This window comes from Acinonyx jubatus, chromosome C2 (assembly GCF_027475565.1).
Source record: "Acinonyx jubatus isolate Ajub_Pintada_27869175 chromosome C2, VMU_Ajub_asm_v1.0, whole genome shotgun sequence".
Classification (NCBI taxonomy): Eukaryota; Metazoa; Chordata; class Mammalia; order Carnivora; family Felidae; genus Acinonyx; species Acinonyx jubatus.
In genome coordinates, this window is record NC_069384.1 from 111587075 (window position 1) to 111644312 (window position 57238).

Sequence of the window (57238 nt, forward strand, 5' to 3'; positions counted from 1 at the left end):
CCCAATGTGCCATTAAAAAGAGGAATAAATAAGATCTAGCCAGAATATCAGAAATGAAATTTATCACATGTCAGGGACTTTCTAATTTCTGCTCTCTGCATTCATTCATTCACTCACTCATTTATTCAGCATACACGTTCCATAGAAAATACTCATCCCATAAAAAATGTTGGGGATGGCAAAATTAAAAATAGAAGCATATACGCAAAATAAATAAGTTCTTTGCTCTCAAAGAAACAAGAGTGTTGGGAACAGGTGTTAAATTATTACCGTAAAGTGTGATAATGCACTGATCAGTCACTTAGAGAAGGAGGAGCCGAGTCCACCTGAGGGTGTCAAGAGAATTTCATGGGAAAAAGGAGAAGTAGCTTTCAAAGGAAGCCAGATCAGGGAGCAGTCATCAGGGAGACAAATGAGACAGCAGGTGGAGGGTCTGGGGAACGGCAGGAATCTGGTTGTAGGAGGTGAGGCTAGGAAGGTGGCGCAGACAGGATCTCAGGTTTCTCCTGCCAGGCTGAGGAATAATTTTTTGGGGGGGTCACAGGCGTTCTTGGTCAGATTTGTAATTAGAAGCAAATCACAATTTTAAAGGCGGAGAAGGGGTTAGGGCAGGGTAGGCTTGCTGGGCAGGGGGTTTTAAGCATTTAAGTGACCTGGTCAGATATGCTCTTGGGTTAGGATGTGGTAGGGGTGCCTCTGAGGAGCTGAGAGGACAATGGATGGGGTTGCAGGGAGTCGAGCTCAGGGCCCTGTTGCATCAGAGGAGAGCTCATGAGCACCTACCTTAGGGAGGCCTGCGGAGATGGGGAGCAGGGGTGTATTTGAGAGAGACTTAGGAAGTAAACCTACAAAGCTTGATCACACTGGTCAGGTATGGGGAGTGAAAGAGAAAGAAAGGGCAAGTCTGCCTCCCTGGTTTCTGAGCTGGCAGACAGAGTGGATGGTAAAGCCTCCCACTTCTCTTCTGCAATAGATGCAGGTTGTAAACAATTCAGTAATGCAGAAGTGGAAGAAGTAACAAGTGAAAGTCCTCAGGATGCCTGGGTGGCTCAGGAGGTTGAGGGTCGACTTCAGCTCAGGCCATGATCTCGTGGTTCATGAGTTCAACTCCCGCATCGGGCTCTGTGCTGGTGGTGTAGAGTCTGCTTGGGATTCTCTCTCTCCCTGTCTCTCTCTGTCCCTCTCCCACCTGTGCTCTCTTTCTCAGAAAAAGTCCTTTATCCTTTTCCTCCTTCGGCCCAGTGCATTCCCTGAGGCAAAGCCATGGTTGGAGAGGGTATTGGGGGGTTCCCCGCGATCGTGTTCATTTAGACGGTCTTCTGTGTCCATGCCCAACTCAGTTGATTTTTTAAACACAAAGAGCACTTCTGCTACAAAGACATCTTGCCAAATCGTTGAAGTTTCTAGACAGAATGTTTGCAATCAACCGTGCATATCGCAGCAGTGGGCAAAGTTCCAGGAAAGGTTTCAGGACAGTTTCAGTACAGTTTCAGCAATGACAGGTCTTCCAAAAACCACATCTCTGGGAGTTCGTTCTGGGCTCTGTCACAGAACTCATCCAGCACAATCACTCACAGAACCCCAAAACTACTGCACAGCATCCAAGTGTTAACATAGCAGCAATGAAACTGATAAAACTTCATTAAATAAAACGTTCTTATTAATGATATATGATAATGATATGATACGATAATGATATAATGATTCCCCTATAAATACAGGTATGTCCATCTCTAAAGTTAAATATAAAATATATTCTCTTATGTATTCAATGCTCTGGAAATGCCAATAGCACTGTTTGTATGGACATCAGCTTGCAGTTGGAGAACTAGCTATGGAGATTTTTCTTTCTCCTGTCACCTGGATAAAATTACTGATACAAATTAAAATATAAGGCAAATGTCGCAGGATGTGCAGAGCATGATTTCAATGGCATATGCAACTGACAGTTGAACTCGATCACTCATACACACACACACACACACTCATATATATCTATATATATATATATATATACACACATATAATATATGTATATATGTATATATACATATATACATACATGTATATTATGTATATTACACATATATACATACATGTATATATGGTATATACACATATATACATACATGTATATATGTATATATTCATATATACATTGTGTTCATATGATACTTTACATATATACAAGTGTGATGTATATCAATATTTTATATAAATATAATAATTCCTATCAATATATATATTCAAATTTTCAGATGGAAAACAAAGTCTACCTTTTTATGAAGGCAAAATAAATCCTATTGCACACAGTAAGGTGTATTGGGTAGTAGAGATTCAAGCACTGCTTAACCGGGGTGTTGCTTTAGAGTGACAGAATGAAGGATTTCAAAAATATTTGAGCAAGGAAGCCCTAAGTCATGTATGTGGAGCTACTCCATGGCTGAGAGTAAACTGTCCAGGTTGGTTACAGAACAAAGTGGAACTTCATTAAGCTCTTGGTTCTGCCCTTGGCATACAGGGAGTCCAGACTTAGAGACATAGCCTTTTTGCATCTTGGACTCGTGGTTGCCAGGATAGGGTGTCCGATGTGGAGGCACAGGAGAACTGCTTCTAGAACTGGGATTATGGAGAGAATCTGTACACACTGGGAAGGTGCAGTAGTGACTGTGACTGCGTGCATGGACAGGCACATGCATCGTCAATGAGATCCCATCCCAGAGTCATTAAAAGTTGAATCTGTTGCTGCCAAACAATCAGACAGATTAAATCATACACATGGTCCCATTAGAATGCTCGCAGAGACGTTTTATTAAGTGAAAAAAGCCAGATGTAGAAGAGTTCTCATGGTATATATCATTTGTTTATAAGGCAGGTGGTGGAAGGAAGATGTATTTACACCTATGCTAAGATGATCTGGGGATGTAACAGCAAAGTTTTACAAGAAATTGCCTTGTAGAAGAGAGCCTGGGAGACTAAAGGTCAGGGATAGAAAAACACTGGTTTTCACTCTTGATGGTTTTATCACTTAATTTTATAAACCATGTGTATGCTTTACTATTTCAGATAGGATAGATGATAGGTGGATGGATAGATAATTGATAATCAGTAGAATTTCTTACATTTGCCCCATTGACATCCATTTTACACTCTTCTCCGCCCTGCCCTATGGCCTGAGAGGCTAACCTTTGGTTTCCAGTTGGATTTGGCCAATGGGAGCACCAGGAGCTGATGAGAGGAGAGGAAAGGAGGAAAGTCAGGTCAAGGTAGTTATTGTCCCATCTTTTTTCCTGTGGGCCCACGGCAGATTCCAGAAGTCAGCAGAAGGACACTGTTGCTGTCAGGTGGCCCCCTCCACATGGACTTCTCTACCTGTAGATTCCAAAAACTATGCCCTTCCCATCTCTTTCAGTTCTCATAGAGGACTGCATCATCCCTTGTAATTGCCCTAAACCCTGCCCATAGTTTTGTAAATCGTCCCTTTATTAAACTCTCCTGCTCAGATTGCTACATCTGAGTGAGCCAAAGATTCACTCTGGGATTCTAAGAAACAGAGATGATGATGATGATGATGATGATGATGATGATGATGATGAGATAGATAGATAGATAGATAGATAGATAGATAGATAGATAGATAGATAGAAGATAGGAAGGAAGTTGGAGGGCGGAGAGAGGGAGAGAAGGAGAAAGAGTCATAACTAGAAGAAAATAAATGTGAAGGGGCTGGTCCAGAGCTGGGCCTGACATTCCAGAGTTGGACCCCAGTATTGCTTGATTTTGCTATGACTCTGAGAATGGAAGTAGACTCCCAAAAAGGTCACAAAAGACTAAAGAATAAAATCAGCACACCAGTTTCCTTATTTAAAGCAAAAAGACTAGAACTTCCAAAGGAACCAGTCAATCACCTGTGCTGGACAGCACCTTCCACTCAACAGAAGAATCCACACATAAACTAGATTACAAATGGGAGCAGACAATGTGGTCAGAGCAATGGGGTTGAGTGAGTCTCTCACCTTTAAAGGATCTAGCTGCCCATCAAGTCAGGTGTACCTGTGTCAGGGACCCAATACATCAGATTTAAAGATCAAAATCTCCCAGGAGCTGAAGGTACACTGCTACCTTTTTTCTCTGACAGTTTCTTAAATTTTCTTTGCTGATTCGTCTGACTGACACATATTCTCTTTAGACATCTTAATGCCATTTATTCTGCAAAGGCTTTAGACAGACTATCAGAGCCAGACTTTGCTTGTTCTTCCCACTTTTGATCTGAAAAACATTTTGCCTTTAGGACTTAATTTGCATACATACATTCACTAATTCTGACAGCTAATGGTATTGATTGATATTGAGGGTCCACCCTGTGTCAGGAGATATGTGTTTCCTGCCCGGCAGCTACAATGGGGAACAAGAAAAGTTCCCTGTAGCCACAGAACTCATATTTTAGTGGAAACAACAGACAATAGTCAATTTGACCGATAAGTAAATAATATAACACAATTTTAAGTGGCAATCTGAAGAAAATGAAACGGAGCAATGAGTTAGACAGTAGCTGGTCAAGGTGTGCTGTTTAGGTAGGCTGGTCCAGGAAGTACCCTCTGAGAAAGTCGTATTTGAGTTGAGTTCTGCATGGAGAGAAGGGACCAATGATTGCAAGGTCTGGCAGATAATCATTTCCGGCAAAAGGAAGGGCAAGGGCAAAGTTCCTGAGGCTGACCCAAGCATCGAGTGTCTGAGAAACAGAAAGCTGACTTGTGTACTGAGCCTAGGGAGTGATAAGAGGAGATGTCTTAAGTAGATGGGCTGGACCACAGAGGGATTTGTAGGCCACAGTAGAGTCCAAACTGTATCACCAGCATCCATCCACTAGCAGTTCAATGGGATCTGATTTACATTTACATTAAAAAAACTTTTTTTACATTTATTTGTTCTTGAGAGACAAAGTGAGACAGAGCACAAGCAGAGGAGGGCAGAGAGAGAAGGAGACACAGAATGGGAAGCAGGCTCCAGGCTCTGAGCTGTCAGCACAGAGCCCGATGCAGGGCTCGAACACACGGAACCATGAGATCATGACCTGAGTCGAAGTCACACACGTAACCGACTGAGCCACCCAGGCGTCCCTACATTGACATTTATAAAGGATCATTGTGTCTCCTGAGTTGAGAATGAATTGCACAAGGGGGAGAAGTTAAGAGGCAATTGCAGGAGTCCAGGCCAGAGACAATAGTGATCAACAGGACGGTAATAATAAGGGAGACAGTAAAACACGGTCAGGATCAGATACATTTTGGAGGCAGCAGTGAAAGAAGGTGTTAATGGATTGAATATGGCAGGGTAGGAGGGGGTGGCAAAAATCAAGAACAACTCTGGGTTTTGGCCTGAGCTGAGAGGTGACGAGGGTGATTAACGAGATGGGAAAGGCTCAAATTGGGCAGACGAAAGCTCTTCCTGCAGACAGTGTTCCTTATTTGCACCCATACAGGAAAAGAAAAGGTTAAGAAGTAGGAATCATGTCAAACCTACTGTGGGAAGCAGGAAAAAATAAACACCAAAGAGGATAATTACTTGCCATGGTCATTGGGTAAGTTGGTCACAAGACCTACAGAGTCCAATCCAGGTCTCCTGACTATGCCACGTCTGCCAAAACACATCAAATATTTATAGCAGAACAAATTTTGAAAGAAATATATCTGGAATTAGAATCCTTTTGGAAGCAGTGATCCCTGTGTGTAGTGGTATATGTGATAACTCTGTTAAGCAAAATATTAAGTTGACTAGAATATCCTGTTTTTCTATTCTAAGAAAGAGGTTAATTCATGTTTAACTTCTTGCAGAAGAAAATATCTGGAGAGCTACATGCTGAGTGTTGGCATTCCAAGATATTTTAATTGTGTTCCCTTTTTTAGGGTTTAATTTACATGTAGCAGAATTCTCCCTTTTTAGGTATGCAGTTCCAGAAATTGTAACAAAAGTTTGCAGGCATGTAACTCCACCACAATTTCACCCCACAGAGTTCCCTCCGCCCCCTTAAGAGTCAATATTTACCCACCTTGGCCAGCCCCTGATAATTATTGATATAACTTATGTCCCAATAGTTTTGCCCTTTCCAGAGGTCATATAAATGAAGTCATACGCTTGAGTCTCTCTTCTTTCAGTTAGCAAACAACATTTGAGATTCGTCCATTTTGGTGCGTGTGTCAGTGGTTTGTTCCTTTTTATTCCTGACTAGTATTCTGTTGTACAGATGTACCACAGTTTGTTTATCCGTTCACAGTTGGTGGACATGTGGGTTATTTCCATTTGGGGGCAATTATGAATAAAGCCACTATAAACATTTGTGTATAAGTGTTTATGTAGCCATATGCTTTCAGTTCTCTTGGGCAAATATCTGGAGTAAGATTACTGGGTCATGTTACGAGTGTATGTTTACATTTTTAAGAAACTGCTAAAACTCTTTCCTTGGCTGTGCCATTTTGCAATCCCATCAACATACATAAGAGTTCCAGTTGCATTCTTGCCAGGACTTGATATTGTCAGGTGATTTTGTTTTGTTTCGTTTTAATTTTAAACATTTTAATAAGTAGGTTGTGATAGTCTATTGTGGTTTTATTTTGACTGATATTGAACATCTCTTCTTCTTTCCTTTTTTTAAGTTTGTTTATTTTGAGAGAGAGCAAGAGAGAGCACGAGCAGGGGAGGGGCAGAAAGAGAGGGAGAGAGAGTCCCAAGCAGGCTCCACGCTGTCAGCACAGAACCCAACGCGGGGCTCGATCTCATGAACTATAAGATTATGAAGGAGCCAAAACCAAGCGTTAGACACTTAACCAACTGAGCCACGCAGGCGCCCCTTTGAGCATCTTTTCTTGGGATTGTTACCCATATGTCTTCTTTGATGAAGTGTCTATTGAAATATCTTGTCTGCTTTTTAAAGTTGGGGTGTTTGTTTTCTGAGTTTTTAGGTTTCTTGTATATATTCTGTACACACGTCGTTTATCAGATATGTATTGTTTATGTATTTTATCCTAGTCTATGGCTTACTTTTCATTTTTTATGATGCTTTTCAAAGAGGAGAAAATTTTATCAATTTGTTTTTAATTTTATCATTCATACTCTTTTTGTCCAAGAACTCTTTACCTAACCCAAGGTCACAAAGATTTTCTCCTGTTTTCATCTAGAAGTTTTATCATTAGGCTACACATTTAGATCTATAATAAATTTCTAATTAATTTTTGAATATGGTTTGGTTTTTCTAAATGTCTTTGTTAAAATCATCTTTTTCATAATGATAAAACATTTCTGTGTCATTAACATCAAGAAGTCATTGGCTAGTCTAGATTTTGTTTCAATAGAAGTGCAGGCATGGGGTGCAGCTTGGTTTTTCTTCATAAAAATCCCAGATCCACTCAATGTTCATGCGTCCTCAGTAGTGCCCATGGCTCAGCACCTGGGCATTTTACATCATTTAAAGACACAGTGTCATGTCTGATCTGGCTTACTGGTGATTTTCAGCACATGACAAGTCAAAGAGTTTTGGCTCCCAAGTATGGTGATTTCTCAGGCTACTCCCAATCCAGCTTGGGTTTCCCAGCGCTTACCACCCCCTTCCCCATCTGTGGCTGCTCATCTTGGAAAGAGACTTTACAGATAAGGCATTCATAACCCTCTACATTGCCTTGTCTATAATATGCCTTTATTATTTTTCAAATAAGGACCATGCACAGAGAATATATGCACAGGCGCTGGAAAATTAATAGAGATCTTATATTCATTTCAATCTGAATTTCCTGGAAAGGGATTTTTAACCTTGAAATTTTGCCTTGCTTTGTAAGTACTTAGTGAAGTGTCTTGGCCACTGGGCTTAAAACGTTTCGTTTTAACACTTCATGCCCTAGTGACTAGCCTATGTTTTGCCATCCAAGGAGATAGTGCTGGTTTTCTAAGGTGCATAAATACGCACTTCATTCAGGATCTTCTCATGGATGGACAAAATATTTATTTTTGCTAATTAGGCTGAGGAAGAAAGAGAGACAGAGAATATGAGTAGCTATGGTAGAATGAAAGACATTTGAAGGATTAATTCATGTGTGATCTACCCTGAGTGGGGGAAGAAAAAGATCTCAGTAGGGCATGTATACATATCACTTGCAGATTTGCTAAGAGACACTGCTGTCTGGGAAAGTGAAGAGGGAGGGACACAGTACTCAGGAAAGGGTGTACTGGGAACATGGGCTGCAGCTAGGGCCCAGAATGGAAATCAAGTCCCATGATCACACTGTTACGCCGTCCTTCTCATGGCGACTAATGAAGCTCCCATGGGACAGCAATCAGCACGCTGCCAGCATGCATGCATGCACAGGAGTCTCGCCTGTCTTTGCTCCAGGACTCTGTTCAGGCCTCCCCACCCCCTTCTGTTGAAGTCAATCCTAGGAAGTTCAGCAGTCTAGATTCTTGGGGGTCCTCCCTTGGAGGGTGAGACCTTGGGCGCCTGTGAGGTAGTGACCACATGTAAGGGGAGTGTCCATCCCTGATGAAAGAGGGATCAGACAAGACCAGCCTGAGGGGAAGCTCCCATAGAGCTAGGGCACTGGTGGACACAGAGGCTCTGGGACAGGGGACGGGTGGCACTAATATGCATGTGCTCACAGACCACACGTGGGATCTGCGGCAGCCACTGCTCGTCCTTCACTCACGTGACTGTCCAGCCAGTCTCACCTGGGGCGCTGCACCCACAACCAGATAGATGGTGGGAAGAACTGAAATTGGCGCTTCCTGGGAAAGTTCTCAGCAAACAAACAGGTAAAAGAGTAAGAATGCTTTGAAAGCAAAGCCCGCCTTTTGACTTCTAGGAAGGAGAAGGGTGACAGGTGGTAGAAACACTGAGCAGTCAGACTGGGGAGAGAGGGCAATTCAAGGCCTTCTTTATGGGAAGAGACTCTCCCTCCTTCTCTCTGCGGACTGGCCTCCAATACTTTGACCTTGTGTCTTTGGGTACCACTTCTCAACCCTCAGCAGATGGATTCTGATTAGTCCGGACATCTATTCCTAATCACAGTAGACTGGAAAGCATGAGTCATAGTGCAAAGGTGGCTGCCATAGAGTTTTCTATCAGGGTATTAAAAGGAATTTCTCAAAGAAAGGACCCAGAGCTGGGCAATCAACCCAAAGGCTGATGATGCCTCAGTGCAGTAACACTTGGAATTGTCATTTCACACCGTTGGCTCCTGTGGAGCTCATTGTCTAGCTAATTGTCTTCTCACATGAAGGCCTGCCAACCCAGATTTCCCCAGGCAATTATATTTTTAAACCTGAGGATATCTTGTTGCTTTGATCCCATCCTTGGAACATGAAGATAATCTTGAATCTCTTTTTGGTCATCTCTTATTTTTAACTGTCTCTGTCCATGGTCAGTGCTCAAATAAAGGTTTGATAGGAAGCTAAGTGTTTGGATGAGATACAACCTCTGTTTTTATGTGAGTCTCTGATAGTAATGTCTGGGTGAATCAGTCTAAAGGTCTCTCTTGCTAGCATAGCTCCATAAGTCAATACTCGTTATTTCTGGAGACTTGATAAGATATAAATCCACCCAATTGTACTATTATTCAGCTCTTCATTATGAGAATATTTCAGGAGACTTTTTATCTGTCTGGCTAAAAATTGAACTATTGTATTACTTGGAATATCTTAACAAAGGAGGGGCAGGAAATCTAATAATTGCCCCAGTGTGTCTGAAAAGAAAGGAGTTGACACATGGAAGGCACATAGGATAAACCCCAGTAGGAATTATATTTTTGTTAACATTGCTACTATTATTTTGATGTAAATCATCAAAGAAATTGTCAGTATTTTAAGTGTCACACACCCACACAAAAGAAAACATTTATACAACAATAGTAATGGCAGAATCAAACTGCTCCAAAGTTTACCATTGCAACACATCTACCCCAGGTTATATCAGTGAGAATTATTGTTGATTTCTCTGTACTAGGAATTCAGTCCATCTATGATTATTTTTTTAAAGTTTTTTTTTAATGTTTATTTTTGAGAGAGAGAGAGAGAGAGAGAGAGCAAGCAGGGGAGGGGCAGAAAGAGAGGGAGACACAGAATCCAAAGCAGGCTCCAGGCTCTGAGCTGTGAGCACAGAGCCCGATGCAGGGCTCGAACTCATGAACTGTGAGATCATGCCCTGAGCTGAAGTCGGATGCCTAACCGACTAAGCCATCCGGGTGCCCCTCCATCTATGATTATTAAAGGAGGGGGTCTCAATTGGTGCCTTCCTTCTTCACTTATTTAGGTAACTTTTCCCTCCTTCCCAGAATAGGTCAGGATTCTGCTAAATTGAGGCTTAAGTATCACCATAGTCTCTGTACGAGATACCAACAAGAAACAGAAAAATCAGAGGGTGTGGTCACACGTCTTCTTTGACAGGATCACAACCTTCCTCTACTTAGGCTTTCTCTGTGGCTGCTCTCTGTCACAGAAGCCCAGCTCTTGCACTTACTTTAAATGTCCTCATAACCATCATCAACCCTGAAAATCCCTGCACTGAATTCACCCTCTCAGTCCAAATCCACTGTGACTTCATCTGTATTCTGAAAGAACTTTGTTTTCTTTTTCTTCCCTTTCCTCAACCCTTTTAATCCTCTAGTTCAAGCAATTAGCTCTACAAATATTAGCTGCAATCAAGGTCTAGCACATGTGGTAATTTCCCCCCTAATAAATCAATCAGTTCTTTCTGTGGAGTGTGTGTTTTTTTTTTTTTTTTTTTTTTACCCCTTTCAGTCATTAGAGAATTACAATGCTACTTGAGGATCACCAGCAACTTGAATCAGTCAAGAAACGTCAATCAAATTTGCCAGATTTTGCTTTAAAGATGAGAAAAATGGGATAGATTCACAAAGGCCTCTTGTCTTAGAATAGGAAGCTTGATAAACCCTTGTTGAATCCCTCTCAGAGAGGCCTTGGAGTATAATGATCCATTTGGAAGAAAATCAAAATCAGCTTTACCAGCGACAAATTGGACAAAACCCAGAAACTCTCATTAAAAAAAAAATCTAAAAATTAATAATTGGAATAATCAACCACCTAGTGTCTCTAGGCAATACAATATTCTATAATAGCTGACAGGTGAGTACAGCAAAGAAAAAAATAATCTAGCAAATGGACATATTCAAATTCTATAACTGGCAAAAAAATTTTAGTTAGAAGGCAACTCAAGGATCGCCTGGCCCATGCCCATCATTGTCTCTGAGCTGACTCTAGGGTTGCAAGTGGAGGCTCTTAGGGAAAAAGGAGTGAGGAGAGTCCGCAGCAGACCTCCTCCATCCCCACCCCTTCCAGTATAGAAGCCCAATTTTTAAAAACATTTTTAATGTTTCTTTATTTTTGAGAAAGAGACAGAGTAGGAGCAGGGGAAGGGCAGAGAGAGAAGCAGACACAGAATCTGAGGCAGGCTCCAGGCTCCAAGCTGTCAGCCCAGAGCCCGACGCGGGGCTCGAACTCACAAACCTTGAGATCGTGACCTGAGCCGAAGTCGGGCGCTCAACCGACTGAGCCACCCAGGCACCCCTAGAAGCTCAATTTTTATCTCTTACTCCACTCAAAAGTTCAGTTGAGGAAATGGTTTCTCTGGCTAAAAATAATTTAAGAATTGCCTATGTAGCTAAGACCATTCTTTTCATAAAGGAGTAAAATGAATGCCAGAGTAATTAGGGAATTCTTAATTTTAGTGTTGGACCCTGGGTCATATCTTCCTCTCCACCCAGTGCTCTTTCCTCATGGTGCCATGCTGTCTCTTACTCTTAGGGAGCAAATCAATGAGAATTCCCATGTCTTTGTTATTGGGCCTTTTTTTTTTTTTTTTTTTGCTTTTGTTTTTGAATAACCATAAGGGAAACCCAATGAAGCCAAATTAGTATGAGAAGACTCATAAACGATATACTGAAAGCAAAAGCATAGTCTGCAATTGTACTCTTTTGTCTATATGGTTTCTGGTCTCACTGGAGAATTCTATCATCGACCAGCACCTGGAAGGGGTCAGGAGGGAGGGTAGAAAAGGCCTAGTTCCATTTTCATATGTTACCAAATGTACTGCTGTTAAGATTGAGAGAAGTAAAGATTTCAGTAGGATACTTGGTGAAAACTTGCTGACATTAATGACTCAAATTCTCAGAGAGACTGCAAGGAAAATGGTGTCATCACTGTCATTCAAGACATTGAAGATGAAATTTCAAAAGGAGGCTGTCAGGCATAATGACTGCCAGGTTCTATTCTATCATTCTCAGAGGGTGGATCACATACACTACTATGCAGCCGGTGGGTGGTTGATATTGAAGTTTGAAAGGAAGCTGCAGAGAGGAGGTGGGGTGGGCGTAAGACCCGAGAGGGACTGCTTCACAACCAGGAGACATCACCGTTGACATTCTCATGGTGATTTGGGGTAAATCTGTGATCTGGGGCCGAGGCTTTAGTCTGAGATAGGCTGAAACCTGACCCATCGGGACATTTTGACAAGATCATGATCTTAGTGCGGAACAAAATTCAGGAAATTTGAGCTGTAAATGGTTGTACCAATTTATTAATTTACAGTAAGGAAATTTCTCTCTGGTGTCTGAATGTTCACGTGTGCATGCACTCCAGCACTGAGATACCTGCGAACCCTAGTCAGCAATCAGAAGGCAGCTGTGTGAGAAGAGCCCTCGTTCTCAACCTTGGCTGCCCCCTGCAACTCCCCAAGGTGCTTCAACACTGAGGCCATCCCCTAAAATAAATAAATCTGAATCTCAAGGATTAGGGCCCAGACATTAGTATTTTAAAAGTCTCCTCCAACGATTCCAAAGGGCAGTCAAGGCAGAGAATCACTGGGTCAGAGCAGAAGACGTTGTCTATGCAGGTTGCCATGAGCCTGAGGCCTCATCCTTTCCACACAGGGGTCCATGCTTTTGCATACTATAGACCGTGGGTTGGTTGGTTGTTTAAACTCGGAACAGATAGAAGTTTGCCATTAAAAAAAATTGTTTTAATGTTTATTTTTGAGAGAGAGAGAGAGAGAGAGAGAGAGAGAGTGCAAGCAGGGGAGGGGCAGAGAGAGCGAGAGAAAGAGTATCTGAAGCAGGCTCTGCACTGATAGCAGAGAGCCCAACGCGGGGCTGGAACTCACCAGCCGTGAGGTCATGACCTGAGCCAAAGTCAGGTGCTTCCCCGACTGAGCCGCCTGGGCACCCTGCCAATTTTTTTTAATTTGCCAAGTGAGGATGTATTTAATGATCACTATTCATTAAAGAAAGGAAATTTTAACAAAGATTAAGAAGGACATAATTTTACAATAAAAGAACTATGTTGTATTTCTTTTTCTTCTGTTTCTACGGATCAGGGAAAACCCCACTGTAGGCTGAGGCACACTTAACAACTGGTGTGATCTAACTGCTCTCTATATCCAGTCAAGGCTTATCTTCCTGGATCGCTTACCATACCATGGGTTGGGTTTTGGTTCACATTAAACCACTGTCCCATGCTAACGACTCCTCTCTTACCACAGCCTTTCCATAGATGTACTCATAGTACTGATTACGTTGTAAATAATTTCTGCCCCCAGGCTTGGAATTATTCTGCCTCTTCCAATTACAGAATATGCTGATTTAATTAGCATAGCTCTTCTTCGACATCTCAAACTAAGGTTTCTAGAATGGGTGTAGCACATGTAACCCCAGATAACCGCTTCTTGGGGACACTGCTGCTCCCTTGTTTCATTACTGGACAATGATGACAATTATTCTAAATCCAGGGAAGAATTCATTGGGAGGGCAAATAACCTGTGGTGAGTTGTTTATTGTGGGTGTCAAGTTACATGAAATGAAAAAGCTTACTTAGACTGGAAACTTAATTTTGAGTGCCTCTTTGGAATCTAGTGTGTGCTCTGTTTTTCTGTGGTCGTGGTTTATGTTGCCCCCTTCCTCCTCTGAAGGGCCACGGGCATTTTGGGATCAGTTCTATACTTACTTGTCTATCTTTCACAAGACAGCCTCTGGGGGTGCCTGGGTGGCTCAGTCGCCGAAGCATCTGACTTCGTCTCAGGTCATGACCTCATAGCTCGTGAGTTTGAACCCTGAGTTAGGCTCTGTGTTGACAGCTCAGAGCCTGGAGCCTGCTTCAGATTCTGTCTCCATCTTTCCATCTTTCTCTGCCCTCCCCTGCTCTTTCTCTAATATAAACCAACATTAAAAAAAAATCAAAACAACAACAAAATAGCCTCTGGAAGCTACTAAGAGAGGGTAGCTGTGCCAGGAAGTCCAAGACTGTACGTAAAGTCCCCCTCAAAGTGCACATAACCTTGAGATTCACTTATGCTGACAGTGGCATAAAATACATCTTCTGTTATTAACTTCTCTTAAGCTGACATGCTTAAAAGTGGATCAAGAGAATAGAAACTAGCATCAATATGTGCTTTTGACCAAGTGGGAAAATTCTGTTCGAAGATACCTGTGTTCTCCAAGCATCCAAGATGTACAATTAGTGAGGATTGCTCTGCCCTTATTACTCCCAGCCCAATACAACCCAAGATGAAGAGCTTATCTTCTCTTCAAGGCCAAGGGCTTTGCTCAGGATAGCAGATAAACCTCAAAATGAGAACACCTGGATTTGAATCCCAGCTCCATTACTCTCTTGGGCAAGTTGCTGGGTCTCTCTGAGCCTCAGTTTCCTTATCTATAAAATGGAGATATCATTTTCATCATCACTTCATACAGTGATTGTGAGGACTAAATAATATAATTTAGGTAAAATACTGAGCAATATACCATGCATACTAAGTTCTCACTAGAAGTTAGGCTCTGGGTCAGAGCCTAGCACAATAATGTGCCATACAATAGATACTCAGTAAACACACACACACACACACACACACACACACACACACACACACACGTTCTGTGTCTGAAGGGAAAATCTCAGTAGAAATGCTGAGGTAAAAATTTGTTACTAAGTTCTCAACGTTAGTTTTCAGCATTAACAATGTAACCTGACTTACTTGCTATTTAATCTTGCTCATGAATTTGTCTCTTGTCTCTCTGATGACTTCTCCTAGGACCCTTGCTTTTCTGTGGTAAATTCCTTTTTTTTTTTTTGAGTTTACTTGAGAGAGAGAGAGAGAGAGAGAGACAAGCAGAGAGAGAGAGAATCCCAAGCAGGCTCCATGCTGTCAGTACAGAACCCAATGCAGGGCTCAGACTCACAAACCATGAGATCATGACCTGAGCCAAAATCAAGAGTTGGACACTTAATCGACTGAGCCACCCAGGTACCCTGTGGTGAATTCTTAGAGCAGACTATATGAACACAATCTCTTCTTTCCATGACAGTGCCCTTCTCTTCTTTATAGATTCAGATATTTCTCAGACCCAGAACCTCATTTCCTTGCTAGAGTCCTGAAGCAGCAAAGCATTTTGAAGGAAAGCTTTTAGAAAACTAGATATTTGCACCTGTGCCCCAGGAAAAATTGGAATGAACTTTTCTATGATTCCAAATCATGGATTGGGAAGAAAAGGAGTTAGGGGGACAGGCCCTGATGGTTGGTCTAGGGCACTTCATATTGACCCAGAACCCAACTCAGTTCAATGTTTTATCCTGTTACATTAACATTTTCCAAAATCAATTAATTACCAAGAAATACATATATGTTCTTCTTCTGTCCACACGCCTCTTCAGCCCCCATCAAAAACGAAAACAGAAACACATCAAAAAATGCACTTCTCAGGTTGCTGAAAATCTGCCATAGGAGCCAAGCCTGTTTCTGAAAGTTTCAACTCATCCAATCAGAAAAAAGGCTGAGGAAAGGGGAGGCATTTATCAAGTTACAGGGAGGACTCCATCTGTTATCTTAGACCTTTGTTACCAAGTGACACAAGAGGAGATTGTCGAAGGCAGCATGAAAGAGTTTTATTTTACAGACTCTTAGTCCAAAGCTTCCAAATTAGAGAGAAGCAGCAGCAGAAAAGAAGTCAAGTAAGTATGATGAAGAAGTCTCCATATCCTGCCATTCTAGTGACGAGAACCACCGTTGAGGGTGAAGGTGCCTCTGTGGCCGGGATCTGTCCGTTCAGCTTCTACAATAAATGCAGCCAAAGGGGCAGTCACTTCTCATCAGTCACAAAAGTCTCCTCTTTAGACCTCACTCTCACAAAAGCCATTTCTCATCATGCCAAACCAACAAAAGAAAGTCATTTTTTGTATGGCTGGGGTGTTAAGCTTCGTGTGCGCCCTTGGAGTTGTGACAGCCCTGGGGACACCGTTGTGGATCAAAGCCACCTTCCTCTGCAAAACAGGGGCTCTGCTCGTCAATGCCTCTGGGCAGGAGCTGGACAAGTTCATGGGAGAAATGCAGTACGGGCTTTTCCACGGAGAGGGTGTGAGGCAGTGCGGGCTGGGAGCGAGGCCCTTTCGGTTCTCACGTAAGTAACAATTGCATTTGAATTATTTAATACTTTAGGCGCGCTCTCCCAATTGTTACAAGGAATTACTTTTAAGAAGGAATTATTTTTAAGAGCCTTGCCCTATTACAAGCCTCTTAAAACAGACGTGAACCATTTGAAATACCTAGGACTCTTGTGAGCAATTTCTTCCTCCTACTTTTTACTATTTTGTTCTTATTATTTCATTCTGTTTTTATTATGACAATATATAGTTAATGAGTTGGTATGGAATTAAGCTTTTTGAGAAGGTAAGCAATTAAATTCTCTTAAACATTAATATTTATGCTAGAAATGTTGGTATCTTTTTAAAGGGGGGGGCAACTTGGACAAATAGAAAGCTGTAAGAGACGATCTTCTTTTTGTTCTTAAAACAAAACAAAAAGGTCAGTGTCATGGGCTCCTTAAGCAACTCTAACTTCTTTTCCACCTTGCTCATGACTTTGTACCCCATCTATCCCTCTTTTATCCCTGCTAGCACCTTTCCTGCTGCTAATATTTTTTTTTTCTTTTTTCACCAATGTGAATCACTTGGCTTTTGGAATTTAAAGCGGATCTGCTATGCTAACTGGGAAAGAAACAGATGCCTATTTAGGATAGAAAATTTGCAACTGATTGACCTTCAAATCATGTAGAGAATATGAGATGGGTTTTCTGTTCGATTTTTGTGAGATGGAAGTGTTACCCACAGTATTTATAACCTGTTTATCTTAAGAAGAGAATTTTTAAAAAATTACCATGTGAATAGGCAACTCATTAAATGAAAATTAATAAGAAGGCATTTGTTATATCTCTCACAACACACATTCAGAAATTATTATTATTTCAAAAGGGCTGGTTTGGAACAATCTTATGAAGAAACAGCCAGTAAATTACTGCATAAATCACTCTTCAGGAAAGGAGGTTACCAAGTGAGGCATTTAAAATGAATTATTATTTTGCCTGGGTATTTTTTTTTCTCTAGCATAGGTAGAAAGCTAAATTAATTGAATTTATTATTAACATATGCAGTGTCTAATTAAATTTCAGTGCTGGCCTATTTATATTTCTGCAACATTCCTTCTATCTTCTTCGCAGTCACTGGACACCAACTTTCACTCACATAGGTTATTAGGTGATACAAATTGTCACAGGGCTCCAAAAAATCCTCAAGAATTAGTCTTTAGCTTTTCGGAAAATTATCATCCACTAGATTTGATGAAGTGAATACCAACTCTTTTCGCTGAATGGCTTCAGTTCATTAAGGTAATGGGGCTGTTAAAGTTGCTTAGCTGTCCTTGGGGGGAAAAAAGAACAAAGTAGATCACATGATTTGCAACTGTATTAAAAAATAAAAGAGGAAAAAAGATGAGTGGAATTAGGTAACTCTCATTCATTGACAGCTAAAAAGCGAGAGGAAAGCTTCTCACACATGAATTTAGACAAAAGCAGGGACCATACAGTGAGTTTTCTGGAGCCTTTGCATTTTGTACAGTGAAACAGAGATCAGCTTTACTCATACCATAGGACAGGTTTCAAACGGTAGGTTTTGTGAACACTTACAAGACATGAAGCACGAAGCGTGTTTTGTCTTATTTAATCCTCACAAAGCCACATGCCTCAGCGGTTTGATGAATAGTTTTCATGGCCGTGTCCTCTGCTAGCTCTGTCTGTGACGCCGTTGTGTTAGTCAGGTGGCCTACCCTTTGCTTTTGTGCGGACTCATAGAGTCGTGGGGTTTAGACAATACCTTCACCTATGACAGAATTTCATTTGTCCTTGTGATACTTTGAACATTTCCCCCCACCCTCATTAAGAAGATCTTACATTTGTTAGTCTGTTCTGTGGTGACCAGCCTCTCTGTGTAACCTGTCTCTACCCCAGACGTGTTAAAACCTCATTAATTTCTTTTTTTTTAATGTATTTACTTTGAGAGAGAGAAAAAGAGAGAGAGAGAGAGGGTGAGCTGGGGAGGAAGGGAGGGAGGGAGGGAGGGAGAGAGGGAGAGGGAGGGAGGGGGGGAGAGAGAGAGAGAGAGAATGAATCCCAAGCAGGCTCCACACTGCCAGCATGGAGCCCGAGGCGGGGCTTGAACTCACAAACCGTGAGACCATGACCTGAGCTAAAATCTAGAGTTGGATGCTTAACGGACTGAGCACCCAGGCACCACAAAACCTCATTAACTTCAATGAGACCCTGCAAAGCATACCTACAGTATCACTTTTGCTGCCTAAGCTTAGAAGTATCTCTTTCAATGGAACACAAAAGAAAGTTAGGAAAAGTGAATACTGGATTCCTTAAAAAGCATAATGCTCATTAATTTTCTTAAATGTTTGTTTATTTTGAGAGAGAGAGAGAGAGGGAGGGCAACAGCGGGGGTGGGCAGAGAGAGGGAGAGAGAGAGAGAGAGAGAGGGAGAGAGAGAGAATCCCAAACAGGCTCTGCACTGTCAGCACCGAGCCTGATAGGGCTCCATCTCATGAACCAGGAGATTATGACCTGAGCCTAAATCAAGAGTCTGTCACTTAACTGACTGAGCCACCCAGGTGCCCTGCATAGTGCTTATTGAAACAAGCAGACCTCTCAGTGATAAAAACTTCCTCACCAATATGCCTTTCGAACATCCTGCACTGAATTGACACTCCTGCTACAGGAAGGCTTCACGGTCCCTATCTTCACGTTCAAAATGCCATCACCCTGTCAGTGACGTTCTAACAACACATTCTTGAAGGAAGAGAGCCCTCAGATCTTTTGCCTGAGAGAAAAGTGTAGTCCTGTTACTGTAAGAGAATGGGAGGCCTAACCCTGTTTTCTCAATAATGGCATCCTTCGAGCAAAATGTAGAGCCCCCAGAGAGCTCAGGGTAGATGATTCTTTCCTGTTTCTTCCAGAGCCCAAGTTATGATTAGGGCACAACTCACTTCCCAGAACTTTTCCCTTCCTCATATTCCCCTTAGAAAAGTTATTAAGCAAACATTTGGATTGAAGGAACTTTCCAATGTAGGAGGAATGGAAAAGGCAGCTCGTCCAACTATCAATCGCTTCGTGACCCGGTTCTTCGCGCTGTGGAGGCAGCATCAGTTAATACAGATTTACATTTCGGTTCTGTGGGATTGCTAAATGCTACCTCGCTGACCAAACTTTTCATTTAGATCAGCACTGGTCAACAGAAATACAATGTAAGCCATAAACGCAGGCCACATATGTAATTTTAAATGTTCTAGTAGTCATACTAGAAAAAAGGAGTAAAGGAAACAAGTGAAATGAATTGTGATGACATTTTTCTTTAACCCAAGAAACCCAGAATACTGTCATTTTAACATGTAGTCAACGTAAGAGATATTTTACTTTTTTTGTGCTAAGTCCTTAAAATCTAGTGTATATTTTAACTTACAGCACGCCTCCATCCAAACTAGCCACATTTCAAGTGCTCACCAGCCATTTCAATGTGGCTAATAGCTATCACAACTGGACAGTGCAAACTCAGCTAGAGATTTACTCTGAGTAAATTGGGCGTTGACAGTGTCCATATTCTAAATGAATTTTTGCTTGGTTCTGCTGCACAAGTGTACGTGTTATTTTTATGGGCAGTGCCATGTGTCACTTTTAAAACCCAGATATATAGTGCAACATGAGGATAAGGAATGGAGCAGAAAAACCGTCAGGCAATGTTGTCATGTTTGTTCCTATTAAACGTTCCCTACTGACCACTCTATCTCTTTTAATTATAACAAGAATCTTCCCTGCCAGCATGCACAGTTATGCCGGGAAAACTTCTGCCTCGTTTACTCTGGCTGATTCTCATCCACTTATGGGTCAGCGCTTCATTTTCTAGAGGTCACTAGCATTCATACCTAGCACACAATTTCATTCATTATGATGAAGGGCTGTTTTCCTTTCAAGGAAACACAACCGGTGGGCTTAATTTTTCCTGATATGTCACCTGTAAAATTTTAATGATGATGTTTCAACTCGTACTGTAGCCATCAAGACAAAAACTGCCAGTTTTGAGCTTAGTATGTGCGGGTGGGTTTCTGTTTTGGTGCTTGGAAACAGTGTAGAGCATCATCAAAATAGGATACCCAAGAATCATATGGTATCAATCATTCCTAGATATGCTGGTCTATTTATTGCCAAGATAGTTCAATGAGCTGGTAAAAACATATGGAAATTTTTTTTTTTTTTTTTTTTTTGGAATGTGAAAAATAAGATCTCACCAATCACGGATCACAGATTGCAACTTTAGTCATACTTTTAAAAGCATTTTAATTGAGACCTTATGATTGAAAATGTGTTAAAAAGCTTAACAGAGATTTAACTTACTTCATATTTTTTTAAGTTTATTTATTTTGAGAGAGAGAGAGAGAGAGAAAGGCCACACAAGTGGGGGAGGGACAGAGAGAAGGAGAGACAGAATCCCAAGCAGGCTCTGCACCATCAGCCCAGAGTTCGATGTGGGGCTTGACCTCACGAACAGTGAGATCATGACCTGAGCCGAGATCAAGAGTCAGATGCTTAACCAACTGTGCCACCCAGGCGCCCCAAAAATCTCATGCAAATCACCTTGGATTATAAGTATTTGAGAAAGTGTATTTCTCTGCAAGGAGACCCTCAGCCCCCAGAAGGCAGGAGTTCTGTATCATTCATCCCGGAACTCCCTCAAGCAGGACCCACACAGTGCACGTCACAGAGAGGTGCTTAATAAATGCGTGGTAAACAGACACTATCGGGATTAACCTGGGTTTGTGGCAGGTCTGTGTCACTCACCGAGGATTGGATTTGGAGCACATCACATTTCATTGGTTTTCAGTTCTTGCATCTGTAAAATGGGGGGTGAAACCAGGTGATTTCTAACATCTCTTCTAGTTCAAACGCTTTATGATCTATATAATGAGGGGCTGGCTGTTCTCTGCAAGGTCCTTCCGGCTTTAAAATTGCTTGACCCTTCTATTCTGTCGCTTGAAGCCTCCACTGACACATTGCAGCCACCATTGTCGGAAGCTGTGAGTTTTGTGTGCCTTTACTCTTTGGTCCTCAAATCTCATGATTTTTAAAGTATTCTGAAATACCTACCATGTATCAGGACCCAAATGAATTTTATTATCAAAGTGAATGCCCCTCTTCTTCCTGGTCAAAAGCTTTTACTTTTTGTGTAGAAAACTACGGGTTAATGAAGGAGAAAAAAAAAATGGAATGTTTTGGAATTCTAAAGAGGTGCGTTGCTGGGGTTGCAGCGAGCAGGGGCAGCCACAAACACCCAAACAGACTAGATGGGGTTATTGAGAAAGCAAAAGGGAAGTCAAAATACAGTGAGAGGCTGAACTCCTATTTCCTCCACTTTTCCCTTTCTCTATTTTTCCTAGAAACTTCTCTGCCATCCTCCCTGAAAAACTCCTCTTTCTTGCATTTGGTTTCATCAACTGATAATGGCAAGAAATTAGGAACGACCAGCGTGTTTCGTACTCTCAGGGGATTCTTTACCCAAAGGAGGAAGTGAAGCAGAAATCATCCTCCAATTGGTGAGAAATATGGGAAGATGCTGTTGAGGAAAGGAACTTCTCTCCTTGCCTAGGCCAGGAAATGACCTTTTTTCCAGGCAAAGACATAGAAAAGACTATTTACCAGGAAAAATCCCTCACAGAATTAGCCTCGTTTGAGGACTATAGTTTTGCACACATGCATGCATACAAGCACATACACACACACCCCTTCCTTTACTTTAAATTACTCTCTACTCTAATAGCCAGTAAAGTCATCACCTGGGCTCTCCTGAGCCATGAAGCAAAGGCTGACAGGGCTGCATCTGAAGCTCGTGCAATAGGTCCCAGGTGGGGCTTCTGGAACTTAACCCTGGTGTGTGTGAACTTCACCTGTCAGAGCAGGACTCCAAATCATTTTTACAATTTGCTCTTGTGCTTTCTCTTTGACTAGCTGTGGGTATCTTCCCCAAGGACGTTTGGACAACACAGAATTAAAAACACTTATTTCCGCTGCCCATTTACTGGGTGCCTGATAGGTGCCAGGCATTTTGCATATATCACCTCCACCCCTTTGGGACGTGTTCTGATGCCATTCCCCCTTGAACAAAAATGGAAACTGTAAACTCAGGTCACAGGACTTCTCAAAGTCACAGATCTAGTAGGTAGCCAGCCTGAGACTAAAATTCAGATGCATGATAGATCGCGATCATTCTTCTGCCACGTCTGTCTCCTTACAATGTGCAAAAAGAACACAAAGCAAGGAAGAAAATATAAGAGCAAACTTCAGTTTCACCATCCATTTCAACAATGACATCGGGACATCACAAGAGCTAAATCTTGTATATCAATATGATGATGGTCCTTGGCCTAGCGACTTGGGCTCATTCACTGCCTCTTTATTTCACATTCCAGTGGCCCTAATGTCTCAGCCTCGATCTCTGACGTTTGGAAGGTAAAACAGTCAAGCCAAGTCTGTTTAATAATCTAGGTTGAGCGGGTCACATGCTTATGGCTAATCTTTGGGTTATGAAATTATATTACATTAATGTTGATAATTTATGTTGAAAGCAGAGTGAGCTGACTGCTCCTGTGGCTGGCTGACTTAAGATCACCGCCAACGAAACCCTTCATGGTATGATCTTCAGAATTACTTACTTGACCACAACAATTATTTCACCAAAATGGCAGGCTCTTTTCTGAGGTGTCTTGAGTGTTGAAAACAGAGGCAGAGATAAAAAGAAAAGCAGGTACATAGCCTTTGGTTAACTTCAAAAACTGGTATATTATTAGGAGCCAGTGGATTAGAATTAGAGCATAAATTAAAATCTCATTTTTAAAAAGTGAAAAATAAAAGCTCGTTTTTATCTCTGAAGTAGATCAGGGATTTCATAAAATTAAGGACTTCCTTTTTTTTTTTTTAAAAAAAACTTATTTAAATTAAACAATGACAAATAAGTCTTTCACCCGGTCACGCCTGTAAACACCCAGACTGGTTGGGAGATGATACACTTTTATTACAGGTAGGATAGAGCTGACTAATAGCAAACTGTACCTGGCAGACTAATTTATGCAGGATTCGTATTTCGCTCCCTCTCAGCGTGTTATAATTGTAGCAAAGCCATTCTCAGGAGTTATTACCCCAACATAATCATACCCTGTGGATTAGGAGCAGTCAAATGGGTTCTGTTATCAGAGACACATATGCGCCAAAGCAGCTGTCATCCCTCAGCCACCGTGGGTGATTAAGACTCACTGACGGGGCTGCCTCTGAATTGGGTTGAGTCAGGTAGATACACTTCAGCTGAGAGGAATTCAGGCGCGGTACTGAAAAGATGGCATATTAGACGGTTCTATCTTACCGTGCGGTCTCCTCCTCTTAAGTGCTGGGGTCACGGATTTCATTCTCCCTGACCACGGCAGCTGTCAGAAAGCAGCCTGGCTCAATACCTAGGCGTGAGTTTATGGGGGATATTAAAGGAGGCGAATGCACTGAGCGTATGTCAAGGAATGCCTTTTACTGGATTTTCATAATGACCGGCCGCAGATGGGCTGAGGCGAAAGTCAGATCAAGAGCATTTCCGGAAGAAGAAAGAAACCTTCTCTCTTACTCCCTTTCAAGAAAATGAATAGCTGAGCACCAAGGGGCCAAATACAACGGTTTTTACGCACCTTTTATGTGGAGGAGGACAAGTTGAGAAGGAAGACAGGACCTCTGAAGCTACCACATGGCTTTAATCTAGGAAGAGGTTGCTGCACCATGGCTGACATCATTATCAGAGCCTGCCTTCGTTCTCAGAGCTCCACAGATGGTGTTACCTTCATTCTGCACCCAGCCAGATAAAGGCGAAAAGGGTTGATGAAACCTAAGCCATCGGGTCAGTGATCCATAACCCTGGTTGCACCTTAGAATCACCTGCACCATAGAATCACCTAGGCTCCATCCTAGGCCAGTCGAACCAGGATCTCGGGAGGGGGTGCCTGAGAAGTGGGATGGCTGAGAAGCTCCCTGGGAGATTCTGATGTGTAGCCAAGGCTGAGAACTACAGAGGTGGCCAGTGGCCAAGACAGGTGGAAGCAGATGAGGCATCAGAAGTCCCCCAAATAAGGGAAGGACAAGACCTCCAGAAGGAGGGCAGGGAAGAGGAACAGCAGTGTTTAGCATTGCTTCCACACAGGTGGGAGGCTTTAGGATCCTTAGTTTCCACTCCTTCAGCTGTTTATTTCCATGAAGGGTCTCACAGTTGCCCTACACCTGCCTGGCCTCAGCAAGAACGTGAGATCTGATTGATGAGTTTGAGTAAGGAACAGCATACTTGGCTCTCAGCCCCAGAGGCTTCTCGTCTTTCTGAGTCTGCCCACCACTTACAGGAGCCTGTTTTCTACCTGATCAGGATAAGGGAAACTGCTCTGCCCTGGACTGGGAGGCTCTCAGGTGTCCAGCCCCACCTGTGACGAGGTGGGTGAGGCCGCCGAATTCAGCAGAACTTGGTGGAAGATCTAAGCCACATTCTCCAGCACTGTATCCAGAAAGAACGCTAACATTCTGACCTTCACCTGCCTGTCTCTTGTGGAAGGGTTCTGCTCCTTCCAAAGAGACTATCAGGAGACTATCACCTCCTTAGAGATGTGCCATCGGCCCAAAAATTATTTTAGAGAAGTCATTACAGAGAATGTGCAAGAAATTGCACAAGGGAAATAGAAATGAGAATGAGAACAATATATCAGATGCTGAGGAAAGTGTGTGACAGGTACCAAATAAGTAATTAGCTATAAATCTAAAGTTTCTGGATCATTTACAGGAATAGTCACCCACCTGGTCAGGGAGGGGGAGAAAAGTAAAAGTGTGGGCTACAAGATAGAAACTTTGCCTGAATTCCATGTGTTCAGGGGTTCCATGTCCATAGGGACCCCTATGGGGGAGGGGAATCGTCCGTCTCAATGTACAGTTAAGTGCTCTGACCACCTGTGAGCCCAAAATTCCCACCCACCCACAATGCCTGATCATGAGACTTGAAAATGCAGATGCTCTCTAGACATTGGGTTCTTATATCCTCCACTCCTCTTCGTGGAAATATGACTGCCCTACCGTTCTCATCGTGTTAAAAAAATATTTAAGTGATTACTTAAAATCGACATAGAGCATCCACGTAAGTGATCTCACTTGTGTGTCTCAAAAGTTCTTTGACTTATTTCTGTCACTACTCACATTTACACAGAAGGGAGCCAAGGTATCCAGACGCCCACATGAGCAGTGAATGGCCAAATGAGACTAATCCTAAACTTTCCTAACTACAAAAGCTATGCTTTTTTTCAACCTGCTATGTTACCTTTCAGTTAAGGCCTGGCTATTTGTCACTCTTCCCAGCAGCATCTCTGTCCTTCTTGCTTTGGTGTTGGATGATATTCTAACTAATCTTCTTGGTAATGCCTAAATATAGGTTTAGATTGGACTTACTAAATTCCTGTTCAAAACCTGTAGGATAAAAGATAGGACTGTCAGACTGGAATCAGCAATAGATATAAAGGAGAACAAAGTTTCAAGATAAAATATAACGGAGGAAACCAGCAGATAGAAATAAATTTTAAGGCAACTGAAATGAAAGCCATGCATTTAGAGACAGCAAATAAAACACGAATTAATGGCAAGTAATAAAGGAACATACTTAGCAGTTGGTAAAAACAAATAGTTTTTTTATCTTATTCTTATTACTCTCCAATGATCTATTGAAAACAGCATGACTTTACATGTAAGACACAAATTCTCTGTAAGTTAGAGTCTATGCGCCCTCACCCCCACGCCGAGGAAAAAAAAATCACTGGGGCCTATACTGTGCCTAAGCGTTCTTCTAGACTCTGCAGATATGAAGGAATGAGAGAGGGTACTTGTTCACAAACAATGAAGAATCTAGCAAGAGTGTTTTAAATAACTGGCAACGTATAAAAGTTGCACCAGTACGTCAGTCAAGATGGACTGTTACGTTTCAACAACAAGTAAGTTCAAACATCACAGGTAAATCAGCAAAGATTGATCTCTTGCTCAGAGAACATATTTGTCAGAGATCAGCTGTAGGTCCAGTCCAGGGTGCAGCCACCATCTGGAATGCCACCAGTTGTTAGAAAGAATTGTGGAGACTCTCACACTGGCAAGTAAACCCTCTGACCCGTAACTGACACATGCCACTTCCACTTAGACTTTGTTGACAAAGGTTGTTACACAGCCACATCTAACTTCAAAGGGGCCAGGACGTGCAATCCTATCACGAGCCCAGAATCGGGAAGAACCAGAATTGTAGATAGTTGAATAGCACTAATTACTATCACAATTATTGTTTTTATTCACACAGCCCCAAGAAGTAGAATTATTCTTTGTCAGGGCAAGGCACAAGGAAACTGGAAGAAAGTTCTTAAGAGTTAGATTTAGATTTCACTAAATGGCATGGAGGAAGCCATTCTGAGCAAAGGAATAGCGCGAGCCAAGGTATGAAGAGCCTATTGTGGTCAGAGTACAAAGGACGGGAGACAAAGGAGAAGGAGGATAAGGCTGGAGAGGAAGGCAGTGACCAGCATATGGAAGACTTTGCTGTACCAACGCAGTTCATTTGATCTCGAAGGCAGTGGGAAGCCACTTAACAGTGTTAAGCAGGTATGTGACAAGGTAGAAGATGGACTGGAAAAAAACCAAAAGAGAGGTGAAGAGGCCAGTCCACAGGCTCCTTCATCCAATATTTGGTGGCCCAAACCAACATTATCAGAGGGCTGCAAGCGAGGGGAAATATTTCCAAAATAATCCGAAGCAAAAATCTACAGACCTTAGCGACATGAAACGAACCCCAGACTTCTGCAGGACAGAGAGCTGTAGCAAGTCACTGAGAAAAGAAACACAGAGGAGAAGATTTAGAGGGAATAGGGCACTATTTTTGGTCATGTTTAATGAGGTTCACTTATAGGCCAGCAACAAGTGATGTCCATCAGTTGCACAGATGTGGAGGTCATGGGAGCAGGTCTGGAATAGGGGCAGAGAAGAAGGAATCAGCAGATTAGAGGTGGCAGTGGGATCTACAATGGAAGGAAAGATTTCCAGGGAGGGGAATCAAATGAGAAGGTGAATAAGAGTGGGTTTTAGAAAATACCAATACTTATGGGTAGAGAGGAGGGATTGGCAAGGCAGGCTGAGGAGGAGGGGCAGTGAACTGGAAAGGAAATGAGCAGAGGGGAAACCGAGAGAGGGGAAACTTTCAAAAGGAAGTAATGGTTAACAGTCCCAAACACCACACAGGTGCCAAACAGAGGCAATTAAAATAGTCCTTTGAAATTTAATCTTTTTCTTTCTTTCTTTCTTTCTTTCTTTCTTTCTTTCTTTCTTTCTTTCTTTCTTTCTTTCTTTCTCTTTCAGAGAGAATGAGCGGGGGAGGGGCAGAGAGAGAGGGGGACGGGAGATCTGAAGCGGGCTCCATGCTGACAGCACGGAGCCCGATGAAAGGCTGGAACTCATGAACCATGAGTCATGACCTGAGCCAAAGTTGGAAACTTAGCCACCCCGGGTGCCTCAGGCCTTTGAATTTTAACACCACAAGGTCATGGGAGACCTTTCTAAAGCATTCCTGATAGAGTGGTGGAGAAGAGAGGTCCTTGTGAGAGCTGAGGAGGGAATGGGAGGCAAGGACTCAGAGAAGGGCTTCAGGCTTACCTGCATGCATGCCTGTGTGTGCATGAGCGTGTATGGGTGAGTCCACGAGTACGTTCACAACAGGAGAGGCTTGAAGAAAGCGCTGAAGACAGACGGGAGAGGTAGGTAATGGATTGAGAAAGGACTCTGTGAGGTAGAAAAGGATGAGTCTGACAGCACAGGGAGAAGGCCAGGCCTTGGACAAGAGGAAGAAAATGTCACTCAGAATGGAGGGAAGGTGGGGCCCAAACCAAAGAAAACATGGCAATGGGGAACTGACAGGTGAGAGAATTGCCCTGATAGCCCCTGTTTTCTCTTTGGAATGGAAGAGTTCAATTCACTGGATGTTTTCAAGCCTTCTGTAAGCCAGGCACACAAACTGACAGAAATGGAGGCAGGGGGTGGGCGTGATAGATGCTTAAGAGTCGGGGAAGGGATGGAATATCTGACAAGGGCCAGAAGGGGAAAAGACTGGAAAAGACTCTGCAGGATGGCCGGGGGAGGGGGGGAGCCCACAGATCAGAGGCCCAAGTTGCAATGGGGGTACAGAGTCAAGGGACATGGCTCAAAGAATAGACCCCCCCCCCCCACCAAATCATTGAGGGAGGGACAATTCCCCACAGAAAGTTCCCCTATGACTGTATTTTCACTGCAGATCCTCTGCTTAGGACTCGCTCAGCTCCGTTTTGTGACAGCAGACTGCACTAATGAGGGTATGACAGCCTTTCTCTGTTCGCTGAGCTAGTTATGCGGTGCGGATTTCCTTCCCGTCCCCCCACCCCATGACAGGTGCTTTCTATTCTGCTATTTGGACAGTGGCCTCAATGGCTAGTATCTTCTAGCTCTCGGTTTCTGACTAGATAATCTTGTCAGAAATCTCTGCTTACAGACTGCAGGGAAGAGAAACTGAGCTCTGAACCAGTAGTTTGTCATGTATGTTACAAAACATAACTCACCTTCCTTAGGTTACCTTGGATCTATACATATACAGCATTCTTTCATTTTTTTTATTATTTTTTTTAATATGAAATTTATTGTCAAATTGGTTTCCACACAACACCCGGTGCTCATCCCAACGGGTGCCCTCCTCAATGCCCATCACTCACCTTCCCCTCCCTCCCACCCCCCGTCAACCCTCAGTTTGTTCTCAGTTTTTAAGAGTCTCTCATGGTTTGCCTCCTTCCCTCTCTGTAACTTTTCTTCCCCCCTCCCCTCCCCCATGGTCTTCTGTGAAGTTTGGGATACAGCGTTCTTTTAGAAAGCACTCTGATCCAAGTCACTCCTTTCCTGGAAGTTCATCCAAAAAAGTTAGTGTTGCTCATCTTCCACGCCCATAAAAGAAAGAAGAAGGAATGTGCTTGAAGGGGGCCATTACAGCCTCAGCTGGAATGCCGAAACCATGGACGATAACCTAACAGACAGAAGTGCATCAGCTTGATGGAAAATCCAAGTTGTTATCTGTATGACAGTTGTGAAGACAACACGTATGACATGGAAAACGCTTCTATTCCAAATAAGACGTACAGAATAGAACCTCAAAACTCCATTACGAGTATAACAACATAGGAAATAAGTATTAAGATGGACAAAGATTTGAAACGACTAAAATAAAAGGGAAAACCTTGCTTTTGTATTGGTAGGACTGTGGGTGAGATTTTTATCTTAATCTCCACTTCATTGTTATAATGTTGTTCATTTATTTTCAAAAATTCCTCTATAAACAGTTGGACATTTGAATAGAAACACAGTGAGGAGCAAGTCCATCTTTTCCTAATCTCCCTGCCCTGCTAATGAAAAAGAGCTTTGTCATGTTTAGGATTGAGATGAATTTTTTTTTTTTTTTAACATCTATTTATTTTTGAAACAGAGAGAGACAGAGCGTGAGTGGGGAAGGGGCAGAGAGGGAGGCACAGAATCTGAGGCAGGCTCCAGGTTCCGAGCTATCAGCACAGAGCCCGATGCGGGGCTTGAACTCACAGACTATGAGATCATGACCTGAGCTGAAGTCAGACGCCTAGCCAAGTGAGCCACCCAGGAGCCCCTTGGATTGAGATGAATTCTTTTACAAATCTCAGACCTTAAACCTTGCTATTAAGCAGCCATCAGTTTCCATGTAACAGGTCAACAACCCCCAAATATGTTGGATTAAAATTTTTCTTTTAATAAAGAGATTTGAGATTCCATTCCAGTTACCAACCAGGTCTTTCAACTTCTTTAAAAAAAAAAAAAAAAAAGGTTCCTATCATCCCTCTGGTGATTATTCTATTTTATCTCCATTGCCCCAGATTCTCTCCCAAAACTCTCTCAATCCAGCTTCTATTACCACCAGTAGGTTACATCAAGGTCAACAGCGACTGCTAAACTCCACAGACAAATTCAAGTTCTTCTTTTTAAAAACTTTTTTTTAACTTTTATTATTGAGAGACAGAGCATGAGTGGGGGAGGGGCAGAGAGAGAGGGAGACACAAGATCCGAAGCAGGCTCCAGGCTTTGAGCTGTCAGCACAGAGCCTGACGCAGGGCTCGAACTCACAAACCACAAGATCATGATCCGAGCCGAAGCTTTACCAACTGAACCATCCAGGCGCCCCGACAAATTCAAGTTCTTAACCAGAAACTCCCATCACACTAGAAGCTGCTAACCCCCCTCTTCTTCTCCTCTAGCCCTGGGGTCACCAAATGGACTGTCTACTCCTCTTTTTTCCTTCCCTTTTTTTTGCCTTTGTGGAAGTAACTCCCTTCAGTATAAACCACTGACTTCTGCCAAGAAACCCCACACCCGCTAACCACATCAGACTCAATCCCTGCATCCTACTCCAAGCAAAAGGTATCCATCCAACATAAACATGTCTAACAGCTACATCATGCATTCTTAATGGCTGCTATATTCCCTGTAAGGGGATGAAAATTGGTTCTTGGGAGCAGGAAAAAAACTCTTACTCTTTAAGAAGTGTCTATGAAAATAATAAATATAAATAAAAAGTGTGTATGTGTATAAAGCAAATATATAAATATAATACTGAAATCAATACACAATATATCTGTGGTATTAAGATGTCATTGGGAAAGGGTGATTAGGAGAAATGTCTGAAAAGACTCCTGGGGTGAGGAGCAGTAATGAAAAAAAAAAGTTGAGAAATACTAATCTACACTGTGCCAGGCATTCTTAGGTGCTAGGGATATAGCAGTGAATAAAATAGACCAATGCACCTGCCCTTGTGTCAGGAGAGAAACAAACAAGTAAAAGTATAGACTTGGTCAGGTGGTGATAATTGCTAAGGAGAAAAGTAAAAGTAAGGAAAGGAGGAGAGTTGGAAGGGGAGGTGACTGGGCAGGAGATGACAACTTTAAATATGGTGGTCAAAGAAGGCCCTCTGACAGAGCATCTAAGTAAAGACATGGAGGTGAGGGTGCAAGCCATGGGAATATCTAGGGGACTGTCCAGGCAGAGGGAGCAGTATGTGCAAAGGCCCTGTGGTAGAAGTGCTCTTGGCATGTTTGAAGTACAGTAATGAGTCCAGTGGCTAGGGCACACTCCTCAAGGGAATGGGTAGCAGATGAAGTCAGAGGTCTGGCAATGAGTCCAGCCACATAGGTTCTAGTAGGCTATTATAATGACTTGGCTTATCCTCTGAGAGCAGAATCCACTAGAAGTGTTTAAGCAGGGGATTGATATGAACCAATTCACTAAAAAAAATTTTCTTTTAATGTCTATTTATTTTTGAGAGAGAGAGAGACAGCATGAGCAGGGGAGGGGCAGAGAGAGAGGGAGACACAGAGTCTAAAGCATGCTCCAGGCTCTAAGCTGTCAGCACAGCTCAAACCCTCAGACCACAAGATCATAACCTGAGTGGAAGTCAGGTGCTTAACTGACTGAGCCACCAGGTGTCCCAGAACCAATTCACTTTTTTAAAGTAGGTTCCACGCCCAGCATGGAGTTCAACGCAGGGCTTGAACTCATGGCCCTGAGATCAAGACGTGAGCTGAGATCAAGAGTCAGACACTTAACCTACTGAACCACCCAGGTACTCCCGAACCAATTCATTTTTTTAAAGATCCCTCTGGCTCCTGGGTTGAGAGTGGATTGTAAGAAGGAGGGATGGAACCAGAGAGACCGGGTAGGAAGCCCTTGCAGCCATCCAAGTGAGAGATGACGCTGGCTTAGACCCGGTGGGGCAGTGGGAATAGAGAGGAGTGGTCAGATTCTAAAGGCAGTGCCCACAGGTTTTCCTGGTGGATGAAACATGAGAGTCAGAGAAGAATCAAGGATGATGCCAAGGAAGAGTGGAGCTTCCAGCCACTGAGATGAAGAAGGCTGAAGGAAGCAAGTGTGAGGACAGGAAAAGCACGGGTGCGGTTTGGGACACAATGAGACTCCTATTTAAGATCCCAGTCAAGATAGTCAGTAGGAAGTTGGGTGGAAACTTCCAGGTGTGGGATTCAGGGGGAAAGTCTGGGCTGGAAATATCTGTTTGAGAGTGTTTCTAGTAAAAGCCATGCCACCGGATGGAGCACCAAGGAAGTGAGGGAAGAGGGAGAAGAGAAGAGGTACAAGAATGGGGTCATCCCCTGGATGACCCCAGGGAGAAGGATGAACCAACATCGCAGATCCAGATAGCCTGTGAGGTGGCAAAACCAGGAGAGTGTAGTGTCTGGGAGCCAGGGGAAGACAGCACTTCGAGGAGGAGGGAGGGAGCCACTGTGCCAAATGCAGACCAAGGAAGATGGGGACAAAGATTGACTATTGGGTTTGGCAGCTCGAACCTCTCTTGGGAAATGCTGTATCAATGCAGTGGGTTCAACAGAAAAAGTGGAGAGAGGGAGTTGCTGCTGAGAATATAGCCAACTACTGGAGAGGTTTTGCTTAAGGGAAATTGAAAAAAAAAAGGGGGGGAGTAATAGCTGGAGGGCTTAAGTGATTTTTTTTTTTTTTTTTTTTGAGAAAGGGAGCATGCGCGTGGGAGGGGCAGAGAGAGAGGGGGACAGAGGATCCAAAGCAGCTCCACACCGACAGCAGCCAGCCCAATGAGAGGCTCAAACTCACAAACCGGGATATCAAGATCTGAGCTGAAGTCAGACACTCAACCGACTGAGCCACCCAGGCGCCCCACATGAGAGTTTTTTACGATGAGAAAACGACAGCATGTTTTTTGTGTGCCCAAGGGGCTGATCCAAAGAGAGGAGGAAATTGCGTGGCAGAGACAGAAGAGAAATCCTCAGCAGTGTGCTTGAGGAGGTGAAAAGGGATGGCTATGAACAGTGGTCGAGCTGGCCTAGGGGCACAGCACGGAGAGCTCCTGACCACCTACCTTGTGCTAGCTACTCCATACCCTGAGGTCATGGAGTCCTCACAGTTTTGAGAGAAAGGCAGAATGGGCCTTATTTTTCAGATAAGGAGATCAAGATTTAGAGACTTCACAGACTTAGACAAGAAGCTGACATGTGGACCTCCTCTAATTTCCAATGCCTGGTCCCTTCCCAGGCTGCCTCACGGAACACCTTCATTTTGCAGAGAGAAACAGGGACTCTTTGACCTGCTCAAGGTCACATGGTGGACTAGAACCTGGCGCTTGGCTCTTGGCCTGGGCTCCTTTTCTTCCCTTCTACTGAGCTCGTCCTCCTCCGTGCCAAACTGTCACCTTTGCTGAGGCCCTTGCTCACGTCTGGAAGAGCCTACTCATTCCGGACCTTGCCCTCATGCTCTTTTTTAGTTTTAGGCAGGTTTATTGAGGTAGAATTACGTACAGTAAAATTCATGCTTTTTAGGAGTACCGGCCTATGAATTTTGACTAATACATAAAGGCGCGTAAATACCACCACATTCAGGATGTACAGCCTTCCATTACCCTCCAAATTACCCTTGTGCCCCCCTTTGTGGTCAGTCTCCTCTCTCACTGCCAACCTTGGGCAAAACCTGATCTGTGTGCTGTCCTCATCATCTTGCTATTTCCAGAATGTCACGTGTATGGAATCATACAACATGCAGCCTTTTGAGTGTAGTTAATTTCAGTTAGCATAATGCATTTCAGATCCATCCGTGTTATTGTATGTAGCAGTAGTCCATTCCTTTGTATTACTAAGAAGTATGCCATTCTGTGGACAGGCCAAAGCTTGTTTATCCATTCACCAGTTGATCGATATTTAAGATGTTTCCAATTTTTGGCAAATATGAATGACGCCACTATAAACATCTCCATACAGATTTTTGTGTAGACATATGCTTTTAATTCTCTTAGACAAATATCTAGAAATAGGATTGCTGGGTCATATGTTAAGTCTATGTTCAGCCTTTTAAGGACTGAAACTATTGGATATCCATATGCCAAAACAAACAAACAAACAAATTTAACCATGACCATATACAAAAAATAACTCAAAATGGATCACAGACTTTAATGTGAACCTAAAACTAAAAAATGTCTCGAAGAAAAACATAGGAGAAAATACTTGTGACCTTGCATGAGGCAAAGACTTCTTAGATTTGACATCCAAAACATGATACATAAAAGAAAAACAATTGATAAACTAGAACTCATAAAAATCAGAACTGCTTTTCAAAAGGCACTGATAAGAGAATGAACAGACAAGCCACGTACTTAGAGAAAATATTTGTGAATTACTTATCTGATAAGGGGCTCGTATCCAGCATGCATAAAGAATTCTCAGAACTCAGTAATAAGAAACAATCCGATAAAAAATGCACAAAAGATATAAAGAGACACTTCACCAAAAAGAGATATACAGAAGGCAAATAAACTCACAGAATGATGCTCAATATCATTAGTCATTTGGAAAATGCTAAGTAAAACTACAATGAGGTAAACGACACACCTATTTAATGGCTACAGTTTTAAAAAGCTGCCAAGTGCCAGCAAGAATGCAGAAGGCTGGGACTCATACTTTGCTGGTGGGAAGGTTGTGAAATGACACAGCCACTCTGGACAACAATTGGCAGCTTTTACAAAGTTACACATACAGCACGAGGGGGTGGGGGGTGGGGGCAGGTGGACTATAAAGGAGAAATGGGAAAGTTCTTGGAATGGTGAAATTGTTCTATATATTGATTGTGGTGGTGGTTACATGACAGAATGAGTTTATCAAAATTCACAGAAGTATACAGTGAAAGGGGAGAATTCTTTACTGTGTTAATTTTACTTTAATCTAAAAAATAGCAGGGGAGGGTTAAAAGCAAAGGCACAGATGCCCCTGACTGGGCTAGTTTACTTCTTTGTGCCTCAGGGTTTTTTGTTTTTTAAGTCTATACATTGAGAATAAAATGGCACCTTCCTTATGCTGTTGTAAGACTTAAATCTCCCTCATTTATGTTTTATGTTGTGACAATTAAAAGATTTAGATCTCTCATCTATGCTTCAATTTATTAATTTTTTTTCTTTTCAAATTAGTGGTTTTGCTTTTTTTCCCCATTAGCTCATTATTTATTTATTATTATTTTTAATTTATATCCAAGTTAGTTAGCATATAGTGCAACAATGATTTCGGGAGATTTCTTAATGCCCCTTACCCATTTAGCCCATCCCTCCTCCCACAACCCCTCCAGTAACCCTCAGTTTGTTCTCCATATTTATGAGTCTCTTCTGTTTTGCCCCCCTCCCTGTTTTTATATTATTTTTGCTTCCCTTCCCTTGTGTTCATCTGTTCTGTGTCTTAAAGTCCTCATATGAGTGAAGTCATATGATATTTGTCTTTCTCTAATTTCGCTTAGCATAATGCCCTCTAGTTCCATCCACATAGTTGCAAATGGCAAGATTTCATTCTTTTTGACAGCTGAGTAATACTCCATTATACATATATATATATATATATATAATATATATAGTATAAATATAATATATACATGCATATATATATACCACATTTTCTTTATCCATTCATCCATCTGTGGACATTTGGGCTCTTTCCTTACTTCGGCTATTGTCGATAGTGCTGCTATAAACACTGGGGTGCGTGTGTCCCTTTGAAACAGCACACCTGTATCCCTTGGATAAACGCCTAGTAGTGCAATTGCTGGGTCATAGGGTAGTTCTATTTTTAGTTTTTTGAGGCACCCCATACTGTTTTCCAGAGTGGCTGCCCCAGTTTGCATGCCCACCAGCAGGGCAAAAGAGATCCTCTTTCTCCGCATCCTTGCCAACGTCTGTTGGCAACATCTGTTGCCCGAGTTATGCTTCAATTTATGTTGTAAGAATTAAAACACTTAAGTTTCTAATTTATGCAATATAGGTAAAGTACCTGGAACATAGCAAATGCTATGTAACTTTTGGTTGTTGATTTTAGTCCTGTTGGTACTACTCATGTATTGCTCTTTGAGGAAGTTCGGTGATGAAATAACGGTGAAGAAGGGCACTTGGGGGCTGGGGTGGTCTGAAGATGGGGAGAGGCAGGCACATGGACTCGCGCACAGAGTGGAGGAAGTCCGTGAGAAGAGAACGAAGGACAAGGAGAGTGATTCTGAGTACAAGCCTGCAGTACTAATGTGGCATCAGCTGCGGGCTTTAATAAGTAACTCCCTTTCACTTGCAAAAGCTAATTAAGTAATTTCTGGAGGCCAGAAGTGACTTGGGCTGGATTTAATGACAGCCCCTCCACAGATCAAAACACAGTTCAAATCCTTTGTCTGTGTTACAATCCCAAACCTAAAAGGAAGGAAAGACCAAACATACCTACCTCCTAGATACACAGTATCCAATCTCGCTGAAGTGACACCTCCCGGTATTTATTTGAACGGTCTGCTCTCAGCTTCAGCCACGCAAAAGTCCTGTGAACGTTAGTGTGAAATGGAACGATGTTACCAGAGTTCTGGCCGATTGTTACAGACTCAGGGAATTTTCATCAAAAACAGAAACCTGAGAAAATGTAAATAACTGTGTAACTTGCAGGGATTAGTGCCCTGCTGGGTGACTTTTCTCACAAGGGTGGAAATTGTAAGAGACTTCGTAAGAATTAGAATGCTCCATGTGACAATTTATTTTAGCTCCTAGCTTTTCTTTCCAGGGGGCAAATCAGCGCAACTTCTTTCAGCCTTTGTTTCATTTGGGTCACAAGCCGCAATTTTCAGACAGGCTTCACCTAGCCACCCTATCTGAGACAAGGAGGTTGCCACCTCATTGAAAGGGTAGGTAGATGGAGGCAGATTTTTTGATAACTGCTAGTAAAAACCAAATCAACAGCTGATGGAGCTAAGCACAGCAGGTTGGATCGATTGTGCGGTCTCAGCAGTTGGAGGCTCAGGAGGGCAGGGCATCCGCAGAATAAGGCTAGCTGGTTCACTGTGTGCCCCTAGAACACAGGGCAGGGTGGACCAGCAGAACACCCGTGAACTTTAACATCCATATTGCCGCTACGCCACGCACATGAGGAATTGTTGTACTGTATCAACCTACTCACCCATATGGTTTCTAAATGATGATGACTTTCAAAGGTACAACTGCAACACCATTAACACAAACAACAAAATCAATGATAGTTACGTAATATTATCTAATACCCAGTCCGTGTTCAATTTTCTCCGGTTATCTCAAAAGTGACTTTTATAAAGTGTTTGTTCAAATCACAAACAATATCCATACACTGTATTTAGCAACAAGTCTCTGAAGTCTCCCTTAATCTACAACAGTCCCAGGAGTTTTGTCTTTATCTATCTACTATTTAGCTTTTCACTGAATAGAAAAGGGCTTCCTGAGAAGTAAAAAAGCAACAAATCCAAGTTTCATAATGAAATATCCCTCAGTCTCTTTCTCCAGAAGCAATGTTACCAGTTTCATGTGTAGCCTTCTAGAAATAGTGTGGATAAGCATGCCTGGCCCTGAAGCTACTGTAGCATGGTGACTTACAGTGAGGACAAGAGTTTGAATCTCCACCACTTACTATGTATAAATCTTGGGTATGTTACCACACCCCTGAGCTCTAGTTTTCTCCTGTGGCAGGTGGGATGTTGAAAGAATTAAATCAGATAAGCACTTAAATTATTTGTTATTATATACAGTCCCCTTTGGCTTTTTCCCAAATGATAGAATGGTGCACACTTCTATTTGTTTGTTTTTTCCATCTAACATACTTTGATAATAACTCCATATCTGTTCTTTTTTAAATTGAGAGAGAGAGAGAGAGAGAGAGAGAGAAGCGAGCATGTGCAAGCAGGGCAGGGGAAGAGGGAGAGAATCTCAAGCAGGTTCCACATTCAGCACAGAGCCCAATGCAGGGCTTGATCCCACGACCCTGGTATCATGCCCTGAGCCAAAATCAAGAGTCGGACCCTCAACCAGCTGAGCCACCCAGGCACCCCCATACCTGTCCTTATAGATTCACATCATTGTTTGGAACATTTTCTTCCCTTGGCTTCTCTGCCATCCCATCCATGGATTTGTTCCTAAGTCACAAGCTCTCTTTCTCAGTCTCCTTGGCTGGTTTCTCCTCTCTCCTGTGCAGGGAAATGTAGGGGAGTCCCAGGGCCCTCCCCTTCTCTAACTACAGTTTCTCTGCAGGTGATAGCCATTCCTCCGGTTTTAAATACCAGGGCGAGGCCATGGAGGCCCCTAGTCATAAAATTTAAGGAGACATTCACTCTCAGGCTCAGGAAAGTGCAGGGTTAGCCCCGGAGAGTGATTATCCCCTTAAATTGCATGCCCTAAGCACTTTGCTTCCTCCCCCTTGGTTCCACCTCCCTAAATACCTCCACCTTCTCCCCAGACCTCCAGACACATGAATCCTATTGGCATCTCTAATTGCATATTTTAAACAGGACTTCTGCCTTATTTCCCACTCCCATGCCCAAACCCACACCTTCTCCTTGTCTATGTCAGTTAATAGCATCACCATTTATTCCGCTGCTTATCCTTGAGTCCTTTCTTTCGACAAGTCCTATCTTCTATCTCCAAGATATACTCCAAATCTGATAACCTGTCACCTCCCCCAGCTGCTATACCTTAGGCCAGCCTCCTGCCTCTTGCTACTGCGAACACTCCCTGCCCTGGAGTCTCCCTGCCTCCACATTTGCCTTCTTTCCTCCCCCTACCCCCTTATACACACTAATCAGCAGCCAGAGTGACGTGAAGGAGATTGTGCCACTCTCCCATTTAACCCCTCTCCCCTCCCAGTGGCTTCCTAATGAATTTAGAATTAAAAGCCCACGCCTTACCATGGTCACATGGTCAGGAGACCAAGACCCAGAAGGTGCAACAATCTGATCCCAGCCTAGCAATCTCACTTCTGCCCCCTCTTGCTTGCCAGGTTCATTGCTGCCCCAGTGGTGTTCCTTCTCCCTGGAATGTTCTTCCCCAGATCTTATTATAGCCACTTCCTTCTCAGCATTCAGATGCCAGGTCAGGTATAACTCTGCTGACCACCCACACCCTTTCACTCAACCACTCAAAATTCCATTACCTTGTTTCATTTCTTTATAGCATTAGCACTACTACTATCTGAAAATGTCTTATTGTTACCATTGCATAATAGCCTCCCAAAGCTCAGGGGCTTAAAACAAAAATTTATTAGTTCAGTTTGGCGGTGCTTGATTGGGTTGCAATTAAATAGCACCTGGGGCTGGAGTCATCTAGAGGTTTTTCTGGGTTGGATGTCCAAGACTCTTCCCTCCCATGTCTGGTGCTCCTCTGGGTCGCCTTTTTCTCTAGCAGAGTAACTTGGACTTCCTGCATAACAGCTCAAGCCTCCAAGAGAAAAAAAAAAAAAAAAAAGGAACGGCTGGTCTTCTTATATAGGCTAGGCCTGGAATTGGCACGCTGTAGTTCTGCCATATTCAGGTGGTCAAAGCAGTCATAGGCCAGCCCAGGTTCAAGGGAATTGAGGAATGAATTCTACCTCTTAAAGGAGAAGTGACATGTGCGTAGAAGGAGAGAAGGAATTGACGGTGCCATCTTTAGAGATAAGCTATCACATTTGTTTGTTCACTTGTTAATTATCTGTTTACTCCCATTAGGTTATAATCTCCATAAGACAATGGGGACCCTGCCTATCTTATTTTATGGCTCTCTTTCCAGCAGTCAGAACAATGCCTGGCACATACTAGGTGCCCAGTAAATAAATTAAGAAAGCACTTGATAAATGTTGGGGAAACTTAAATGGGCTGCACTAAACTTCCCCAGATTGGTCTCGCCAGGTTTGCTGATGCTGAGCATACTGATGCCACATCAGATAAGAGAAACCCTACATTTATAAAGTATTTCATTTCCTCTGCAAACAAGAAAAACTTGCCCTGAACACAAAATCTAGAAATAGATTTGGCATGTTTTCTAAATGGAAAATATTTCTCGTATCACCAGAAATTATTTTCCCACAGCTTGTACTACATGAAAATATTGAAGTTGACTGAAAATACCCCATTTTTTAATCTTGGTGTGGACTAGAAACAATTTTTTCTTTTTTGGTAGTAAAAGAAATAGAAATACTTCCTGATGTTTGAACTCCCCCAGATATTCCCAAACCAAAAATGTCATTTCAAGATAGATTAAAAAAAAAAATGTCTACTGAGAAATGTCATTAAAAGTTTGGTCATCAACATGCACAGTTTGGGGTTGTAAAGCCAGCACTTGTTTATTCAAATAATTACATATGACCAAGGGTAGAAAAAATTCCTTCAACTCTCCTCTTTGTTGGTCTCTACTGGTGAGTTCTAGAAAATAATCCTGTGTTTAAACCTTTTTCTAAATCCCTTGTAAATTAGTAAGTGAGAATGTATTCATCGGAAGGATTTTAGTGATTTTTGAGGTTAAAAAGAAGAAGGATTTAATTTTTGAAATTACATTTGCAGACTATCACTAATGAAAGTTCTTCTAATCTTTGTTTTATCTTTAGTTTTCCCAGATTTGCTCAAAGTGATCCCCTTGAGCATCCACGTCAACGTCATTCTCTTCTCCACGATCCTGGTTGTTTTAACCATGGTGGGAACGGCCTTCTTCATGTATAATGCTTTTGGCAAGCCTTTTGAAACCCTTCATGGCCCACTAGGGTTGTATCTTTTGAGCTTCATGTCAGGTGGGTACAAAATTCTCCTTCTGAAGACAAATGTGCCTTCCAGTGTGTCAAAAGACAGGTCTACCTAAATGTAGAGTTATAGTACATATAGATGGATGTCCACTGTAGTGTTATGTATGATTATGAAAGTAGAGAAAAATATAATTATCCAACAATGGGAAATTTGAGATACACATTATGATACTCTGTATGAATAAATGATGGTGACATTAAATCACATTTTGAAGATGTAATCAAAAGGATGCATGCTTGTATCAAAAGTGAATAAAACAGTATATAAGATTTTATAACTATATATAAATATGGACAATATATAGGAGTATATATATATTGTACATATACTCTCTCTAGCCTCCATACAGATACAAAGAAAGAGAGAGAGAGACCATTATATTTGCGGTAGTTACCTCTGAGCAGGGAAATTATGTGTGATTTTCACTTTCTCTCATGCCTTTTAATGTTTCCAAATGTTCAATAGTGTGTGTTTATTTATTCACAATCAGAAAAACAGGAGTACCTGGGTGGCTCAGTTGGTTGAGTGTCTGACTCTTGATCTCAGCTCAGGTCTTGATCTCAGGTCATAATCAGAAAAATAAATACAAATCATGCAAAAGAAGTGAAGGGCCAGTGTTCTGCCCACATGAGTTGTAATATTCAAGCCTTTAGGTACTTTATGTAGCCTAACGATGTATGTATCTGGGAAAAAAATAAACTCTAAACTCAGCAATCAGTTCATCAATAAACATGTCCTACTCAATAACCAAGGCGGATGGAAAAGAATACAAACTCAAGGTAGTGCCTCAGGGTGTTTAGGATATAGTTACAAGGAGAAGAGAAAGATGAGAAAATAAAAAATGTGTACATAACTCGTATGTAGCGTTTCTGTGGAAGCCCTCTCATTTCACCACATTTCAGACTTGCAAAAAGATGTAGTACTTTGTCATAGTCCCAGGAAGCATCCATAGTTCTGTTAATGATTCCATGTAGAGATGCGAGCTTACAACTCACACCAGCCAACAGTGGATTGAAAATCCCTGTTAGAGGGGTCCCTGGGTGGCTCAGTTGGTTAGGCATCTGACTTGATTTTGACTCAGGTCATGATCTCACGGTTTGGGAGTTTGAGCCCCACGTTGGGCTCTGTGCTGACAGGGCAGAGCCTGCTTGGGATTCTCTGTCTCCCTCTGTCTTCTGCTCATGCTCACTCTCTCTCTCTCCCAAAAATAAATAAATAGGGGTGCCTGGGTGGCTCAGTTGGTTGAACGTTTGACTTCAGCTCAGGTCATGATCTCCCATTTTGCGGGTTCGAGTGCCTCATCGGGCTCTGTGCTGACAGCTCAGAGCCTGGAGCTTGCTTCAGATTCTGTCTCCCTTGCTCTCTGCCCCTCCCCCACTTGTGCTCTGTCTCTCTCTGTCTCTCTCTGTCTCTCTCTCTCTCTCTCATGCGCGCGCGTGCTCGCTCGCTCTCTCTCTCAAAAATAAATAAACATTTAAAAAAATAAGTAAATAAACATTAAAAAAATCCGCATTAGACTGTTTCCTTCCCTGACGTTGCCCTTTAACTGTCGGCAGGCCCCAGGCCCTTCTTTGTCTGGACACGGCTCCCTTTCCCTAGCACAAATCAACTCTGGCCACAAACCTGCAAAGCTCCTTCTCTATGAAGCAGAGCCTTGTGGTTAACAGGGGCTCAGTCACCTTGCAACAACACCCCAGCCTCTCTCCATCGGTACTTGAGCGCCCATCTCAGAGTCTTGCCTCATCCACATCTTGCTAATCAAATAATTCACTTAACCAGAGCAGTTCTCTCTCTTGTGGGGGTTCTGCTAATATTTTCCCCACGCCTTTCACCAGCAGATAGCGCAGTTCTAAACTGTGCAGCAACAGTGACCCTAAGACGGCAGAGACCAGCCTTTCTCATCCTGGCATCTCCAGCAAGGGCATCCAGCGTGAGGCTGTGCGCACAGTAAACACTTCAGTACGTGTCTGTGGACTCGAAACCTCAAACCCAGAAGGAGGTGTTAGCTGGGGCACTTAGTACCCGTTAGAGAAATCGGAATTCAAATGGATGGGATTAGCAGAGCAGGCCCACAGAGGCAGAGGAAAAGGGCGGGGGAGAGATGGGGTGAGATATGTAAAGGAAGGCTGAGGGCCTCGAGATCAGGGCAGAGGAGCAAGCACACAGGGGCAGGGTGGGGACAGAAAGACCGACAGAGTGATGTAATCTCACAGGTAGGGCCAGGTGAGAAGTGGATGTTGGCTTTACCTCCGTGCTCCCCCAGCATAACAAACCAAACCGGTAGATCTGGGTGGTGTGCTATTTTAGTGAAGGCCATTAACTCAATCAGAGGCTAGCCAGAAAACAGAACACGCGCTATTTTCCCGGAGGGAACATAATGTTCAGCAGTGGTTCTTAGAGTGGGGTCCCCCGACCAGGAGCCTTTCCTTACCTGGGAACTTGATAGAAAAGCAAATCCCCACCCCAGACCTGCTCCTGCACCGGGAACTCTGGAGGGGGAGGGGTGTGCCCAGCAATGTGTTCAACAAGCCTCTCAGGTGATTCTGCTGCAAGCTCTTGGGGACCAGGGCCGTCAGGGACTGATTGCACAGGTGTCAGAGGACCAGCAGCACAGAAAGGAGCCCCTGGGGTAACTCCGAGATGGCGCTCTCAGAAAGCAGCCGCCATTCCCAGGGCTTAAAGATCTGAAGAACAGTCTGGAGTTACCAGAACCTGGCGGCTTGAGAGAGGCCGGGGCACTTGGTCTCAGCCCTCTGAGGAGATGAGAGTGTCGCGGGACACCCGCAGCCGCTCTGGGAGGGTCGAGGGGCCTGGGAAGTCCCCCAGTGCTCCGTCCCGCTCGTGTCCCCTCCCCACAGCTGTCTGTTGACAGAGCATAACGGGAAGCAGCTGACAAGGCAGACTAGAGACGGGGGAGTCTTGACCCAGCATCACAAAGCAGAGAAAAGACTCGTATGAAGCCCAGACACGGCAGCTTATTAACTGGCACAGCCATCTCGCACTCCAGCCTCTGAACGGAATTCAGAAGAGCAGCCCATTTGGAAGACAAATTATTTGACAGTTCTAACGGACGACCAAACTAACGGTATTTGAAAAGCGAGATGACTCCGAGAATGCAGCATTTAATCCAAGTCCCAGATCTTATCTCGGCCCTTGGCCAAGTCTGATGCGAAGAAAACCTGAGCACAGAAATATATGCGGGAACACACAGACCCTGCGCTTACATTATATCTTATTTATCTTTGAACTTGTTGCAAAAGCAGGCCCTCAATAAAGGTTTGTGGATGAGGGAAGGAAGAGACGGGGAGGAAGGGAAAGAAGGAGCTGGCTCCAGATCTGTCTCGCAGAAGGTAAAGGACAGGTGTTTTGCACATCATCTGCTTTTTAAAGCCCCCAATCCGTATTTTTAAATAGCAAAACTTTCCATCACTTTTTAAAACAAAACACGTGTCAGGGTCAAATGGACTGATGGTTTGTGACCTTTGGGGGTAAACAGATCACTCTTGAATCGCAGACTACCTCATTCAGCTTCAATATACATACAGTAAGCAGAAGCCCCTGGAGTTTTGGAAATGCTTATCCGAAGTTATAATATTCATGGAGATCCCAGCTCTAAACCCTCATCGTGGAAGGATGGGGATTACGGTCTTATCACAAACACTCTAACTATGAGCCAACAGATAAACACACAAAGAGGGGACAGCCTGTGTTAGGAAGTCATTTTGTTCCCGTGGGAGTCACACTCCATTAAAAACCCCTCTGCTGGCCGGCAGTGGGGGGTGTGGGGAAGAGCCGCTCTTTTCCACTGAGTCTCCTCCCCTGTTTCTCTGCCCAGGCAGCCCTCCTCATAGTCAGCAGAGAAAATTTCTTCCTCCTCAGACCTCCTTTCTCTTCTTCTCCCACTCAGCCCTGGGTTCCCCAAGATGCCCCCTTTCCTCATACCGATATCATTTGGATCTGTCTACTCCCTTGCTGGATGGGGACCCAAGGCTTGGCATCCTGAGGCATGAAGATACAGGAGAAGGAAGGAGAAGAGGTCTTCCTTCCACACTGCTGGGGTAACGGAGCTATGAGCCTTTCCTCATATGTCCCAGTGCACATGCCAGACCCTGGAGACAGAGAAGGAAAGAGAACAAACCTTTGGATTAGGCCACCAAAGGTTTCAGGCACCAGTGCTTGCTCATGCTATGGCCTGATAGCCTGTCGCCCTCTCTGACCAGATGCTCCTTCTACTACTTATGGCTTCCAGTTTGGTTCATCTTACTCCTCAGCCCTCTTCATGTAGCATCTCTGTCCACCATCACTGTTCATGAAACACAGGCAATGCAGCCCACATGCTCTTTCTCATCTTGTCAGTTATAAACTAGATTTGAGAAACCATTCCCCAAGTTAGGATTTCAGTAATACCTCAATGGGTTCCCTTAGTTCATTTTGGGCAGTGATTCTCTTTCTGGACTCTACATTAAAATCACTCGGAAAACTCCCTAAAAGTGCTGATGCCAGGCCCCGTGCTACACTAATTAAATTGGGGTCTCTGGGGGTGGGGCCTGGGTACAGGTGTTTTTGTAAATCTCTCTCGGGTAATTCTAATGCGTGACCAGTATTGAGAACCACTGATTTAGGTGCATACGTGTCCCTTATTTAACAAACCCTGACTGAATGCCCACTATGTGCCGGCCATCATAATAGGAACTGGTGATGCCACAACCAATCAGGTACACAAAGTCCTACTTTCGTGGAACCTACAGTCTAGCAGGAGAATCAAACAAAAGCGTACATAAGCAATTAGAGATGACACTCAATCCCATAAGGGTGATCAACATGCTGCTCTGATAGAGAATGGAAAGAAAGAAGGGATGGGGCTTTGATGCACTGGGCAGCAAGTAGTTCTAAGGATTCAAAGGAGCTGAGGACCCCTAGAGACTTTCCCAAGGAGAGGAGAAAGCATGAGTGAAGACTCTAAGGAAAGAGGTCGGCTTGCTGTGGGAACTGAAAGAAGGCCCAGGTGGCTAGGGGTAAGTAATGAGGGGGAAATGAGAGGAAAAAAAAACAAAAACAAAAAACACCAACATTATTATCAAGACCTGTTGATGGCAGTTAATGTCAGACCTCAAAAGTCAGCCAGGGTAAATCTTTCAGAATTGATTCTAATTACATTGAGAAACTTGTGAAAGAGTTTAAGGAGACATGAGGTTGCTGATTTACCTTTTAAGAAATGTCTGGTGAAAGACTAGGCTATATTGCCTTGATGGAGAGAGATGAATGGATTCTAAAAACATTTTGAAAGTAGATCCAAAAGTAAAGCCTTTTGCCGGTGGCTGAAGCAAGTCGACAGTGGTGGCATTTACCAAGACGAATAAGACAAGGGGAGGAATAGACTTAGAGTTCAGGGCAAGAAAGATGTGGAAGGAGGAGCTTAGCACTAGAAATCAATGTTCTATTTGGGGCATGTCAAGTTTGAGACCCTAGGAGGTATGTGAGTAGAGATGGCAAGTAGCCAGTGGGATATATGAGTCTGGAGCTCAGAGAAGAGGTCTAGACAAAAGACATAAATTTAGGAGTTGTCAGGATATAGATATTATTTAAAGCAATGGAAATGGATGAGATCATCTGGGGAGAGAATGTAGACAGAGAAAAATTGGCCTAGGACCAATCCCCAAAGAACACCATCAGTTCACTTTTGGGTTGAGGAGGAGCGGCCAGCAAAGGACACTGACTAGGTGTGTCTAGAGGGGAGGAAGGAAAACCAGGAGGTCATGATGTCTGTGAGGCTATAAGATGGGCGTTTTTCAAGAGTACTGCTGAACAGTGAGCTTTGTGGAAGCATAAATGGGAGAGTAAATGGGAGGGGAAGGCAGGATGGGGAAAACAGGGTCGAAAACACTTCCCTCCAGGTTTCTAATACAGTGGGAGAGAGAGAGAGAGAGAAATGTACACAAATTAGGGAGGTAGAGAAAGAGAGGGAGCCAAAGAAGAAGCGTCTGGGCATGGAAGCGACTGGATCCACAGTTTCACACTGGGGCACTGATACATGAGTGTCTGCCTTTCTATACTGCATTCTAGAAGTTTCCCAGTTGATGGCATAGTCCCAGATCTGCAAGGAGAAGAGGAGAGGCCAGGTAGAAGACTTTCCATGGATCATGCATAGAACATTCTAGATAGTTCAGTGAATACTCTCTGAAGGTGATATGAGAGGTATTGGCTCAGGCCTTTTGGAGGTGGTGAAAACTTCCAAAATGTGGGCTTATTGCAAATTGTATTTATTACGTCTTCTCTTACACATAGTATCATGTTAGGAGTTATACCAAGCAAGGCAAACAAATACAACGGCTGCCTTCATTTAAAAGGGAGATGTTCCTGATACGGGCCTAATTAATTATGATAATTACAACTATGGCATGGAACATAAACAAGCACAGTCACACATGAAACACACAGACAGGAAAATAAAGAGCAGTACAAAAATAGATGAAGGCTTACATTACATATCAATTTCAGTACTCCAAATATCCTGGCCTCTGTAATATGTCTAGGACATATTATTCTGTAACTGTGGTCAGAAACTCTCCGGGTCTTGTTTCCACTTCAGTCCTTATGGAGGAGCTGTTATCTAAAGTCTGAGAAGGGAGATACAGGGATATCCAGGCATCAAAGCCGCCGAGCCTGAGCAAAGCTGAAGGACGGGATTGGGGTAGGAAAAGTCGGCGACGACAGTATTCTACTGGCTTCTCAGCATAGACTTTAGGAAGGAGGCCACAGAAGGAAAGAAGTAATATTAGCCAGCCCGTGATGGCAAAGGACCAGAGATTCTGATTTGAGGTGCTGGTGGCAGCAGGGCAGTGACAGGATTGCACTCCAGGTTACTCATGTCGAGGGTGCTGGAAAAGGTTAACGCACTTTGCCCTGTACCCGGCCATGACCTCGTGCAAGGAGATGTTCAATCTTGTTCTATCACAAGCGTAAACAGACTCCCTTCCTATTCAGAACACGCAAGTGTGTCTTCCTTTCTGTTTGTTTTAGAGTCTCAGCGCAAGTCCTTGCTATGACCTCTAAAGCACCACTTGACGCGCCTACCCCAGGACCCCGCCAGCCCCTGCCCCCACACACGGCTCACCTCTTACTCCTCTCTGCATGGCTCTCTGCCTCTCTCTGCCCAAACCGCCCGGGGCCTCTGCGCACACTGTTTCCTTACCCCAAAATGCTCTTCCCTTCACTTACCTTTCTCATTCCTTGACTTTCTTCAAGAGGCACTAAAACATCATCTTCTCCCTGAGGCCTCCCTGGCCACCCCCTTCCCTGCTTTATTTTATTCCCCTTAGTGCAAATCACACTCTGATAAGTGACAGAATGTCCTCGCTTATCTAGTTATTGCCTCTTCTCCACTGTCTCCACCACTGACAGCTCCATGAAGACAGGGATTTCTGTCGGCTCATCCAGGGCTGTATCCCCAGGGCCCAGAATGCTGCAGTAGGCACCCAACAAATATTTGTTGAATAAACGAATAGAGCAGAAGTAGCTCTGTGTATTTTCTGAAACAAAGGATATTCTCCTTTTCTGAGAGTCAGTTCAAATTAGAAAAAAGATCATTTCTTCTTTGCACAAATCACTGCTCTACTGACATGACATTTGTAAAACTTAAGTTAGATGTGGGTTCTTCAACTCTCCAGTACAGGAGATGAGGAGAAAAAGCTGAACCTAACTGGTGGTGTTCTTTCATCCACACCTTCTCTTTGGAAACACGTGACCTAATTTCTCCCCATCAAGACCTCAAAATCTACTCTTAGGTATTAACTTGTTTTACTTGTCCTGCTGTCCCTTTTCTAGATAGCAGCCACTGGTCTCTACAGCAGGGTGAAGACAGAACCGCTTTCATTTGCGGAAGAAATTATTGCTGGAGACCTCACCTTTGATAACTGGCTTTCTACTGAGATTGCATAATTTCACAGAAAATTAGTACCTACACCTGCAAAGCTGTGGCTTTTCCACCTCCATTTATCATCTTTCAAGACTCCTTAAAGAAGGAAATTATCAATTTATCATTCTGCAGAGGCAATGGAATGCCTCTAGTATTTGTCATCTGTAAGAGAGCTTAAAGATGACGTGCTAGCTTTCTGGAAATGTTGGCCATTACTTTAAATGGAATTGAAATTCTAATTTATTATTTCCCACAATACAATCTTAGTGATAATAGGAGAATGTATCAGAGCTTTTTTTTTTTTTTCACCTTTGAGGACACATTTCCCCTGAAGCCCACGGTACCCTGGACTCACAGAGATCCTGGCAGGCTGTTCTCACCCATCACGGCATAGTCACCCTCACGATCAGCCAGGGATGAAGAGGCAGCTCTCTTGTTGGCCGTGACCTTTGCTCCCTGTATTGTAAGGACTGGAGGAGAGAGGCGTCCAGCTCTGCAGTCCCAGAGAGCTGCCAGAGGACAGTCATGAGTGTGCAATGTCTAGCACATTACAAATGTTTGTTAATTGACTGGTAATTCATTGTGTGACAGCTCTATAACTCAGCTATCCTTTTCAGTCAGGGATTAACTCAGTAATCAGTCATTAAAGGGGGAAATAAATATTACAGTACCAGCCAGATGGCAGGGCAATCAAACACATAAAGGAAAATGGCTGGTCTCTGGGTAAGACGCATGACAGCAAAACGTGGGTCCTGTGCCTGGTTATGTCCCAAATTCTAGCTGGAGCACGTCTTGGCAGGCTTTCCTACATCTAATGTACTCGAACCTTCCTCATGAGCAGGAGCGGTGTTGGTCAGACAAACACGTGAGGCATCTGTCCAAAGGGCCCCGGCTGAGTTGGGGCTCCTGGGGAACATGGATAGCTGGGGAAAGGAAGAAGGAAGCACGCAGGCCTGATCCTAACATTTGTGAGGCCTTGAGCAAGACTATTAATAACAGTCCACATACCACATGTCTGAACATTTGAAAGTCATAAGCTAATAAACTATTCAATGAGACATGCTCTATCCTTCTGCCTTGACAACATCTCTCCATAAGGACCTGGAAGGCCACATTCACATTTAAAATTCTGGACCTGAATGCGGTGACAGAGAAGAGCTGGCCCCTGTCTGTCCACTTCCCTCCTCTTGCTTGGTTCTATCCACACTGCAAAGGGCCCCACGTGTACACTCTACTGTGTATCTGAGCTCTGACTGCACCCTCACAGTAGCTGTTCCTTGGCCATCTTCAGGCCTCAGGGCTGTGCAACACCAGCCACAAAGTCTGCCCTTAGAGCGACTGCTCCAAAGAAGACAGATACCCATGCAGCCCTGGAAATGCACTCAGGGCCGTTTGGGGAGGGAAGTCCCAGGTCCCAGGAGCACGAGCTAGAATGTGGGTGAGGGACTCAAGATGGGCTCATCCCATTGACCCTCACCGGAGGGTGAGGAAGGGTCTTTCTAGAAGAGAGAGAGCAGCACCCTCTAAATGTGGGACCCAGAGCAAGGAGCCCCCTTGCTGGGGACTAAGGGCCATATTGGAAAAGTGCTAAGCCCTATTCCCACCATCACCCCCATCCCTTACACACCTCTCCCCGTGTGCCTGGCATCCAGGCCACAAAGAGAAGATACGTTTCATGTGTATCTTTTGGTCCATAGGTTGTAGTTATCCTTGGTCCCACATCTCTTTTAGATCCATGGACAGAGAGAAGCAAAGATACCCTAACACCACAGTAAGTTGTTTCCCTTCACATCTCTTCACAGTCACAGGGTTGGCAAAAATTCAAGCGAGGTTATTGTGCTCCGACTCTGAAATGACAAAGTTGACCCCATGGTCAACTCCAGAATCCAGAACAGAATCTCAGACCATCCTCTCAACTACTGGACCATGCGCTCTGTTTTGGGAGCTTGCACGCTTGGATGACTAGCTATGGTGAAAGGCTGCGAGTCTTAAGATACCCCAAGCAACCTTTACTTCAGGAATTTGAAATGCAGTCTCACTATGATGCTGTCGCCCTAACAAAGTAGTACCTCTAAAATATTTAACAACTCGAAAAGGAAACCTAGCTTGAATTTTCCTGTCAAGCAGGAAGGAAATAACAGTGTTTCGCTTCTGTCTGAAATTCACCATCTCCTCAGACAAAGAAAGTTCTTCTGGTAAAAGCAATGGCATTTTCTCCACAATTTTCAAATGAAAGATAAAGAGAAAACAGCATTGCAGCCTTTTTGTTGGATCTAACAAGAAAGGAATAATACGATTTTGCCAGGGGAGAGCTCTGGTTTTAAGTTCCGAATACAAAAATAGGCTGACGAATTTTACAAAGGAATGCTCTCAACTACTGCGCTGAGGCTGGCGAGAAGTGAAGTGCATCATTTGATTATTTGGGGGTATATTACGATGATGATCAAGCGGATGGGCCAGCCCTATGCAAAATTCTAAAATGAAAGAAATGGGATAGCTCCTTCCCTGCTCACCCCACCCTTCACCTCTTACTCCCACAAGATCCCGTCTCTACCTCGATCCCAATGCAAACCCGACCTTTGGAAGAGGAATGGGGGCCATCATTTGCATTATAGCCCCTCATGTCCAGACCACTCCCCACACCGGTCCAGCCTCCCTTTGCTCAGCTAACTTTTCCTACAGCTACTTCCAGGGAACCTTCCATGATGCTGCCCACCCTCTCAGTAATAGCCACCTGTACCTCCCTTGCTATTACACTCACTGAAATCGGTTTACAATTGTCTTATGTGTGTTCCCTACCCTATTCTATTCTCTGTTAGAGCAGAAACCATATGTATTTTCTTTAACGTTTACATATCCACCATTATCCCTGAGCTTGGCACATAGCACGCCGAGTGGAATCAATGAATGAGTGAATTAATGAATGGGTACTGAAGCCAGTATATTGCTGCTCCCAGGGTATCTGAATAAACTTTAACTGAAGGGCAAAAAGCACTTACCCATTCTAAAGGAGTCATAAACCTGATGGGAGAGTAATTGGAGGAACAAGAGCCTGTTCTATATTCTTTTGGGGGGCTTATCCGAAAGAGTCAGGGGTTTTTGGTGTGTGGTGGGGTGGGGGTGGGGGGTAAGGGATTGTGGCAAGGACTTGCAAGATGAAAAGAGTACATAAAAAGCGTAGGAATAGCTACTGATTAGTAAGCATTTATGTGTGTCAATTCTCATGACAAGTGCTAATCGTGCATCATCTCCATTATTCACATTTTAGAGATGAGAAAATTGAGACTTGGAGATTAAAATTGCCTAATTTCACAGAGTAAGTGGAGGAATCAGGGTCCGAATCCAAACTGGTTTGACCCAAGTTAGAAGACCATCTCAGCAAGTCTCCTATTAACTCGACCCCCACCGAGGTGGCCTGGGATGCAACACTAGCTGTGGAAGGCCTGGGCACCTTGTTATCCACTTGCCACCTGCTTCTGTCCTCTGTGCCACCCACCCATCTGGGGGTCTCCCATTCTCCATCTTCAGGGAGAGGGCCTCTCAGAACTTCCAGGCACCACTCAGTATGGAGTGCCCCTGTCCTGCAGGGAGATCACCCACACCACAGCTGCACCTTTAAGATTAGATTAGGCTACCGATGAGTAGTACATGAGGGAAAAATAATAATAGTGGATTAAACAAAATAGATATTTATTTTTCTTCCACATAAAAACCTAGAGTTTGAAGTCTAGGGTTGGCCTGGTAGCTCCAGGTGTCTGAAATCCATACTCCTCCATTCTTGTTTTTCTATAGTACATGGCTTCCATTTCTGAGGCCACCTGGTCCAAAATGTCTGCTGGAGCTCCAGCCATTGCATCCATATTTCAGCTACAGGAAGGAGGAAGGGGGAGAAGACAGGGCAGCCATCTGATACATGCATACTTCAAGGAAACTCTCCTGCCCTCACCCCGCCCCTCTCAACCAAACAGTGAGGCCTTTACTCAAGGCAGCCACACACACCCAGGTAAAAATCCCGAGTTTTGTTAGACACAAGGAGAACAGATACTGTCGCTTCAATGCTTTATGTATGGCTCCCTTTGCTCAGGGACTCCTCTGGGCAGCCGTGGCCAGGTGGGAGCTGGAGGAGAGAGGAGCCCTTCTGAGGGAGAGGTCATGGAACTCTTCTGAAGGAAGCCCTAGGCCCTTTCATAAGGGGGCTGCATGGCTGGAATTTTTTCTGCATGGTCTGTGAAGTACAGAGAAATTTGTTCTCTTAAAGTCACATCACAGCAGTGGCTGCTTTGTAGCTGGATCCCACCATTGTGCTTTGAAGGTGCCCAGCCAGCCATTCAGCCCACTCATCACACAGAGAGGAACATCTCCCAGTCTTCGTGACATCAGCTAGATTCTACCCTCCCCACCTCCACCAAATCTTCTTTGCTCACGGACATAACTCAGGCCCCCCACCCATCACTTGGAGAATCAGGCTCATGATTACAAATGTGAAATGCTATATTTTTGGAGAAGGATGCCAACGAGGGTGATGGTAAAGGCTTTCTTTAGTTTCCACACTGACCCTCTTCCCTGCCCCTTACAATCGGAAATATTTGTGACAACAATTGCTCCTTCTGTTGCAGGCTCCTGTGGCTGTCTTGTCATGATACTGTTTGCCTCTGAAGTGAAAATCCACCACCTCTCAGAAAAAATTGCAAATGATAAAGAAGGGACTTACGCCTACAAAACACAAAGTGAAAAATACACCGCTTCGTTCTGGGTTGTTTTCATTTGCTTTTTTGTTCATTTTTTGAATGGGCTCTTAATACGACTTGCTGGATTTCAGTTTCCTTTTGCAAAATCTAAAGACACGGAGACGACCAATGTAGCTGCAGATCTAATGTACTGAAAGGCAACTATTCCTGTGATCTGCCAAGTAAGGGAGTCGACTTGCTCTGGTCACTTGGAAATGGTTAATTTTGTCCGTCCTTTCAGATGCACAAATGAAAGCATCCAAGCCCTCCGTGGCAATGTTTACAGATGAGGTACTAAGGATACAGGCTCAGTAAGGGGAGCAGAAGGAAGGTTTGAGAAGGTTGTTTTACTTCATGGGAACTGCTTGCTTAAAGCTCTTGACTAGAAGGGACAAATTGTTACCCTATGTACGCATCAAAGTGTAAAATGCCTGCTCCATCAGGAAGGAATGAAAAGGCACGGGGACTATGTTTTAATACAAACAAATACGATTTCTGATACATCCACACATTTGTTGCCAGAGATACCAGGAAATAAAGCTGGAATCGCTTTCCTAAAATGATAGTGCACTAAGTGAGCATTGATGAAAAGTATCCACATGCTTTTTTTTTTTTTAAGTTCGTTTAAAGCACAGTCTTATTATCCATGCCTGTTGGTCAAAATTTGCAAACCTCTAAATGGAAAAAAAAAAAAAAGGCGGATGGGGAAACACAGTACTTTAAACAGACATACTTGCTGGGACCACTGACGAATCATGCAAAATGACTCTTCTTAGTAAACTTAATGCAAATGACTCACTGGGGCTGTTGTTTCTAACTTTAGTGTCTTTAAGCACTAATTCCCACTTATGAAAATTACATTACATTCTGGGATTGTGATGGTATCACTACATCTCGGTTTTGGGCCTGGCTGTCACAAAGCATGACCCAAGCCCATTTTCTTTTTCCTGAATTACCCATGAAATTGACCTGCAGCTGACCAAAGACCACAAGTGAGTCCAAACAGACACTTCCTCTGTCCCTGACCTGCTGCCCTCAAGAAAGCACTCAGGAAGCAGAGAATGACAGAGAATACACCACCAGGCCCCTCGCCACTGGGTACTTAGCCGCCATGCAAGAGGTTCTGAAAGTGCTCACTTAAAAAAAAGTACTTTTTCCCTTTTGGAACAATTTACAAGAAACAAATGACTGCTTATATCCCTGATAAGCAACTTGCTCTGTTGGTGATCCGTGGCCCATAGGCTGACATCAGAATACACCTTTACTTTCCAGATGCCTGTCCCCACACCTTCATTCAGGAAATACACCCGGAGAATTTCTAGAAGACCACAAGTCAGTCTGGCAATGAAAGGATGTTAATTCTAGCTCAGGCTAGTGGAGTCCAGTGCTGGAAGTCTTCACGCAACAGTTAAACACAGAAGCCTCCGTAGCTGGGAGGGGGCAGGAAGGCCCAAGGACCTTCCCCACGCAGTAATTGGCCTGAGATCTTGGAAAGCCAGGCCCCCACATTCTCATTTGACCTCTCTCTCTTCTCAGAGGTTTGAAAAACTTCTAACACCACGCTTTCTTCAGGAAACAAGTCCCCAGTTGTTCTTTCTTCTGTAAAAAGAGAAAAGTCGGAGCAGCGGCTGAAAATCTAATGAGAACCTAATAGGCGAACTAACAATGGTCCCTGGATGGGAAGTCGAGGCAGGGCTGCTGGTCCCTGCAAATCGTGCCACACACAAAAATAAAACAAGATACAATCTGGGCCCTCAGAAGAGTGCCCTTACATTGTGTCCCTTTCCTCTCTCCGATGAAATGTGTGGTTCCAGTGGCCTGTGATCCTTAGAAGAGGGATCTGGCCAGGACTCCTTTTGTGGCTCCCTCTATGGGGATCAAAGGCGCCGAAGAGTGACACTCATTATGCTGTGTCCGACCTCCCTCCCCAGGTGGCAGCCAGCATCCTCACATTCTCTTAGGGATGCGGGGCCCCCTGCTGGCTCTGGGGCTGCAAACACAGTTCCACGGTCTGTTGGTCGGTTTCCTTTCCACTTGTCTGCAGCCGCCCTCATCAGCTCGGAGAATACCCACGCTCATCACGCCGGGGTGGGGGTGGGGGTGGGGGTGGGGGTGGGGGGAGGAATGGGGAGGAGCTATGAAAGCCGTCCCAAGTCGTTCGGGGTACCCCCTGCAGTGAACGTGCAAGACATGTTCACGGCCATAGGAGGAAGCTTCGGGACTAAACAAGTGCAGACAGGGCGGGCTGCAGGAGGAGGAGGGCGCCTCACCTCTGTGCGCTTTCCACAAAGGTCTTTTGCTCTCATGGCCCCATCTGCTCCCTCAGAACAGCTGCTCTCTAGTCACTTCACAAGCATTCAGGGCGGATCAATCTGGCTGGTGGCTCACACATTACACAATCTTAGGGCGATTCCTCTCCTCTCCCTCTGCCCGTTTTTTTTGGGAGAGCCTGGTGGGGGGCTGCCCCCTCCCAACTCTGGTGGAGGGAGGATGGGTTCGCCGGGGCAGTATCAGGGTGCACCAGCTTCGAGGGAAGCACGACTTGCCATTAGAACGGATATGGTCTGGACCATTTACTGATGCAAACCTGAGCAAGAGGCAAGGGAGAGACTCTGGGGGCCGGAAATCAGGGCGCTTTAACCTCTCTCTCAATTGTCCCCAACTTCTCCCCTTCCAGCAAGATCCAGTACAGGTAAAAGTGTGGTTGTTACAGAAATGCTTCGTCAAGGCCAGTCCCAAGCCATCGGCCTGGTTTTTCTAACTCCCTTGCTGTCCCCCACCCTTCTATTTAGATGTTTGGATCCTGCACTGTGTGGGTGCTCAGTGTTTGATCTGGTGGCATACCAGTTCTCAACCCCTTTCAACATGTGAGTCGTTTCTGGATCAGGGGTGATGGCTGGTTCAACAGATAAGCCGCCTCCTCCAAGTGGCAAGTGGACAAAGCAATGCTGGTCAGTTTAGAGAAACAGGTACCTGCTCCTTGAAACTAGAGAGAGAAAGACTGGGCAGGCGTGGGGCCCTGGCTTCTGGGATGAAGTTCCCCCTCAGGAAACACTTTCTTGCTCCTAAAAGTGCTACTGTAAATTTAATAAATGTATGCTCTGATTTACAGACTTCGTGACCATCCCTCCCCACCCCCCACCCCCACCCCCACCACCACTCTCCCTTAGATAACATATAAGTGTACATCTACAGATACGTCTATAGTGTCCCGCCCAGAGCTGGGACTCACCAGCCTATTCGGAAAGGCTGAATGAGTCCGAGGCTGAGCGGACAACCTAAGTTAGAAATCGCCAGAGAGTGTTGCCTACAGAGCTTATCCGACAGTATTCGGCAGTGGTTGTAGAGACCCCGTGGGAATAGCCGTGCTGTGGTGAAAACCACCCAACAATGAAAAGGCAAGTGTCTCAGAGGATTATGTCTCTTTGCTAGAATCTTGGTGTAAGGGGCCTCGATCTGCTCTGAAACTGACCAGAACGGTAGATGTGTCC

At 43.8% G+C, this 57238-nt stretch overlaps 1 protein-coding gene across 1 annotated transcript; it reads left to right on the top strand.

Annotated features, from left to right (window-relative positions):
* Positions 1-15857: 15857 nt before the first annotated feature.
* CLRN1 (clarin 1) lies at positions 15858-53902 on the top strand. Its single transcript, XM_015072485.3, has 3 exons — positions 15858-16442; positions 40913-41092; positions 53637-53902. Exons 1-3 carry the CDS (start codon positions 16190-16192, stop codon positions 53900-53902), a joined length of 699 nt encoding a protein of 232 aa, XP_014927971.1. The 5' UTR covers positions 15858-16189.
* The last annotated feature ends 3336 nt before the right edge of the window (positions 53903-57238 follow it).

Bases quoted from the DNA above. Each gene is read 5' to 3' on its own strand.
- CLRN1 (XM_015072485.3), top strand. From the start codon at position 16,190: ATGCCAAACCAACAAAAGAAAGTCATTTTTTGTATGGCTGGGGTGTTA. The intron at 16,443-40,912 runs GTAAGTAACAAT...TTTTATCTTTAG, and splicing joins GAGGCCCTTTCGGTTCTCAC to TTTTCCCAGATTTGCTCAAA. The intron at 41,093-53,636 runs GTGGGTACAAAA...CTTCTGTTGCAG, and splicing joins TCTTTTGAGCTTCATGTCAG to GCTCCTGTGGCTGTCTTGTC.